The sequence below is a fragment of the Hyperolius riggenbachi genome, chromosome 2, assembly GCF_040937935.1.
Source record: "Hyperolius riggenbachi isolate aHypRig1 chromosome 2, aHypRig1.pri, whole genome shotgun sequence".
Classification (NCBI taxonomy): Eukaryota; Metazoa; Chordata; class Amphibia; order Anura; family Hyperoliidae; genus Hyperolius; species Hyperolius riggenbachi.
The window spans coordinates 149,006,968-149,071,288 of NC_090647.1; the positions used below are offsets into that span (position 1 = coordinate 149,006,968).

General features: G+C 44.6%; 1 protein-coding gene across 3 annotated transcripts; it reads right to left on the reverse strand.

The window, feature by feature from the left end:
• Window positions 1-6,692: 6,692 nt before the first annotated feature.
• TROAP (trophinin associated protein) lies at window positions 6,693-52,711 on the reverse strand. 3 transcript variants are annotated; one of them, XM_068267668.1, is made up of 17 exons: window positions 52,500-52,711; window positions 43,717-43,961; window positions 42,824-43,031; window positions 40,802-40,962; window positions 39,746-39,839; window positions 30,774-30,868; window positions 28,234-28,388; window positions 26,344-26,408; window positions 26,041-26,189; window positions 24,450-24,528; window positions 21,912-22,009; window positions 18,277-18,393; window positions 18,097-18,174; window positions 17,234-17,296; window positions 11,718-11,973; window positions 11,412-11,593; window positions 6,693-7,489 (listed from the first exon to the last, which is right to left on the reverse strand). In XM_068267668.1, exons 2-17 carry the CDS (start codon window positions 43,957-43,959, stop codon window positions 7,460-7,462), a joined length of 2,073 nt encoding a protein of 690 aa, XP_068123769.1. In that variant the 5' UTR covers window positions 43,960-43,961; window positions 52,500-52,711; the 3' UTR covers window positions 6,693-7,459. The 3 variants fall into 3 exon arrangements, with proteins under 3 accessions (XP_068123769.1, XP_068123770.1, XP_068123768.1); XM_068267669.1 differs by having other exon boundaries at window positions 30,774-30,862; window positions 43,717-44,009; XM_068267667.1 differs by having other exon boundaries at window positions 43,717-44,009.
• Window positions 52,712-64,321: the final 11,610 nt, after the last annotated feature.

Sequence of the window (64,321 nt, forward strand, 5' to 3'; positions counted from 1 at the left end):
AATTGGGCTCTAAATCAAATTGTTAGAAAAGCTCACAAGACCACAGCTCCTGAAATCACTGCAGAGCTGAACAAAGACCTCTTGTTCTCCCAACCGTAAAACATGGCAGGGGTTCTGTGATGATTTGAGGTGCTATTTCTTGGAAATCCGCCAGGCCGAAGGTTTCCCTTCATGAAAGAATTAACAGCCGAGACCATTTAGGAATTTGGGGCGACCAAGTTCATCGTATGGTTCAAGAACTGTTTCCGGAGATGAATGCCATCTTTCAAGATAATGCCCCAATCCATACAGCTACAATTGTTAAAGGGAACCAGAGACGCCAGAAAAAAAAAAAGATTTTATACATACCTGGGGCTTCCTCCAGCCCCATACGCATGGATCGCTCCCATGCCGCCGTCCTCTGCTTCCTGGATCCGCCGGTTCCGGGTCCCATAGTTTCGGCCAGTCGGCGGCATCACGTGGCCAATTGTCCGCATCAAAGGGGCTCCCAGCATACCCTTACGCGTGCGGCTGCATACTGCGCCGCCGCAAGGATATGGAGGGATCCCCTGATCATGCGGACAATTGGCCGCGTCCGCCGGAAGTGACGGGACCCGGTACTGGCAGATCCAGGAAGCGGAGGATGGGGGCGTGGGAGCAATCCAGGCTTATAGGGCTGGAAGAAGCCCCAGGTATGTATGAAATCTTTCTCTTTTTTCATGTCCGGAGTCTCTGGTTCCCTTTAAAGAATGGCACGAGGAACATTCTAATGAAGTTGAGCATCTCATCTGGCCACCACAATCCCCAGACCTCAACATTGATCATTTATGGTAGTTATTAGAGATTCAAGTAAGAAGTTGATTTCTGCCCCATCGTCTCTAAAAGAACTGGAGGGTGTTTTAACTGAAGAATGGGCTAAAATTCCTTTGGAAACAATTCACAATTTGTAGGGATCAAAACCTCGGAGAATTGAGGCTGTAATTGCCGCAAAAGGTGGACCTACACCATATTAAAATATATTTTGTTGATTTTCAAGGCCTTTTACATCATTTGTCCAACCCCTGTATATTATCCTGGTTTGCACACCGATTCCTATATTTATATACTGCAATATTTTGGTATACAACTTGGGCCTTCAATTAAGTTTTAATCTAGGCTAGGAGGTCAAGCAGCGTTCTGTGCCACAGATCAGGCGTTTCTGCTCACTACAGGGGAGGGGGGGGGGAATCATTGCAACTGACCGTTTACCCATAGTCCCTGAACAGATACGCTGCTCGACTCTCTGCTGAGCAGCACACTATGACCTATTGAGAGGAAAGCAGGAGATGTCCCATTGCAAATATACAAAGCCACCCTCTTACCAGTTCAGGTCTATAGCTTGAGACCTGGATGCCGGTGCCAGCCACCTGTAGGTACACCACTCCTGCACAATCCAATAGACTTCAACAAAATGGAGACAGCACACAATAGGTTCTACAGAAAATCTGTATTAGCAGCATACAGAGGCACACAACATGTTTAAGGCGTAGCCCTTCCTCAGGTGTGCCACACCCATCACCAGTGACACCTTTATACCCCATTCACAGGAACACACTATTCAAAACCCTGGTCACATGATAACAAAAGGACTATATACAATCAATTCACATCTGGGAAACTACACATACAGTGTAGTTAATCACCAAGGAGCGCCCCTCCAGAAAAACCATGTACATTTTTTAATTTTTAAGTGAATAACGATACCAATCATGATACAGTCCTGTTTGCAGGCTTTCATAAGCAGTCATTTCAAATCTAAAGGAAGAAAACACATTCAAGGAAACACAAAGTGGATCCGAGGTTAACTTTTACTCATTGCATAATTGTGTTCCTTTCCTATTGTTTATAGGGCATTCCTTAAGCCAAATTCTTTGTTTTTGTTTTAACTCTAATTCCCTATAAACTAAAACCACACCCACAGGTTTTCAAAGAGCCTTGGCAGTAGCAAGGGCTCATGGGAGCTCAGTCTGGGCAGGAGGAGGTGTTACTAGCCATTTATTTCAGTGGCAGAGGGGAGGAGGGGGGGATTAGTTTTTTTTTTCACAAGCTGAGTGCTCAACATACAGATAAGCCTGCCTCTGTGTAATGTTTACAAACAACATGGCTGCTGTCATTGTATCACAGGAATAAATAATCATTTTCTATTAACGCTGTTTGCAGCTAGATTTGCTGTGCAAACTATCTAAACTTTAGATAAGATATATAGACAAGTTACTTGTTATAGTTTTTCATCTTGGATCCGCTTTAAGACTCCGCTTCATTTCTCAATCCATTTAGCCTCACATTGCAAAAATCAGTTTGTAACTATCACCCCCTCTTTGGGGGGGGGGGGGGGGACAGGAACGTTGTCCGTCACAAACCAACGCAATTGAACAGCAGTGTGATGAAAGCTTAAAAAGTGGCCTGAGACCTAGGTCTTATTTTTTTTTCTTTCCTATTGTGAAGTTAGAAAGGTCCCTTTTTTGTTCCTGAATACGTTGTTTTACCGCCCTCTCCATCTTACTGATATATATACATACCTGCAGGGACACTTGAGCTCGTATGCTACGTACAGGCTCAAGCAAGAGTACCTGTCCCTGACCGGTATCCTTTCACTAGTTGACAGGTTGGCAATGCCATTTAGCTTTATGATAGCACTGCAGCAATTATTTATGGGCTCAATCACTTCGGTTTTACACCAGGTCCGATTTGCATACCCAATTTTTGATGGTCCTACCTCTGTGATACGTGAATACTGGTGGATCCTCAAAGTTTTCCATAATTCGGGTCCTGCCTCAGGATCAGACAGAATTTCCGTACCAGAGTGGATCCGCTCAGACAATAGCCATAATTACAGATAAAAAGGTAACAGATTTGAGACTCTTCTCGTTGGGTTGTAACAAAACCTGTCTATCCAATGATTTTACTGCTTCACTTTATTTTAGAAGGCCATGCTCTTCATACCCTTTCTCCATTTTCCACATAGTCTTAATCCTCAATATTTATTGAGATGCATCTAGCCCTTAAAAATTGGGCTTTAGGAATGCCCTTTTTCACAGCTGAAGCATGGAAACTATCAGTACGAAGCAGATTGTTCCTTTCCATTGGTTTTTTAAATAGTTTAGTACATAACCACCCATCTTCAAAGATGGTGACATCAAAATAATTGATCGAAACGTTGGAACAATCTGCTGTAAATTTGATGGTCAGGTGGGTTTCATTGGCCTCATCCACCATCTGCTGGAACAGTTTCTGACTTCCATCGCATAGGATCAGAATGTTGTCAAAAAAACAAACAAAAAAAAGCAAGGAAAAAAAATGCATCTTTATACCCATCATGATTTGTGAACATGTCCCTCTCCAAGTCAGTGAGAAATACATTTTCAAAAGACTGGGCTACCGAAGAACCCATGCTAGTGCCTTGACACTGGATGTAAAAGCTGTCAAGAAACCGGAAATAAATGGAAAGCAAAATCAGCTCCAAAGCATCCAGCAAGAAAAAGAGACTTTCATTTCAAAGTGTTGTCTCCAAAAGTTTCTCCTCTATCCGACGCATTCACTCGTCATGTGGGATCGACTTAAATAAGCTCTGGACATCCAGTGTGCACAGCAAAAGGCCCTCTGGGACAGGCCCAATACTCTCCAGTGTGCATAACAAATCCTGTGTCAGACACGTCTCCACATTCACTAACAAATCCTGTAAATTAAAATCCACATATTTAGACAAGGGTTAAAGGACCGATCCTATCCCTGACCCGACTGGACGTCCCAGTGGGTTGTCCAAATCTTTATGTATTTTTGGTAATGGATACAAAATTGGTGCTTGAGGATTTTCAGTAGACAAAAAGACTGCTGTCTGTCAAGAATCCCATCAATTCCTTGTTGAACAAGCACATGAACCTTCTTTATATCCTATAGATTGTAAGCCTTCTTGCAGGGTCATCCTTTTTTGTCCTACCTGATCATGCACCTCCATTACTGTGCACCCATGCTATGCATATGAGTGAACTCAACTTGCCTAATCTCCATGCCCCCATCCAGTGACTGACTAAGCATTACCTTGTATTCGTACTGTGCTGCGTGATCTGTTTTTCTTGTATTCCTGTATTGTCCTATTGCTGTATGTCCCCCTAAATATTGTCTGTAACCTAAACCAATGTCCAGCGCTGCGGAATATGTTGGCGCTTTATAAATGCAATAAAATAATAAATGAATGAATATCAACTATGGGGTCCCTATCACAGTCTATAATGATCCTCACAATTAAGCTACCGCATTGCCTCCTGAATGTACTGGGACCGGTCCATTACAACAATAGCTCCACCCTTGTCCGCCTTAGTGATAATACCTTCATTCGCCTGTAAACATTTAAAGCTTCTTTCTCTAGGACAAATTTCTAAACAATTTTTCTTTCGGTTAAACTGTTCCCACATCTCCTGCACTTCATGCAGAACAGCCCCCTCAAACAACACTACAGAGGAGTTCACTAGATCAGGTGTCCAATTACTCTTTTTAAAGAAAGTACCTCATGGTGATTGGCTGGTCAGCAAATGTCATACGTAACTTGATGGAGCGAATGAACGTATAAAAATCCACCTCCCAACCAAACAAGTCACTTTCCGCAACCAGTACAAATCCCAAGCCTTTGATTAGAACACAACCTATCGATCTATAGTTTGACTAGATCTGAGTTAATAACTGGGCTGCTTACCCCTCCTACCGGGTGGTCATTCTCTTGGGGTACTCGTCCCTGGGCAGGGATTGTCTGGGATTCCTCTGCATTATTGTTCCTTCCGATGCCTCCGATGTCTGATCTGGTCCCGGCCCAGTGAAAAACCTGGGCTGAACGCTTCCCGCACAGAGTCATTAGAAGTGCCCCTTGTAGCACTACCCTTCCCAACGGCTACAGGCTCTTTCCATCCTGGCCACCGACGGTGTCTTCCTCCCTTCGAGTGACCACTTCTGGGTGGCGGCTTTCCACTGCCAGTTCCTGGTTGGCGTGGAAAAAGTCCCAGCTCTCCTTGTGCTCTGGCTGGCGGATCCTGCAGCGGTTGGCGAACTGGTCTGCGTTCCTGCTGCCAGGTATATACGCGCCCAGCCTTATAATCTTTAATGTCCCTGCAAACTTTGGATTACTTTACTGCTGCCAACTTTTTAAATGCGGCTAGTTGCAGATTGTGCTCAGTATACAGCACAGTATAATCCACAGGTGGCAGGGCAGAGATCAGATCCTTCTACAGTTTAGCATCAGCAGCACATATTTCCACTATGTGTACTCGCAGTCTCTCAATGGTTAGAACCATCACATCTAGGCTTCCTTTATTGAGAATTTCAAAAACCTTGCCTGGAACACTATCTTGGACCAGATATCAGTAAGACAGAGTGCAGTAAAAATAGCGTATTCAGGAACATAGACTTCGCAATAGGAAAGAAAGAATAGGAGACCTCGGTCTCGCACCTCTTAAAGGGAACCTAAACTGAGAGGGATATGGATGTTTCCCTTTAAACAATACCAGTTGCCTGGCAGTCCTTCTGATCTCTTTGGCTGCAATAGCGGCTGAATCACAGACCTGAAACAAGCATGCAGCCAATCCAGTCTGACTCCAGTCAGAGCACCTGACCTGCATACTTGTTTAGGGGCTATGGCTAAAAGTATTAGAGACACAGGATCAGCAGGAGAGCCAGGCAACTGGTATTTTAAAAGGAAAAATCCAAATCCTTCTCAGTTTAGGTTCCCTTTAAGCTTGCATCACACTGCTGCTCAATTGCGTTGGTTTGTGGCAGACAATGTTCCTGTCCTCCCCAAGAGTGAGTGCACCACCAATGGTCTGAACAAGAACCTGTGTCTTAAGTGTTTCCTTTAATGTGTTTTCTTCCATTAGGTTTGAAATGCCTGCTTATGAAAGCCTGAAAAAGGACTGTATCATGATTGGTATCATTATTCACTTAAAAATTAAACATTTAAAACTGTACATGGTTTTTCTTAGACACTAATTACAATTATTGTTATCGATTGTATATACTCTGTTCATTAAGGGATTGTAGTGTGACCAGGGTTTTGGATCATGTGAGTTCCTGTGGGTGGGGTATAAAGGTATCACTGGTGATGGGTGTGACACACCTGAGGAAGTGCTATACCCAAAACATGTGTGCCTCTGTATGCTGCTAATACAGATTTTCTGTTAAGCCTATTGTGTGCCGTCTCCATTTTGTTGATATCCCATTGCAGCAGGAGCTACAAGAGCCAATGAGGTGCTTTAATATATTTCTCTGAATTCTTACAACAATTTTTTGGAGTTTGAATGCACTGGCGTCAGTTCAGAGAGCCCCAAAGGAAAAAACTGCAGTTGTCATTCCTTGCAGATGTTTCAATGGCCTCCATTCACATGCATTAGGTAACAAAATGTTGGAAATTACCAACCAAGTATAGCCATGTTCACATTCATTTTGCCCGAAATGACCATTTGTGGGGAAAAAAAGTGATAAAAGTGCGGTAAAAAAAAAAAAAAGTTATTTTAGACTAATTCAAAAACAAAAAAATTAATAAAAAAAAAATATAAAAAAAAGTGTATGGTTTCATCAATTATCGATTTTTATGCACTTAGGTGCAAAACTAATCTCAGACAAGGTTGTTCATTTGTTTACACTGTTAACAAAAGCATTCAGATTATCCAACATAAGGACAAAACAGAATATTAAATTGCAAAATATAAATAGTGTTTTATTTATTAACATTAGTACAGAATTAGAGGTTTATAAAACAGCCTTGGTGGTACCAAAAGTAATGGTACAATATAAAAGATGGCATAAATACAGGACCTGAGGGGTACCCAGATTTCACAAACTTTTTGCTGGGCCAGCTGCATTTAGGGGATCGAGGATTGTACAAAGTCCAAAATATTAAGCTAGTTTGGTACTCCTCTATGCAGGTTTGATGAGGTCTCAGAATAGAATTACTTCAGGCTGTGCGGTCACTTCAAGTACTGCCATCAAGGAAATCATATACAGTCTTGTTGCACTGTAGCATAGGAAGCTAAGGGTAGGAGCTCTGTTGTGCCACCACTGAGCAACATGTGAAGGATACCCTTCTGGTTTTAGCTGAAATATCCTAGTAAACTGCTGTAGATTTACAATTTAACCAAAAGCTAAAGCCGTAGCAGAATAAGCATCCTATTTGATACGCATGACTTCACTGCATAACCAGTTTCACTCAGTACTCAGCATATTTCTCAGTAGGAATCAGCTTCTTAAGCTATACAGGAATGTAACTGTGGTTTAGAAGTATTGTGGAAACAGTATGTAGCATCTGAAGTATAACCACAGATACCTACACACCATGTATAGCAGTTCCTGGTCAGCTTACAGCTAAAATGCTCTGTATGGTGTTGAGTAGCACTGCTAATCGCAGATGCCTCTTCCTGGCCTATGGAAGCGATGGAAAGGATCACAGGACTTTAAGACATCATGACTCTGGATGTATAGGTGCAAAGTGCTAGAATAGGGAAACATGAAAATAAAAATGTAAGATGACATTTCAATGAAAAAACAGGTGCTAGTTACAAAATCCATTTGTAGCAAACCTGGGTTAGGACCCAGTTCACAGTGGCCTTAAAAACAGTCTATGTATAACGGAGGCGAACGGATCCTATAGGATCCCTTCACATTACTCCATTAGAACGGATCCGTTCAGCACGTTCTACCAGACTGACCGCAAGTTTGGGTAACAGATCAAAAACGGATACCAATAAAAACACTGATCCACAGGGATCAGTTTTTACATGGATCAGTTTTTGGTCCGTCCAGAGTGAACCGGACAGAACACTTGATATAGAGTACCTGCTAAGGGTGAGGATGCATTGTATACAGACAGTCTCTCCCAGCACGGCTTATATACTTCCTGGTATAGGTGTGTAGCCTCCTGCTCACCCGTACACCAGCTCAGAAACAGAGTAGAGGCTGGCCTAGTCAGTCAAAGGAGGAAGAGGAGCATGGCCCAGTCCTACAAAGCCCCAACCAACATGAAACCAGTCTCCTAAGGGCTCTGCCAAGCTCCTGGAGACTGGAATTTAATGCAGCCGAATGGCAGGGTTTGTAACCCACTTACCATATATACTCGCAAGCAAGCCGAATTTTTCACCCCCCAAAAGTGTGTGTGTGTGTGTGTGTGTGTGTGTGTGTGTGTGTGTGTGTGTGTGTGTGTGTGTGTGTGTGTGTGTGTGTGTGTGTGTGTGTGTGTGTGTGTGTGTGTGTGTGTGTGTGTGTGTGTGTGTGTGTGTGTGTGTGTGTGTGTGTGAGTGCCCCTCCCCACTCCCCCCATTACCTTAGGCGGCGCCACTTCCTCTATCCCTGTCCTGCTCCGGTAAGTAATTCACAGCAGCACGCCCCTCGGCGGCTGCTGTGTGATGACGGAGGAAACCATAGAGCGTTCCCATAGTAACGGCGATACATATCGCCGCTACAGGAAGCCGCTCTCTATGGTTTCCTCCGTCACACAGCAGCCGCCGAGGGGCGCGCTGCTGTGAATTAGTTACTGGAGCAGGACGGGGATAGAGGAAGCGGCGCCGCCTAAGGTAATAGCAGAGGCGGCCGCGGGGGGGGGGGGGGGGGGGGGTTGCGGGGAGGGGCACTAACTACCTACCCACCCATACTGGGCTCTATACTAGCTATACTGGGACACACTGGGGGGGGGGGGGGGGGATCACGCGGCCAGCATTTCATACCCCCGGCTTAAATTGGGGTCAATCATTTTTCCCTGTTTTTTTTAGGTACAAGTTTGGGGGGGGGGGGGGGGGGTCAGCTTACTAGCGAGTATATATGGTATATGAATAGAAAGGACCATAGAGTAAACCAAAAAAGAATGAGGATTTATGCAAGGTCTTTATGATACAAAAAAAATAAATAAAAAAACGAAAAATCTGACACAAATGCAAAAGAATTACATAAAATGTCTGATGTTTTGATTTTTTTTGTACCATAAAGACCTTGCATGAATCCTCTATCTTTTTTAGTTTACTCTGTGGTCCTTTCTATTCATACAAGTCTGTAAGCAGGTGAAGTGGATGACCCCAAAAAGGACTCAAAGGTTGTTTTTTTTACCTTTTCCTGTATATGTAAAAAGGACCTTACTCCCAATTATATTACAGGGTTTGTAACCCCACACGTCAGCGTTTGAAACATGATGCAGTTACCAGCAGCAAAAGAAGGAATGAAAACAAAAACAAAACCATGGTTGCACTCAGATGTGATTCAATAAGGAAGTCGCTTTTTCTGCTGCCTGTACACTACCAAGTGTCTGGCCATAGCATGGGAGCAGCTGACAGTGAATGAACTGCCTTCAGATTCCTGTGCGAAAGAGGCCTAGGAGTCAGCTGGGTTCCTCATCACCTCTTCCTCCCCACCTAACCTTTCATCTACCCACCCTGCTTTCCTCACTTGTGGTGCATGCGCCCATTTGTTTTTTTGAGACCTTGGAAGCCAAATTACATTTTCATTTGTTTATGCCATGGGTACATCTATCATCATAACCTGTGGATGTTGAACACTTTTCTTAAAGTGAATCTATTCATGAAATGTGTTGAGCTGAATACTCAGTGCTTCTTACATATTGTCTACATGTGTCCCTCTTTTACACCCTCTCAGTCATAATACAGGGAGACATTCCCTAGTCCTTCCCTACATAATTTAGATTGGTGAATCATACCCAAAATAGGAATAGAATGAGTTCTGTATTGAAAAATGTTATACAATAACCAATATGGCACATTTACAGTAGTTTTAGTAAAGTGTGTTTAGATGTGTGCTCCTTAAAGGATACCAGGGCCAAAAAAGGTTTCAGAAACTGACATCCCTCTTTCTCACCTTTTTTTCTCTTCCTCCAGGTCACCAGGAGTCACCATCACTGTGCAGACATTGGCCCGGCTGCACACGTCCTACAGCGCTCGACTGCAGCCGGGAAAGACATGCGCATGCCAATGACATCACAACTTCATGCAGAGTGCTCCTGGCCATGGTCACGTGCTGTAGGACGCATGCTGCTGGGCCAACATCTGCGCAGTGATGGAGACACCTGGCGACCCGCAGGGGGGGGTCTTTAGATGAGAAGGGGGGGGGTGTTAATGGAGAATGGGGAGAGTGGTGGCCATTAGTACAGTTCCCCATAAATGCCTGATCCTCCCATTTCTCCAGCCTTGGCTCTGGTATCGTTTAAGATGTTGACAAAATGTTCATATTTTTGTAATAAAGGCATGCCCCATGACTGAATTCATGATCGTTCACACCAAATATCCACCTTTAATTCCCAGAGACCCAAATACCATTAATAAAACTATTGGGAAGCGGGAAATTTATATACATGCTCCAACTCGTTACTGATATGTATATAAAATCATTTGGTCTCTTTCATATCTCAATCGTAAGCAGACCATGAAAGACAAAACATCCTTACAATAGTTTGCCACATCTTAATCGTAAATCAGGGCCATTGTGAAAATTGGTTTTGTTTTCCTGAACCGGAGAACTGTGAACACGTTAAAGCAACTTTAATCCAGGATTGAACTTCATCCCAATTAGTAGCCAATACCCCCTTTACCAAGCAATATCTTTACCTTTTGTGTAATAGTTCACCAGGGACATCTGTTTGGCTGATAGAGGTGAAACCCATCTGACAGTGTGAGGTTTTAGTCATGGCTATAAGTTTCCTGGCACCTTTTAGCCCATCACATTGGCCTCAATTCACTAAGCTTAACTCCTGTCTTTAATAACTCTTCTGAGCTGTTTTACAGTTATCACAATTATATTACCATGGTGATAACTGTAAAACAGCTCAGAAGAGTTATTAAAGACAGGAGTTAAGCTTAGTAAATTGAGGCTATAGTCTGTATTTATAGTAAGGACAGTTTTTGCCACTTAATTTTCTTCATGCTGACAGCACTAAAGATGCTGACCTGCAGGTTCACAGAGTATCACACATGAATTACGTGGCAAGTATCAATCATTTGTAGATCCAGCTTCTAACTTCTAACTTTGCTAGGTTGTGATTTTTTCCCCTCTGCTGTACCTTTTTCTGTAAACTTGCTCTATAACTGACCTAGTAAACCCAGACTGGATTTGGTCAGGGAAATACCAAAGGCATGCAGATATATTAGCAAATTAGGGATTGTGTGACATACATGCACCCACAGAAACTATCCTGAAATTAGTAAAACTTCAACTCCCTGATCGTTCAGAAATCCTTGCCATGTTTGGATATGAACACAATGAGGGTAGCAAACGTTCTGCCCAATAGACAATTTTAATAAATCCAGGTCAGGTTGGACGGAGTGTTTTCAGTGATTTTCAGTTCAGGAGAACCTTTGAAAACCAGTAGCAATGTATAGGAGAGAGAGCGCTAATCCACATATTGCATGTACACTTACCATGTCTTCTTGCCTCTCCAGAAAGCTAGATACAGGGTCCTCACAGCTTCTAATTGAGCCGACAGCCCCTAGAGATGTATAGAAGGCACATTCTTTATCAAGCCGGGCTTCCAGAAATTTCTGCTTGGCAGATACTGTAGCTTGTAGTCGTAATCGTGCAATATCAGGTAAAGAGCAAGAACCTAGGAGGAATGGTAAAGACATGCATCATTCACCGACATCTTGCAACCTTATCAAACTATAGCATAAAGATAAAGCTAAAACCATGCAACACAATCCATTAATGGTCACTAACGCTTCACTTACCTAAAGTGCTAGACTGCAGGGCTTGTACAGCAGGATGAGCTAGAAAGGAGAGGGGCACAGAGGGCCGTATACAAGGGTCACTGCTAGTAGAGGGCTCACTTGGCTGTGAGGAGGGTGGCGGCTGCACGTTTTCGTGCAACTGCAAATCTTGAAGCTGCCCATCTTTATTAACAGAGTTTTCAGGCAGCTCTGCCTCTTTCTGCTGTATTGAAGGGCTTTCCAACACCCTCTGTAGATTAGACACCGCAGTGGATTCCTATTTAATAAAAAGGCAGAAGGTGAAAATGAGCAGCAGAAGGTGAAGAGAAGCATCACAAACTACTACAACAGCAAACTGCCACAATGATCCAGTTTACTTTCACACAAAAAAAATGTGCAACAGATGCTCCATGCCCTCTGATCATGTTCCAGAATGTATCGTAACAAGTCTCCTTACCCTCCCTCTAATGCTTTCTATTGAGACAGCTTGAGCTCAAGCAAAAGCAATCAGATTTCTAGAATCTTCTAAAATTTCAAAAACAGAGTGGAAGAAGCATATGTTGGTAAAGGTTAAATGTAGAGGTAATTTCTGGTGTAGCGCTCTCTCCACATAAAGGATAGGGGGAAAAAAATGTGGATGTTGGGTTCTGTAGCTCTTTACATGTTTCTATGATGTTGGCAGGAAATAAGAATACTTCTACCACAATTCAGCACTGGATATGAACAAACAGTATACAATCGTGGAAAGATCTTGGTATTTAGATCCTCTGAAAAATTAAAACGCCTTGCGTTACCAATGAAAGCCCAGAGCACATACAGTCGTTGGTCACCAGTGCTGACAGAAAACCATTGGCTTGCCTGCTCTTGCATACAACAAGCCACAAAAGTTTTCACAGCTTTGTTCCTTGCAATCTCATAATAGGTGATTGAATAGTATCACTGGAAGTGTAGGTCAAATACAGGCTATTCCTGTCTAAAATCCAAGATGGCCACTGTCTACTTCCGGGTTAGTGTCACAATGTGTAAAGTTCTCCATTAAATTATGTATGCAGGGAGACATAGGGAAAAAACCTGCAAACATATACACACAGGCACAATTACTTTTACTTATTCCTGTAAAACCAAAGCACAGCTACATTTCATCTTTGTACATAGAGTTCCTGGCTCAGATGGGGAGAGATAATGTGTTCAACAAGCCCAGCCACCAATTATCTGGGTAGATAAATAAACTGGCACTGCTCTCAGATGCCAGCTCACAGACAGGGAGAACACAGGGGGGGAGGGGGGGGGAGAGAGAGAGAGAGAGAGAGAGAGAGAGAGAGAGAGAGAGAGAGAGAGAGAGAGAGAGAGAGAGAGAGAGAGAGAGAGAGAGAGAGAGAGAGATTTGAGCAGACTGCTCCCCCTGTTATAGAGCTTCCTGATAAAGAAGCCAACAGAACTCAGTCAGTGGTTTTTACAGGGGGGGGGGGGGGGAATAAAAGCTCACAGGGCAGATCAGACAGCAGGGTAAAAGCAGCCATACGCTGGTCGATTGCCACTAGATTGGACAGCAGATAGATCCCTCTGTGATCGAATCTGATCAATGAGGGATCTATTGGCTGCCTACACTGCAAACAAGTTTTGAATTGATTTCACTATGAAACCGATTCATAATCTGCGGAGCTGCCGCTGCCCCCAGCATACATTACCTGATCCGGCCGACGCAATTTTTCCGGTCTCCGCTGCCTCTTCTCTGCTCTGGGCTTCAGCTTCACTTTACTTCCTGTCGGGGAAGTTTAAACAGCGGGCGCTCTACTGTTTAAACTTTCCCCGACAGGAAGTGAAGCCAGCCAGAGCCCAGCGCGGAGAAGGGACAGCGGGGACACGCACCGGTGTAACAGGCAATGTATTGCCACCAGCGCTGGGTCGGACATTCGACCGCTGTTATCGACGCACTTCCAACCCGCCGGCGATCAAGCATAATCTTCTGCGTGGACAGAACGATCGATTTCGGACGGAAAGCGATCGGTCAGCGTTTGCGCATCGATTTCACAGCAGATTCGATCACAGTGCTCGAATCTGCTGTTTATCGGCAGGAAATCGAATAAGTGTATGGGCACCTTAAGTGTCTTTTCTCATGTCCCTACTATTATAAAGTATTAATTAAAGCAGGTTGCTTCGTCTCTGGTACACTTTTAAACAAATCTACATTGTAAAGGTTTATACATAAAATAAAACCATGCAGTCTCTAAAAATGTCATTTTTAGGAGTAGGACGACAGATCCAATTGTTTATCAGTTCATTTTCACCTCGGGTTCACTTTAAGGCCTCGTTCACATCATACTCGCTTCCGTGCGCATTTGGAAGCGCGTATGACGCGGTGACATGCAGGAACGGCAGAAGGGCATAGACAGCCCTTCTGCCGTTCAGATCTACTGCGCTGCGCAGCAGTACGATGCGCTATGATGCGCTTGCGTACTGCTGCCTGCATTTTGCCCGCAAGCGCAGGGCTGATCCCATCACTGTCAATGGATGGGATCAGCAGTGCAGATGGCAAGCGATCATATGCGTTGCGTTCTGATCTCACAGCCATCTGCGCTAAGTAGATGTTAACAAGGCCTAAGGGCACGTTTCCACTATTGCGGTGCAGAATCGCCTGGATTCCACCGCTGATGAAATCGCATGCGGATGCGCTTCCCCATGCGTTTGACGCAAATTCGCATGCGAATTCACATAGGTGAGGGTATATGCGATTTTAACCATGTCACTGCCTGTGTGAATTTACATTCGTACCTATGCGAATTCGCATGCAAATTCGTGGCAAAAACGTATGGGGAAGCCGCATGCGATTTCCCTATTAAATACATTGCATGCGATTTGCATGCATTCCACTCGCAGGCGAATTCTGCGGCTCTTTTGTGCGTTTTTTCACCGCTGAAAAAAAACGCACCTCGACAACGCTACAGTGGAAACAGGCCCATCCACTTGCATTAGATGTGCGAATCCGCATGCGTTGGGACGCATGCGGATTCGCGATAGTGGAAACGAGCCCTAAGGCCATGTAACATGGGCAACTGAGTTGCTAGCAACTGATTTGCAGCATTAGCTGCTAGCTATCCTGCCTTCCTACCAACAGTGAATGTTTTGCAAGCGTTACATTGTTATTCTGTTGACAGCTACCAGTATTAGATGCCACAGGAAGCAAACTAGAATGGTTTCTGCAGGCATCAGTTCTTCAAGACACAATAGAGAAATCCTGAATGAATGCTGGCCGCAGTTGTATGGCACACTAGGTGGCACTTCTAAAACCACCAGAATCTTTGCAGTGTTCAACAATGAGCAAAATTTGGGAAGAAAACAAACACTTCATGTGATGACTTTTTTTTTATATAAATGCAAGATCGCATGAGTGCACCACTTTTAGATACTACAGTAGTAACTTTATACTAAACTCCAATGGACCTATCCAAGCAGTGTACTACATTAGAATTTGTCACTCTCAAGCACATGGTATACAGTAGTACAGTATCCTTAGTCAATTGGAAGTTATTATCTCTCTTCAATGGCATTAGTATGAGCAGAGACAGCATCTAAGCTAGATCAAAATGCATAGTGCTCAATATGCAGGGATTTGCATGCAATCATGCAACAGCTTGCATAGGAAAGATAGGCCTCACCAGTTACTGCAGGTACCGATAGTGTGCTTCACATGCCTGTGCAGCTAGGATAATACTGTAGTGTTGCAGCCATGCTTAAGCCATGTCATTCAATACAGCACCAGATTCAGAACAGGTACAGTACTGGACATACATCGCAAACATGCACAAGCTAGTCAGATGACAGGCAAGTACCTCAGCTCAACAAGCTAACATGTAAGTGCACAGACAGTATCTAGGCTTAAAGAGACTCCGTAACAAAAATTGCATCCTGTTTTTTATCATCCTACAAGTTCCAAAAGCTATTCTAATGTGTTCTGGCTTACTGCAGCACTTTGTACTATCACAGTCTCTGTAATAAATCAACTTATCTCTCACTTGTCAGACTTGTCAGCCTGTGTCTGGAAGGCTGCCAAGTTCTTCAGTGTTGTGGTTCTGTGATGCATCTCCCCCTCCTGGCCCCTCTCTGCACACTGCTGTATGTTGTTTAGATTAGAGCAGCTTCTCTCTTCTCTCTTATCTTTTACAAGCTGGATAAATAGTCCTCTGAGCTGGCTGGGCTTTCACATAGTGAGGAATTACAGACAAGGGCAAAGCTGTTTGCAGGAAGAAACGAGCAGCCTGAAACTTCAGTGCATGAGAGATGCAGGGGGAAAGAAACACACAAATGATCTCTCGAGATTCAAAAGGAATGCTGTATACAGCCTGCTTGTGTATGGATGTATTTTCTATGTGTGGACATACTGTACATCAACCTACTTCCTGTTTTGGTGGCCATTTTGTTTGTTTATAAACAAACTTTTTAAAACTGTTTTAACCACTTTAAATGCGGCGGGGAGCAGCGAAATTGTGACAGAGGGTAATAGGAGATGTCCCCTAACGCACTGGTATGTTTACTTTTGTGTGATTTTAACAATACAGATTCTCTTTAATCAAGTACAGTAATGCGCAGTGCAGTGCTCAATATGCAGGGAATTTAGCATTCAGTAATCAGACAGCAGCTTACACGGGAAGCATAGGTTGATGTAGCTTGCGGTCTTTAGCCCATGCACTACCGGTACTTTTGAGGTAATTCACACGGGCCCAGAGTAGCGTGCAGATGCTGACCCGCTCACGGGTCTCTGACGCATGATGCATTCGCCCTCCCAATTTACAGATATACCTGATGCAGAGTACCGCAGGGGCCAAAAAATAGGTTCACCACAACCAAAGTTCTAGTATATCCACGTTTACTATGCCCGACATTACAACTAACGTTTGTTTACTATACCTTAAAGTACTTACGAGGCCAGATTTGTAAAAAATACATAAAAAAAAAAGTTAAGATACCTGTGTGTGTTTGCAAGGCACGGAGGACACTGTCCATGCCGTTCCGCCTGGTCCCCGCTGCTTAATATGCCCCCGAACGGTCCACGACCGTGCGGCCCGAGTCGTGCTCCCCAGCCTGTACCAAGATGGCCGCCGGAGCTGGCCGCGGCTGCGCAGTCCGCATAGCCGCGAGTGCGGCTGCGCAGCTCTAAGGCCAACCCCCCGATCCACGTAACAGTAGCGTGGATTGGGGAGTTGGCCTTAGAGCTGCGCAGCCGCACTCGCAGCTATGCGGACTGCACAGCCGCGGCCAGCTCCGGCGGCCATCTTGGTACAGGCTGGAGAGCCCGACCCGGGCCGTGCGGTCGGGGGTCGTTCGGGGGCATATTAAGCAGCGGGGACCAGGCAGAACGGCACGGAGGGCGCGGACGGCGTCCTCCGTGCCTTGCAAACACACAGGTATCTAACTTTTTTTATGTATTTTTTACAAATCTGGCCTCGTAAGTCCTTTAAGTCTTCCTATATCTGAGTTTTCTATGATATTATACTATACATGCAATATAAACACTTATGTCAGTTACAAAGTTAACCTACCTTTTCCTTGTCAGAGTCTCTTGGACAATCTCCATCTAAGAACAACCGCACAGCTACTCGTTCCTACAAAAATATAAAGGCAGAAAACAATTACAGTCCAAACTATTTCATACAACCTTTTGGTCTATAGCAAGCATGGGCAAACTTGGCCCTCCAGCTGTTAAGGAACTACAAGTCCCACAATGAATTGCAGGAGTCTGAGCCACAGTCATGACTCAAAGGCAAATGCATTGTGGAACTTGTAGTTGGAGGGCCGAGTTTGCCCATGCCTGGTCTATAGTAATATGGTGGCCAGCATTCTTTCCCTACTAACATGTGAGGTTTGATTTCCAACATGGTCCCCATCTGCACAGACTTTATAGGTTTTTTCTAGTATTTGCGTGGGACTTCACCAGGTACATTAGTTCCACATCCCAAAACCTACAGGTGTGTTAAATGGCTTCAGAAAAAACACAAAACTCTTGACTATAACAGGAGTATCAGAGTGTGTTTCTGCACTGGGTGCTGGGCTGTGATCACATTGGAGAGGTGACTGGCATCTATTATGTAATTGGATTATGCTATGTGCCTCTTATTTTTATTTTACTTGACATGTTGGCTGGATATCGTGGAGCCGTCCTAGTCTCCTGGAATTGGATCACTCAGATGCCGTTGGATTGAAGACAACTGGATTCTTGATATTGGGACTGAACTTTATACTTTACCCTAGCCTATGAGCGCAGTTAATTCTTTCTTGGATGGTTTTTGTATGACAGTACATTAGTTAATGCGCACCACGTTGTATTGATCTGCATTGTACATGCCTATCCGTAGCGCAGACTAATTGTGTATTAGTCACAGGTGAACCATACAAACAAACTCACCATCTCAGGTTCATTTTCACACAATGCGGTTGTCGGGGTATGCTCATCTGCCCACTTTACAGCTGACTGTGATGAACTCTGCATAATAACATTTTAGTAGAATATAAAAAGGCAAACTTGTATAGTAAGTGAACAGTATCAAACATCCAATACATGTCTTCCCTGCAACTTTCTACATACCTGAACACATGTGTAATCCATTTCAAAGCGCTTGTTGGCCATCTCTAGCGCCAGAGCTCTAGGAGTTTTTGGAAATACTGGTGGCTTTGAAGAACTGCAGGAAGGCTGGAAGTAGCTCTATAACATATGAATATGATAAGATAGATGATTATGGCTGATAAACTATCCATTGCTTGAGCATTATTAAAATATTATTTGCATTTAAAACATGTAAGAATAGAAGTACTTGAAAAAGGAAATTAAATACAGATAGTACCATCCCATGTGATGGGCATATAGCAAGTGCCACATTGCCCGTTTACCATATGAGAGATCCCTATTGGGTGCAGCTTTATTCATTTTGATTAGCTATCCAATGGTAAACATCCAGCTACCAACTGCAGATGCAGTTTAAGAGGACAGCTGTGTTTTCCTCCTCTTACTGATCACAAGGCATTTTAATCATCATCCAATTGAACCAGTAGACGAATGAACAACAGTGCAATAACATTCAGCATGGCCTGTAGTGAGGAATATGGAGGTACAGCCTAACAGCCATTTGAAAGCATATGAGAACAGAGACCACCTGAAGTACCCAAAACCGCATCCTTTCCTACTCTTGTGTTCCTGTGGCATGGGTCTTGTGACGATACTGCAATAGACGTCAGCCAACTAGTTTTGTCACACTAAAGTGACTGCCTGGTGTTCTTAAATGGAGTGTTTTAAAGGAACACTATCGATTAACTGTACAGGGGTAGGGAACCTATGGCAAGGAGCCAGATGTGGCTCTTGATGGCTACATCTGGCTCACATACAAATCAGTAGGGGTTGATTCGCTACGCTACACTGCTCAAGCAGCGCAAAAAATAAATAAATTTAAAAGTAGTGCACGCTACTGCTGTAGCATGCACTACTAACTTACTTGTGCTACCCCAAAACAAACGGCTGCTCCAATTGCTCCACTCTGGACCCTGTCAGGTCCAGTAACTGTAGGACAAGATCCCCGCACTTTGGCCCAATACGCTGTCACTTGACAGGCAGCCTATTAGGCCAAAGTGCGGGGATCTCGTCCTACAAAGTGAATCAACCCCCAAAATCAGCTAGCTAATTGTACAAGCTGTTAGTCAGTTCTTATCCTGTCTGGCTCTCAGGGTAATTGCTGATGTTGCTGAAACCCAAAAGAAGCTGAATACATGTCTGACACTTCCGCTGCCCAGAGGATCAACTGTATACACATCACCATGGCAACATAGCCCTCTGCTGCACATGCGCATTATCCCAGTTTGAAACATTGTATGGTTTTCATTTGCGATAGGAATGGTTTGGGAAGTGCTGCCAAGTACGTGCGTGCGTGTGTGTGTGTGTGTGTGTCTACTTACACATTATTTGTACACTGTCATTTTAGAACACTTGGTTTGAAAGTGTTCCTCTAAGATTAGTCCCCAATGATGTACGAATTTGGAAAACTAGTTTGGAGGGCTCTGCTGTGGCATTGTCATAAGACCCACCAGAACATGAGGGACAGTAGGAAGGGATGTAGTTTTGGTCACTTCAAGTGGTCAGTCGAGGAGAATGCACAGCGAAAAAGCCAGTTTTAAAACTTTGGCCAGTTTTTTAGCCCATGGAGAAATTTTTAATAAAGTGTTACACTAAATAAATTCATGATCTTGCGAATGACAGAAATAAAAGGAAGAGGAGGAATATATTATAGATAAAAAGGAACCCCCAGCATGCAACTGAATGGCAATGGCAATTAAAGGGCTAGTGCTCCTAAAGTATGTAATTCCAAACCATAACAGCAGAAAAAGTTTTAAAGTTTTGAATGCAGGATTAGCATATTTATAATTTAACACACTCAGACCAGTTGCTGTTGAAATGTTATTTTTATGGTGCCAATCCCGCTTTAAAGCACCCCTGAACTGAGAGGGGATTTCATTCATAAGCTTTATGCTGTTTAAAGTGGTGCTGCAACAAAAGTACTGCACCACTCAAAGATCTGTGCCCCCAGGGGTCCCCGTTCTAGTCAGATGAAATCTTCGACTGTACTAGACCATTGAATCTACTAGACGAGGAGGATGTGGCAGTTATCCTCCAAAATCACACTCCCTTGTGCTGTCAAACCTGTAAAAATTAAAAAAAAAAAAAAAAAAGTAGGGGAAAGAGTTGAACTTACCCGGGGCTTCTAATGGCCCCACTCAGATGTCCTGTACCCACGCAGCCACTTACCAATGCTTTGGTTCACTTCTGGAATTCCCGACTTTAATATAGGGAAGCCACTGAACGGCGGTGTCTGTGCTCTCGCTAACGTCACCAGGAGCGCACTGCACAGGCGCAGACTGTACTGGGCGATTCATTGCTGGTTACGTCAGCGGGAGCCCGGCCGCCCGCAGTGGCTTTCCTATGTTAGAAGTGAACCGGAGGCATCGGTAAGTGGCTGCGCAGGTACAGGACGTCTGTGGGGGGCCATTAGAAGCCCCTGGTAAGTTCAACTCTTTTTCCCTTACCCCTTCCCCCCCCCCCCCCCCCCCCCCCCCCCCTTAGTAGTCCTTTAAAGTGCAGGCGTACTTTAAGTAATGAGCTGGTTTATGTGTTAGACTATATCATACATATTAAAGCAAATCTGAACTAAAAATATACCTAGGAGATCATTGTATGTGTTGCAGCAATCTTATCCAGAACCTCCCTGTAATCTTATACTATTCTCAGTTTAAGGTGATACATTTCAGCGTGATGTATAATGTGTTTCATTCAAGTGAAAAAAAAAATGTTTTTGTTTTGTTATCAGCAGTGTTTGCTCATTAAGCTAAAGCAATCAGACTATCAGTAGCATTACCAATATTCTACTAACGGGAACAAGAGATAGCGGAATATGACAAGTTACCAATAGTTAGGTCTCACACCCATTTTAACATAATCTGTATTTGTATAGCGATTTTCTCCTGTCGGACTCAAAGTGCTCAAGAGCTGCAGCCACTAAGGGTACGCTCAAGGTACTGACCCTAGCCAGGATTCAAACCCTGGTCCCCATGTCAAAGGCGGTGCCCTTAACCAGTACACTATCCAGCCACTGCTAAATGTATGCCTTGATCAGCTAGCCACTTCGGCACAAGGATTTTTAGTAAGGGTACTAGACATCTGTGTAATATCTTTTGTTTATTACAAGAAAAAATGTCATACTTGAAATATTGAGCAAAGATACTTCATGCAGACATTGTTAAAGAAGAACTGTAACCAAGGATTGAACTTCATCCCAATCAGCAGCTGCCTTTCCCATGAGAAATCATTACATTTTTTCTTGACCAGATCAGGGGGCTCTGTTTGACTGATTGTGGTGAAACTCATCCCACAGTGTTATGTAAACACCTAGGTACTGACATACTGTAGAAGCCTTGTTGCATTGTGGGAAATAACAGCAGTTTCCAACTGCCAAAAAAGCATCTCCTTCCAACAGATATCACCTGCCAGCAGTAAAGATGCCACCATGTGATTAATTTCAGACTGTAAGTCAGGGAGGAGGAGAGATTTTACAACGGGCAAACACTGACTAAATCATTTGTAAATTGTAAAACTTCCTGCTAGGACAAGAGGACACTTCAGAATCATTATTGCCCAGCAAAACCCAACAGCATACAGACTCATGAACCTAGAATACAAACCACAGTGGAAGGCTTTGTCTGCAGGACTCTCCTGGCTGACCCATCAAGGCTCCTGGCAGCGGATGTGTCTGGAACACGGCAGGGACTGAATATTAGATCTGAATAGGGGAAAGAGGATGTTAAAATATTGATCTTGAATAATGTTAAAATAGATATCTGTTAGTAAATGCCTACAAAAGAACAAAACAAAAAAAAAAAAAAAAAAAAAAAAAAAAAAAAAAAAGAACGAAAGAAAGATGCAGGTGCTGCTTAAGAACATAGAAAAATGTGATGGCCATACCATATCAGCGTACCTGTGTATCAGGGCCCGTTTCCACTAGTGCGGTGCGAATCGCTGGGATTCCACCGCTGACAAAATCGCATGCGGATGCGATTCCGCATGCGATTTTTGCCGCGATTTCGCATAGGCAGGCTATCAGCGATTTTAACCATGTCACTGCCTGGCTCAATGTACATTAGTTTTAGTGCGATTTCGCGGCAAAAAACGCATGTGCGTTTTCCCCTAATACATTGCCTGCGAATCGCCTGCATTCCACACGCAGGCGAATTCTGCAGGCCCTACCGTGCAGTAAAATCCTGCACAGAAAAACGCACCAAAAAACTGACAAGTGGAAACAGTCTCATCCACTTGTATTAGTTATGCGAATCCGCATGCAGACAACGCATGCGGATTCGCTCTAGTGGAAACGGGCCCTCCTGGTTTTTTGGCCAGATTATTTTGTTTTTCCTGGGGCCATTAAAATAAAACAAAAAGTCCACAGCTTCCTCGGATTAAATAAATTATTCATACAAATATAGTATCAGTTGTTTACAATCAGCCTGCAGCAGAAGTCTCAAGCTTTCAGGTGGTGTGCATTAACAATCGTCAAGACCACAAACGGAAATAAAAATAAATAAATAAAAAAAATGAACTAATCTGATGAATGACAGATGAATCAGTCCAAAAACTGGATCGACAGGCAATCGGTAAGGGTCAGTTTCCGTTCGCTTTCCAATTCGGACGTGGCTCCTGTTCTGCTGCATAGCTGCAGCCCAAATCACCGAATAGTGCAATGCACGGCTATAGCGATTTGGCTGCTTCCAGCAGAAATCTGTAGCATGCTGTCCAGAATTGCACCAGTGTGATCTGGACAGCAAACCATTGAAATGGCAGCATCCCGCCCCCCCCCCCCCTCGCATGCAGGAAAACTCTGCAGATTTGGGGCAGCACAGTGGAATATGGTTAGCACTCTCGCCTTGCGGTGCTGGATTCCCGGATCGAATCCCAGCCAGGGCAACATCTGCAAGGAATTTGTATGTTCTCCCCGTGCCTGCATGGGTTACCTCTGAGCACTCTGGTTTCCTCCCACATCCCAAAAAAACATACAGATAAATTAATTGGTCCTGGACTACGATACATACACTACAACATATAGACATATGACTATGGTACGGATTACATTGTGAGCCCCGCTGAGGGACAGTTAGTGACATAATATATACGCTGTACAGCACTGCAGAAGATGTCAGCGCTCTATAAATAATAATAAGGCCCAGATTCTGTCTCAGTGGAAATAGGCCCCAAATCATTTGCTGCTGATCAGTACCACCAACAGTGCCTGATCCAAATGATGGGATAGGAAATTGTATAGTTCATAGGCACCTTAAAGTGTACCTGAAACAAGAGAATTTATACATACCTGGGACTTCCTCCAGCCCCCTCACCATCATCCTGGACCGCCTCAATCCTCCGCTTTCAGTACCAGTAAATCATTTTGTTGCAGCTGGTCTGCGCGTACAGCGCATGTGGCCCGCCCAAATCACAGGGAGAGTCATGCACAGCACCAGGAGTGTGACAGCATCGCGTGCAGCCTAGATGCATATGCGCAGTACATGTCAACCAAAGGCTTTACTGGGACGGAAAGCCAAGGATCAAGGTGGCCTGGGAGGACAGCAAGGGTGCCATCTACCTCAAGGGGGCTGGAGGACGCCCCAGGTATGTATAAATTCTCTCAAGTGTCCTTTAAGTGAATCTCATTTTATTGGAAGCAATTTAAACTTAACCGTTAAGACTGCGAGCAAATTTCTGAAAGAGCTACATGACCGTTCCAGCTCTGTTTGAATTGTACTTATTAAACGTCTCATTGCGATTCAACTTCATGTTACTGTTGCAATCCTTATTTAGGAAGCTCAGCACAACATATATATATATAGATATACAACCACCACCATTATAGGCTGGAAATCCATTTCAGCATGCTCAGATAAAAGCATACAGGCATGCCTCTAAGCAGTCACGTTTAAAAGATAAAACAGCAGAGTTAAGGCCCATACACACATCTGATTTTTTGGAACGACGGGTCGTTTGAACGTCCCGTCGTTCAGACGTCTGCCCGCTAAATCGGGCGTGTGTACAGACTGTCGTTCGCGTGATAAGACTGAGTTTGAGCGATCCGCCCGGCGGATTCCAAATACTTGGCACCATGTAAAGCTTAAATACAGCAGTGCATTCAGCAATTATGGCTTAATTACTACCTAAATGAAATAGAGAGGGCTTACCTTTAATTGGCACATTAGACATCGAGCATTGGGCAAGCTTTGGTGAGGCTGTCTGCACTAGAGAGGTTCCAGATGATGCCTGATGCAATAAAGGGCAACAATTAGGCAAGAAATTTTGCTTCGCATTAAAATGGGATCAAACTCAAATTTCATCTATGGTCTCAAGCATTAAACAGCACAAGTCATGGGGCAGATACTGCATCTCACAGCAGAGAGCCAAGTGCCATATTCCAGCATGCTGAACGCCTCCAAGTACCCTCCCCTAGCAGGCATGTGAAGAGAAGATGGGTGGGCTTAAGAAAAAGCAAGACAGCCATTAAGAAGCTGCTTTTGGCAAACCCACCGGAAATGCTTTAAACAAATTCCTGCCTAGTAAACTAACGCAATGCCATTTGAATAGGAGAGTACAGGATGTACCCAGGGAACACGGCCATCACCACAGCAGAGAACTCAGCCCATGATTTGCTATTAAATGGCACTGCACCACTACCACCAGATTACAGGTTAACACTAGGGAGAAAATTAGAGAAGGATGCAGCACCTCCAACTTGCTTCCCTCAAGCAACTGAGGTATAGAAGGCCTGGAATCACTCACTTGTCTAACCCTTGCTGTGGAGGATTGCATGGGTTACAAAAAAAAAAAAAGTTTTGAAGCTACTGCAAGGGTTAATCTTCATTCCTCTACACTCATTAGCTAATTAATAAGATGGTAAACTTTGCAGGACCAAGGCTGTATAGAGGTCACTAGCCGGTGGGTGAGCGACAGTGGTGCAGGAGTGGTGTCATGCAGCAGCCTAGGGATTTGGAAAGGACAATGCTCTCATCCTAATCGAACCACTAGGCTGATCACCGTGTTACTGCATACAAAAATATGCATATTTTTCTGTATTAAAATTTGCATGTGAATTCTCACACAAAATACAAAATGTGTATTGGGAACTCAGCCTTAATAGTATCCATTGTAAAAAAAAAAAAAAAACCCTGCAGGGATGAGTATATAACAGCTTTGGTGAGAGCATTGCAGACAGTGTACAGACGAGTCAACAGCCTCCAGGACAGTGAGGTATCTGTTGCTATGCAGGGGAGCAGAGGGAGTGGTGTGGAATTTAGTATATTTCCACAAGTGGGAAAATGGGAAGAATCACATAGCTCCAGTGAGAACAAACAAATAGGATAATATTAGCAGGAGCTTTCAAAAATAAATAAATAAAAAAAAAAAATCACAAAGCGCTCAGAAAAGGTCTTCTGCTGTGCACCAGCCCTTAGGGCCCTTTTCCACCAGCGCTGGCTGAATCGCAAAAACGCAAACCGCTAGCGATTTTACAATCGCTACGGTTTGCTTTTTAACATAGGAATCGCGGTAGGTCATTTCCACTACCGCGATTCGTTTTTGTCAGGAATGCGAACGCGCGGCGGAGCGATATTTGCTATGCAGTGCATAGCAAAATCGAGGCGGCGAACGTCGGGGAATCGCCGGTAATTGCGATTCAGCAATCGCTAGCGTTCAGCGTGAACGCTAGCGATTGCAAGTGGAAAAGGGCCCTTAGTGCCAGTTTAACAAGACTAAATTCAATCCAAAATACCCTCTCACCTTAGCACTCTTCAGCATTGAGTGTCTGCCCTGCATAGGGACCCTCTGTGCCAGGCTTAATTTGCGACTGCAGGCAATGATCGTATCTGTGTTGGAGAGGATGGTGGCAATGGCCTTTGAAGCTGGTACAAACACTTCAGGGCTAGGATCTGAAACAGAATACAGCGAGTTCTTCACAACCACTAGCAAAATGAGACCTATGCTATGGTCATACTACAGTTCTCATATACTATAGGTGCATTTTGATGGGGAAACGAAAGAACTTAAGACGTGCAGAAGTTCTGACCTGAAGTCCAAGTCTACCTGTGTTTTTACTAGAATCTTCTTTATCTGTAGGTCTGTTGATCTCTGCGGGAGAGTTATCGCACCTGGGGAGTAAGAAATATAGATTTTTCACAACAGATAAAAATCCTTCATTAAGTCATGAAATGTTAAAGGAGAACTCTGGCATGTTAACCTAAAGTGCCACTTATTGTAACTGATCACTGTATACACTTTCCCTAGCTTTATAAGACTGCTGAAAACAGCATTTCTGCTATTGGAAAGTCAATAACCCCAGAGAGAGATAACCCCAGACTCAATCTGCTTTTCCCATTATCTTCAGTAGGGATTATCACAGATATGCAAATCAAATTCTGAGTTGATGCAAATTCTTATGAAACTATACGCAGCTTGAAAATGGACCAATCAATTTAAACATGGGTTTAAATATAGGATTGGTCCATTTTCAAACTGCATATATTTGCATCATTTCAGAACAATTTGCATCTCATCGATCATCCCTAATCTTCAGTGATCTACAAACAGGCCAGTCATGCAGCTGGCTAGAGAGGCTTGCAAGTGAAACATCTACTATAAAAATGCTGCGTAAAGGTTTTAGCCATTTAAGGTGCTACAGAATTCCCAGAACTAACTGAAAGAAAAACTGTATTAATTTGTAGTCTGAAATCTGTATTGATTTGCATTGGTATGCAGGCGTAATTAGTTGCTCGTTTTCTACTTCTGTTCCTCCTGAAAAGACAGCAGTTAGGTGTGACACTTCCAGTGTTTCGGTCAGTGTGGAGCGCCTAAACATTTGAATTCCATTATAAAACATAAGCAATATGAAATGTGTGGCATTAATCATAGCAACTGATTCCTTTTCTCAGCAAAGGGTAGAATTTAGTGTTTTTTTACAGATACAAATAGTATAAATTACAAAGTGCTAAATCCAATGGCCCTTCACAGAGTTCTCTTTTAAAACTCAAATAGGAGAATTAGGTCCTAGTCTAATCATACCTGCATAAAGAACACCTGATGCAACAGTTTGAGGCCAAGTTGATGGGGTACTTCGCAATTAACTACTAAAGATTGTATGGGATTGTAGGGAAATCCATGCAAGTATGGTGTGAGCATGCAAACGTCATACCTGGTTTCCTGGCTGAGATTAGAATCTGGCGTTACAAAGTGAGAGACTATCTATTGCACCTAATGGGGCTCTGTTGCAAAAGGATACAAAAATCCAGCATGTGGCTTAGCTTTTCATTAACTGACCAAACATTTCCAATTAAGGTAGGACAGGCCTTTGCATAAATTAAGTTTTGTACTTGCTTCAAAGAAAACTGTAGGAATACACTGAAGTTCTATTAAAAGAAAACCTGATCAGGATAACAAAAACAAAAATACAAACCTGCTACACCATGGAGGTATGACCTGCAAACTGCAGTTTTACTGATCTGTAAAAATTCCATCTGCATACGGTTCCCCAAGGTGTACAAGCACTTTGACTTTGGTACTACTCTGGTATGTAGGCCTGGTCCATCCCATGATGCCAAATGAGGGGACTTCCTCACGTGGCAGAAGTCTGGGGACAGCACCAGGCAGAAACAGGAGGTGAACAGAGGGCCTGGCCAACATATACTGGAGCACCTATACCTGGCTACCAACCTATACTGAGGATATTTTTTCGGAGCTCATTGCAGCTATAACTTGCTGTGCAAATTGTCAGGTGCTGTGCAATCACTCCAATTCGGGGGGGGGGGGGGGGGGGGAGGTGCAGAGGAAGCCTCAAAGTTTGCATAGAGAAGCAAAAAAAAAAAGGTCTAGAAGCGGCCCTGTTGGTATGGCGATTACCATGGTACAACCTCACTACTTTATGAAATCAAGTGGTCATAAGAACCCAGTACATGTTTGCAAGACCTTAGAATACCGTACTTTGCAGTTGATACAGCAGTGGCCTCACTGTCAGTAATCATAGGAGGTGGTGTCAGTTTTGTTTCATGAATCTCTTTAGCAGGGAGTAGAGTAAAAGGTTTAGCAGGGACTGGCACGTGGGAAGGTGGATTCATCTGCTTTGACACTGGGTTTTCCTATAGAATAAAAAAAAATTTAGATTTTATTTTTATTTAAGACATGCCCTAGTCTTACCATTTAGCATTTTTTTTTCAGAGGATAAAGCAGTATTTTAGTGACTACAGCAGTTCTCATACACATGTATAGCTAGGAGGTAGAGGAGGAGAGATATTTGCCCCAGTGTAAAGTGTACTGCAAATTACTTGTTTCTCTGATTTTGATTACCGATTTTGGACTCCATCGCCTCGTGTAGAATTCCTAGGTTTCCATTATTTTCAAAAGCACTCACTGGATGCCAGAATTGTGTACAGCAAGTCCTTACCAGGGAGTCCATTTGAACATAAAAGAGTAAACAGAGCATATCCCATTACAAAAACGCACTAATCTAACACACATGGCCAAGTTCATAACCATCAGTATAAAACCTACCATAAAGCAAAAGCAACAGAAAAAAAAGGCAATATACAGTGCCTCTTACTCTGGGACAAATATACATCTCAGATGGATGTGTAGACATTTTTCTTTTTTTCTGCAATGGTGGTCCTTTAAAAGGAAACCTGAAGTGAGAGGTATATGGAGGCTGTCCTTTATTTCTTGATTTGGCTTTGTTCTAATCAACAGGAGATAACCAGAAGACAATGCACCAGAGATAAAAGGTACAGTCTACAGAAAAATCTAATGCTAGGTACCCACGATACATTTGTCGATTTTCTGTCCGACCGATTTCCGACTCGATCCTGTTATCTTTTCTTATCTATTTCCATTCACTTCTATGAGAAATAGATTAGAAAAATGATTGAAAAGAAGATCGGACATGTTGGAAATTATCTATCGAACCATCTAACACAAAATTGTATGGTGTGTACCTAGCACAACAGAAGAATCTAACAGAAAAATGTATGGCGTGTACTAGGCATTAGCCCTAGCCTACAAAGCTCTCCAACATCTCTTCTCTGCACATCTTCCTAGTTTCAAGATACCAACCCAATCGTTATCTCAGATCTGCACATGACCTGCTGTTGTCGTCCTCTAGAATTACCTTCTCGCATTCACGTATACAAGATTTTGCACGTACTTCACCCCTCCTTTGGAATGCCCTCTCACAAACACATCCATCACTCTCCACCCTCTGTCCTGGAATTATACATTTTATTCATCATGTTACCTTTGTCACTGTCCTTGCCAATTGTGTATTTTGTATCAATTCTGTATTTTGTCACTGATTATGTATTTTGTATATTAGCGTATTCCATTTGCTGGATAGTGTAATGGTTAAGGGCTCTGCCTCTGACACAAGAGACCTGGGTTCAAATCTCAGCTCTGCCTCTTAAAGAGAACCCGAGGTGGGTCTGAAGATTATTATCTGCATACAGAGGCTGGATCTGCCTATACAGCCCAGCCTCTGTTGCTATCCCAAACCCCCCTAAGGTCCCCCTGCACTCTGCAATCCCTCATAAATCACAGCCACGCTGCTGACAAACAGCTTGTCAGAGCTGGCTGTGTTTATCTCTATAGTGTCAGTCTGCTGCTCTCCCCGCCTCCTGTATAACTCCAGTCCCCGCCTGCATCCCTTCCCTCCCTGCTGATTGGAGGGAAGGGACGGGGGCAGGGACCGGATCTATGCAGGAGGCAGGGGAGCAGCTGAGACTGACACTACAGATGTAAACACAGCCTCACAGCACGGCTGTGATTTATGAGGGATTGCAGAGTGCAGGGGGACCTTAGTGGGGTTTGGGATAGCAACAGAGGCTGGGCTGTATAGGCAGATCCAGCCTCTGTATGCAGATAACATTCTTTAAACACACCTCGGGTTCTCTTTAAGCAAGCTTGCACCTATTCAGTAGGAGATCTTGGGCAAGTCTCCCTAACACTGCTTCTGCATATAGAGCGCGTCCTAGTGGCTGCAGCTCTGGCGCTTTGAGTCCTCCAGGAGAAAAGCGCGATATAAATGTTCTGTGTTTGTTTGTATTATGCACCCCATGTTCATTTCTTATTTTGTACAGTGCCACGAAATAGGTTGGTGCTTTATAAATCAATACTAACCCATCAACAGCTTCATTACCCATGTACTGTAGTGAGCAGTACAAAGCTAGCAGCAGCGTGAATTATATTAGATCTCTGCTTGAATTTGATCTACCATCTAGTGGTGCAAGGTGACGAGCAGGTAAACTGCACATATTCAGAAATGGATTCATAGGTTTTCAGCTCCAATTTTATAATGGCCTTGATTTTAGACAGACAGGTTTGGTACCTTGCAAATATTTTAAAACTAACTCTACAAAAGCACAAAAGACTACAAAAGCACAAATGATGTAAACTGACAACTCTGGGTAGTGCATTTTCAAAAAATTCCCAGAGACAATATGTTGACAGAAAATCTGTGGAAGTTTAGCTCTATTAACCTGTAAATGAAGTTCAACTTTCTTTACCGCTGCAGGCTCCTTTACAGTGGTGTTCTTCAATGTGTGATGTCTAAGCAACGGTTTCTGGCCTTTGACTGAAAAATAATTCATACGGTTAGGGTCTAGACACAGTTGTAGAAGTCAAAATGCATACCACAAAAAGCAATGATCAAGCGGTAACCATAATAAACGCATTGCTTTTGACCACTACCTTTGCGTGAGCAGGTTTAAGCTTAGGAATTGCAGCGATAAGTGGCGATACTGTAGCAGTGAGGGTGGGCAGATGTCAAAGGCCACACCTGATGGTGCTAACTTTGCACCAGAGGAGGGTTTGAGGGCTTTTGGTAGATCCAGTTCAGTTTTAAGCCTCATACAGACAAGTCACCCAGCAAGGATCAGAACACAATGCCTCAGTAAACAGTGTAGGACTGACTCTGTACAGATCTGTCTGAGCGGCAAGCGAGGAGCTTCATGCGCCAGTCTGATAGTGTGCTGAGATGTCGGGGGGGGGGGGGGGGGGGGGGAACTTTATCGATGCAATATACTCTGTAGACGCAGTCTTTATTGGCCACCCTGGCCAAGTGTCATCTAGCATGTGTACAAGTCTTATGCTGGATACACACGTTGCAATTTCCCACTCGATCCGCGGGATCGAATCGATTATTTCCAACATGTTCGATTGTGTTTCGATGGATACAGCCGTCGATTTTGCATATTAAGTATGCAAAATAGGCGGCTGTATCCATTGAAACACGATCGAACATGTTGGAAATAATGGAATCAATCCAATCGATCCCGCGGATCAAGCGGGAAATCGCAACGTGTGTACCCAGCATTAAGCTTGACAAAGGATAGCTTTAAAGACACCAGATACATTTTACACAATGACAAAACTGTTGTAACTTAGCTCATCAGTATGTACAATCCCAAAAAAAGTGTAAATCTAGTTAGATAAGCATGGAAAATTAGATATGCAATTTATACCCAACTGATTTTTGTTCTTCTAAAGATAGCAGCAGCAAAAGTGTCCAGACTCCCTTAAGTTATAAGTCAGACTAAGGCCCTCAAATTAGTTGGAAATACATTACTAGTAGATACATCTTGACTGACAGGTCCAAACAGTTACTTTGAGGAACAAAAGACTGCCTGGGAGAACTTTCTTATCACAGCAAAAGGTGCAGCAACACTTTCTTGCAAGTCAAACTGAAGGAAAGACTCAATTTTCAGGGGGCAAAAAGCAATCGGTACTTATCCGTTAGCCGGGCGCATCCGGCAGGTGGCGCTAATCACTATTCCTTCTCCAGGCCGCCATGGATAGTAGGGAAAGATGTAACTCTGGTGGAGTTGTCGCCACCTAGAGGATGCGCCCGGCTAACGGATAAGTACCAAGCAATCTTTCAAATAGTATTAAAAGCAAAAAAGTATTTGAAAATAATTTGTCATAACTGATACTTTATTGGTGCATTTCAGGGATCCTATCATCCATGGTACAAGGAGCATCCAGTTAGCCAACCAGGTAAAAACGTTGGGTGCAGCCATAGGCCGCTATGTAATTAGTGTCATTTGGCCAGTGATATGCAATTAGCAGCCATGGCGGGTCACATAGGTCTGTTACCAGCAGGGGAGCGAGGTCAGAGCGGCAACACAGCTGCTGCTAACAGGGGGCTGGAGTGCAGCCGTGGTAGAGGAGAGATACAGCTGTAGCTCTTCGCCGGACCGCTCAGCTGCTTGGACTGAGATGGAAGACAATTTTTATTTTTTTTAAAGGGAACAAAGTACCACTTTTCTTCTGGTTTCTAAATGCTATAGGAGTGATCATGTTCCCCCCTCCCCTTCTAGCTGCCCATTTATCCAGGAGAAGATGTAAAGATTGCATCTATGACTTCTGTAGACTCTAACTACTTACTGACATGCCGACTTATAAAACGTCCTGCTAGAGCCTCTTAATGGCTCCAGGATGTTTTATAAGTCAGACAGTGCTGCTTCCGCTGTGCACGTACGTATGCGCACTCCCGCGGGTGTACGTGCATTCCCGTGCATGTGAAAACAGTGAGGGGAAAAAAAACCACCAAAGAAAAAAAATACACCTTTATTTCCATGCTTTCCATGTCACCATGCTTTCTACTAGGGACATAATTAAAAAATCTTGTAATAACCAGGACAAATAGGCAGATAAAATGTGTGGGTTTTATGTAGAGTAAAGCAGCGTTTATATTAAAACCATAGGGGATGAAATTGGAGAAAGTGTATTTGTTCATTTTTTTCTTGCATTTCCCTTTAAAATGCATAGAAAATAAAGTAATTACTGAAAACAAATAGCAATCCCAAAAAGCCCAATTGGAGGTGAAAAAAAAAACAAGATATAGATCATTTCATTGTGATTAGTATCGATTAAGCAATTGGCAAATGAAAGGGATGAGCACAGAAAGGTGAAAATTGCTCTTGTCCGTTAGGGTAAAAACCGCCTTGGGGTGAAATGGTTAAGGGCTGGTTCACATTGGGCACTTTACGGCAAATGCATCTGCGTCCGAGATACGGCAGGCCAAATCTCGTGATTTGGGCTTGTGATGCCCGTTCAAACAGAAGAATCACAGAGCACAGAGCCCGAAACGCTGAATGCAGCGCGTTTGCAATCAAAATGACAACCTCCACAGTGTGAATGAATCCATAGGGATACATTGTAGCAGCGCTTTGTTGATCACCCCAGTGTGAACCAGTCCTAAAAGCAGTGTCCAATCTGACCTCCCGCACCCGCTGATGAAAGCTTTGTTTGCGCTCTGCTAATGTGTACAATAAAATAATTACATCAATCCTTATATGCCTGCAGGTCAGCAGGCCTCAAAGGTAGGCCGATACAACACTCTGCTAAAGTATTAAATGTAAAAAAGATGCAAAGCTGACTTTTTATTAATGAGCCACATGTTCAGCTTTTATGAGGTAGTGAACGCCAATGTGGATATTGGGAAAGCTGTAGTTGTGATATACTTGGACTTTCCAAAGGCCTTCTGCACTGGTCCCCACAAAAGTCTGGTGCAAAAGTTGAGGATGCAAGGACTGGGGAAGAGTCTGTGTGCATAAATAGAGAACTGGCTAATGGACAGAAAACAGAGTTGAGGTCAATGGATCGTACTCAAAATGACTGTTAGCAGTGGAGTCCCACAGGGGTCTGTACTGGGTCCAGTGCTCTTCAATTTATTTATTAATGACCTAGTAGATGCAGTAGAAAGCAATGTTGCTATATTTGCAGATGATACAAAATTGTGGAGAATCATCAACTCTCAGGAAGATAGTGATATATTGCAACAGGATCTGGATAGGATGGCTATATGGGCACATACATGGCAGATGAAATTCAATGTTGAAAAATGTAGTCATGCATTCTGGTTGTACCAATGGTCTAGCACCATGCAAAATAAATGGAACACAGTTGGGGACATCAAACTTGGAGAAGGACTTGGGAGTACTCATCAAGTTAAATAATCGTACTCAATGCCAAGCCGCTGCAGTTAAAGCGAATACAATTTTGGGATGCATTAAAAAGGGAAATAAAAACTCGAGATGCTAGCATAATATTGCACCTGTTTAACTCTCTAGTAAGGCCACATGTGAAATATGGAATTCAGTTCTGGGCACCACATTACAGGAAAGATATTGCAGTTTTAGAGCAGGTGCAGAGACTAGCAACAAAATTGATACGTGGGACGGAAGGTCTCACTTACCAAGAAAGGTTAGATAAACTGGGTTTGTTTAGTCTAGAGAAAAGACGCCTTAGAGGGGATCTAATTAACATGTATAAATACATCAGAGGGCAATTGTAAAAGCTTGGCGGATGAGCTTTTTGTCCCTAGGCCTTCTCAAAGGACTAGAGGGCATGATCTGCGCATGGAGGAAAAACGTTTTAGCCATTTATTTAGGAAAGGATTCTTTACAGTAAGAGCGATGAAGATGTGGAATGCATTGCCACAGGAAGTAGTTATGGCAAATTATATACCTGCATTTAAAGGGGGCTTAGATGCTTTCCTTGCGTTGAAAGACATCCATGGCTACAATTACTAGGTAATGCCCAGTGATGCTGATCCAGGGATTTTATCTGATTGCCATCTGGAGTCGGGAAGGATTTTTTTCCCTTTTGGGGCTAATTGGACCATGCCTTGTAAGGGTTTTTTGCCTTCCTCTGGATAAACAGGGATATGTGAGGGATCAGGCTGCTGTGGTACTTTGTTCTCTGGTTGAACTCAATGGACGTATGTCTTTTTCGACCCAAATAACTATGTAACATTGTTGGTATGCATTATTAATGTACTATTGAGATGCCCTGGGTGCTAAAAATGGTTATTGGTTAACTTTAAAGACACTGAAGCGAAAAAAAAAAATATGATATAGTGAATTGGTTGTGTACTATTAATAATTACTAGAAGATTAGCAGCAAAGAAAATATTCTCACACTTTTATTTTCAGGTATAGTGTTTTTCTAACATTGCATCATTCTATAATATGTGCAGATTACACAACAATCAGCATTCAAAATGAGTCATTTAGAGCAGTCTGTGAAGTAATGACCTCTCCTCTAGCAGAGGAAAAGTAGATAGTCCAGGAACAGTTGAGATAATAAAAGTCAGATAACAGCCCTCTCCACAACTAACTTAGTCGGAGAGCTTAATGGCTTGTTTGCATAGAGATAACTGGAGTTTCTCAACTCTTCCTGTACTGGAAACAATTACACTGATGTATCTGATCTTAATGTTTTATTTCTTAGCTGTGCTACACATACAAGTCATATCATCATTTTTTTTTTCGCTTCAGTGTCTGTTTAAATGTACTCTCCACTACACAGGGATCCTCTGACTCACTGGCGACCCACTTTGGAGCAGCACAGATAAATTCAGTAGATCATTTTTTTATTGCCCAATCATAGGGGTTACTTCAAGCGAATCTGAAGCCTAAATTAAAATAAAAATCTGATACTTGCCTAAGGAGAGGGAAGGCTCTGGGTCCTAATGAGCCTTCCTCTCCTGGTGTCCTCGTTCCCCCGCAGGTTCCACGATTTGAATCTCCCGCCACGGGAGAGGGCGCTCGCTCGTGCGCAGTAAAGAGTAAATCATCCAAGGATGATTGCTATTACACAAACATATTTGTCACATGCAAACCTTCACTTCAGGTATGATAAAAAAAAAGCGGTTAGTGTCATTTAAAATTACATAACTGAGAAACTTTGTCAAACCTTTTTATAATGGCACAAGAAAGTGTTCAACTATAAAACAAAGTTGACCAGAATAAAAGTTAGGTAAGAAATTCTAATTGATAAATCGTTCTTCTGAACCCCATTATATTGCAGCATACAAGATGAATACATCTGCCATCCCACATATAACTTCTATATAGAAGAAACTGCTCCCCCAATGATCTGCCGCATCCGCCCCCCCCCCCCCCTAACCCCCAGCCCTGGCGCACCACCCATACTCGCAACCTTTAAAGAGACTGAAGCGAGAATAAATCTCGCTTCAGAGCTCATAGTTAGCAGGGGCACGTGTGCCCCTGCTAAACCGCCGCTGAACGAGGGTCCCTTCACCCCCAAACCCCCAACTGCGACACTTGGTTGCAGACTTGGTCGCTCCTGGAGGCAGGGCTAACGGCTGCAGCCCTGCCTCCATTCGCGTCTATCAGCGGTGCATTGCCGCCTCTCCCCTGCCCCTCTCAGTGAAGGAAGACTGAGAGGGGCGGGGGAGAGGCGGAGATACGCGCTGACAGACGCGTGTGGGGCAGGGCTGCGGCGGTTAGCCCTGCCCCAACCAGGAAGCGCTCCCCCGCATTACGGAGGGGGATTTGGGGGATCAGGGACCCCCGTTAAGCCGCGGGATCCCGGCGGTTTAGCAGGGGCACACGTGCCCCTGCTATCTATGAGGTCTGAAGCGAGATTTATTCTCGCTTCAGACTCTTTAAAGGGCAACACGTGTCACTGAACAGAAATGGAGGAAAACTCTACTTAAAGAGACTCCGTAACAAAAATTGCATCCTGTTTTTTATCATCCTACAAGTTCCAAAAGCTATTCTAATGTGTTCTGGCTTACTGTAGCACTTTGTACTATCACAGTCTCTGTAATAAATCAACTTATCTCTCTCTTGTCAGACTTGTCAGCCTGTGTCTGGAAGGCTGCCAAGTTCTTCAGTGTTGTGGTTCTGCTATGAACTCCCCCTTCCAGGCCCCTCTATGCACACTGCCTGTGTATTATTTAGATTAGAGCAGCTTCTCTCTTCTCTCTTTTCTTTTACAAGCTGGATAAATCGTCCTCTGAGCTGGCTGGGCTTTCACATACTGAGGAGTTACATACAGGCAGAGCTGTCTGCACTCTGCAGGAAGAAACAGCCTGACACTTCAGTGGAAGATAGCTGCAGGGGGAAAGAAACACACAAATGATCTCTTGAGATTCAAAAGGAATGCTGTATACAGCCTGCTTGTGTATGGATGTATTTTATGTGTGGACATACTGTACATCAACCTACTTCCTGTTTTGGTGGCCATTTTGTTTGTTTATAAACAAACTTTTTAAAACTGTTTTTAACCACTTTTAAATGCGGCGAGGAGCAGCGAAATTGTGTCAGAGGGTAATAGGAGATGTCCCCTAACGCACTGGTATGTTTACTTTTGTGTGATTTTAACAATACAGATTTTCTTTAATCAGGATTTCCTACAGTACAAGGCTAACCTGCTACATTTCCACACTGCGCTTGCTGATGCCAAGCAAGAATACTTCACCAAGCTCATCGGAGCACAAGTTTCCAACCCCCGGCGTCTCTTTGGCACTTTCAACTCCTTGCTTAAACCCTCAGACTTCAAGCAGGCCATTGTACTACCCTTGCTCAAGAAACCCTCCCTTGACCCCTCACTACCCTCCCAACTACCGCCCTATCGCTCTCCTCCCCCTTTCTTCAAAACACCTTGAGCATCTGGTTCACAAACGCCTGACCCAGCACCTCAATGACAACTTCCCTGCTAGACCCGATGCAATCCGGATTTCGGCCTGCCCACTCAACCAAAACAGCTCTCAAAGTGGTCAATGACCTCACCTTAGCTAAAGCCGAAGGCAAATACTCCATTCTCCTCCTCCTTGACCTTTCAGCAACTTTTGACAGTTGAATATCCCCTACTCCTCCAGTCTATGGGAATTCATGACCTCACCCTGGCCCATCTTTCATCCTACCTCTCCAACTGCTCCTTCTAGACCTCCTTCAATGAGTACGCATCTAGCCCCAACCACCTCTCGGTAGGAGTCCCCCAAGGCTCGGTCCTTGGCCCCCTACTGTTCTCCCTATACACATCCTCTATTGGCAAGGTTATCTCCTCTATGGGTTTTAATCATCATCTGCATGCAGATGACACCCTGATCTATCTCCATACCCCTGACCTATCCACCACTACCATAAACAAGGTCTCCTCCTGCCTATCAGCCATCTCCTACTGGATGTCTGCTAGGTTCCTGAAACTAAACATGGACAAAAAAAGAATTTATGATCTTCCTACACCGGCCATCCCTGACCCTCCCAGATGTGAATGTCACCTTTAACCTAAAGCCCGGTGTCTGGGTGACACCCTATAATCCGCACTCTCCTTCACCCCCCACATTCAAAACCTCACAAAGTCCTGCAACTTCCACCTCCATAATATCTGCAAGATCAGCCCTTTCCTGAGCTCTGCCAACACCCAACTCCTCATCCATGCCCTCATAATTTCCCGCCTTGACTACTGCAACCCCCTTCTGTCTGGTCTCCCCATGACCCGAATTGCCCCAATGCAGTCCGTCATGAATGCAGCAGCCAGAATTAACCACTCCTCCCATCGCTCCACCATGGTAGCTCCCCTTTGTGAATCCCTCCACTGGTTTCCTATTCAGTCCAGAATCAGATTCAATATACTGTGTCTGGCCTACAAAATCTGTCCACAAAACCTGTCTAACCTACATTTCAATCTTACCCAGGGGTACAAACCTAGTTGCTCACTCCGCTCCTCCAATGAACTTCGCCTGACTGTACCCCGCATCACCCAATCCCATGCACGCCTCCAGGACTTCTCAAGAGCTGCTCTAACACTATGGAACTCCCTATCTCCCCCATTAGGGTTTCCCCTCAAACATCTTCAAGAAGGCTCTCAAAACTCACCTTTTTGCTATGGCCTAACACCCCCCCCCCCCACACTAGTGCTCTAAACCCGCAGCTGAACTCTGGTCCCCTACCTTTGTATCCCCACCTCTCCCTCTAGATTGTAAGCCTTCGGGCAGTGTCCTCTTCATGTTACCATCCATCCATCCTATGGATCTGAGTGAGCTCGACTTGTACTCACTGTGCTGTGTGATCTGTTTTTTTTCTTGTATTCCTGTATTGTCTTATTGCTGTATGTCAACCCTAAATATTGCCTGTAACCTTAATGTACAGCGCTGCTTAACCAGTTCACCCCCAAGGGTTTTTACGCTAACGGACCAGAGCAATTTTCACTTGTCAGTGCTCCTTCCTTTTATTCCCTAATAACTTTATTACAACTTATCACAAGAAAATTATACCTTGTTTTTTTTCGCCACCAATTAGGCTTTCCGTGGGTAGTACATTTTGCTAAGAATTTTTTTTATTCTAAATGCATTTTAATGGAAAAAACAAAAAACAAAAAATTTCTCAGTTTTCAGCCATTATAGTTTTAAAATTAAACATTAAACGGTCGCGTCCATTCACTCCAGGCAGTGCGATTGGGGTAGAGGACTGCTCGGTCCTCTTCCCCAATCACTCAGCACGGGATCCCGACGGAAATTGCGGCGGTAGCGGCGCGCACACGTGCAGAGCGGCAGCGGGGACGCGCGACGTATTAAAAAGTCATGTTGCCATTAACAGGCAAAAGCATGACATTTTAATACGGTAGATTGCCGTTAAATGGTTAATATGTTGGTGCCTTATAAAAATACTAATACTAATAATAATAATAATAATACCTTCTGCAGTCAGTTTAGGGATGCAGGATATCCGGTCCAGATTATAAGGTGCAATATGGCTGTTCGGCATTGTGTACATTGAACTTCTCAGCATCTATTTTATTAAAAAGGAAACAAGTGAAAACTAGTAACCACCACAAGTACCGAAAAAAAAAAAAAAAAAAAAAAAAAAAAAGGAGTCAATCTGAAATTAAAGTAAAACCTTTTCATTAAAGTACTCCTGAAGGTAAAACATTCTACCTTAACTTATTGGTCTACAAATTATTATTATGGGTCTATTGTTACTGTGTGGATTTAGCTCCATTCTCCAATAAAGAATACCGGCTTTTAGAACTCAATGAGCAGGTGGATCCTTTCCTTCTCTCTACTATGGCCTAGCTAACCAGATCCTGCACCAGTGAGTACTAATTGTGGGTGTTTTCCAGAGCATTTGGACTAAAATATTTATAGCAGTCTGAATGTGGGAAAACAATAGATTTGTGGAGGTTGCCCCAAAAACACCCAAAAAGCAGATGACAATATTTTGAGAGCATAGAAACTTTGGCCTTTAAACCTGGTCTGCCAACATGGCATTAGAATTTTGGGTCAGCACCTAGACCTTCCCCACATGACTTTCAAGACATCTGTATCTATCTTCTTTGGGCCAGGAAGTTTGACCCTTAAAAAGGAACAATACCAAGTTTTTGAGCTCAAAGAGTCATGTGGATGTAGTGTCCCCCCCCCCCCCCCCTCCCATATGCAGAAACCACCGCAATATGGCAATTGGAGCAGAGCACCTGTCTTCCCTCAGCAGAGCGTCATGTAGTCCTGATGCATGTGTCCCCATCAGGATATGCAGAGCAGTGCATGCTACTTCCACTCACTGATCCTTACTGCCAGAATTCCTCTTTACTTGCGAGTACCAGTCTCATCGCTATGACACCCTCTAGTGGTGCCTCATGACGTGAGCCACTACAGGGGTCGTAGTAAGAAGATTGAGGTAGACAGGCTAGAGAGATCCCAAAGCAGTGCAGACCAGTGAGTAGAAGCATGATCAGTTTAGGTACATACACTTACTGCGTTCCTGCTGTTGCTCAATGGAGGAGCAATTGAGGCAGCTCTCACAGGCACCCTCTGAGCCAAGCTGACTTTACCAGCAGGGGCAATCGGTACACCAATATTTGATAGAATGCTAGCCAGGGCAGCTGGATCAGCCTTGAACTCCAACTCACCGCCACCTGAGAAAACACAAATTCACAAGTCAAAATAGAGATGCGTGTCAATATATATAATGCTCCAGGCAAAGAACCCAGATCAAACCTCCTATAATTTCTGATGGACACGTTTTTCAGATTTCTGAAAAAATCATGTAAAATTCTGCATCAGGTCCCAAAGCTGAACAAAACTAGGGATTACACGACTACTCAGCTCCTTCTCACCAACTAACTTACATATATGTGTACATGCCCTGCCACACCGCAGAACTGAAGGAGTCAATGTCATTAGCAAGAGATGCAGCAATCTAATGAGAGGCCAGATGCTGAACAGAGCTGAATTAAAGAAAGCCAGGAGTATAACATGTTATAGAGGTCAAGTGTTAAAGAAAGCCTCCCATAGGGTAAGCCTCCCCATAGTCTAACATCCCTCAGTGTCCTCCAGGTCCACCTTAGTTGTGCCACTGCCCCCTCAGAAAGGATGCAGTCTAGTGTGCTACTATGCATGTTCAGTCCTGAGCACATGCCTGCATGATCATGCTCTGATAACTGGGAGCGCTCTGCGCATGAACAGTTTAAGTCTTTACTAACTGCATGCTGCACATGCTTGTTTATGGTGTTATTCAGACACTACTGCTTTATTCATGAACACGCAAACGCAATCCAATCAGCAGGAGGGAAGGGACTCGGGCGGGGAGCAGCGATCTAGAGGAGGCAGGGGAGCGACGCTGAATGGCACAAAGGTAAACAAGGTGCATGGCGCTAGCACAGTGGTTTTTATTACGGGGGAAAGCAGAGAATGGGGGGGGGGGGGGGGGGCTGGGGGCACACTGTATGGCAACAGAGGCTGGTGATAGTATGCACAACCAGCCTCTGTGCCCTACTAACATTAAATCCCACCTCGGGTTCTCTTTAAAAAGCGCCTGCAGTGTGAACCAGCCCTATAGGAGACACCAGGAAAAATCTAGACCCCATTGCTACTACACATATATTTACCTCTTGAGTTTGGTTTTAATTCAGGTTTGCTTTAAATCCCATCCCTCGCACTCTGGACTGGAAGAAAGCCCAACTACAAAAACTGCACATGCCACCATGCTTACATGGGAGAAGGGAGACAGACATGACGCACTTGTTAAAGTTGGGGTGAGTGTAGACAGGATATGGTGGCTGCACCGTATACAGGAGAGTTACATGACGGAGGGTCAATCACACAGGAAATGCTAAAAACCACTACAATTCAAACACTTGAGAAACTTTCTTGGAGCTGACAAGCAATTTTAGCAGACACTCCATTGACTCCTATGAACATCCGGTCACTAGTCATAAGACTCAAAGTAAATTTTAGCAGTGCAGGCACCGGATTGTAGTGTGCATTGGCCTCATTAAACTCCCTGGCGATACAATAAAATCGCCAGGGAGGCGGCGCAGCAATTTCTTTTTTTTTTTTAAATTATGTAACTAGCCTAGCCCTAACTACATGATAGCCGCTGTGCAGCGGTATCCCCCCACCCCTTCAGATCGCCTCCGGCGATCAGAGCAAACAGGAAATCCCGTTCAGAACAGGATTTCCTGTTTGGCTTCCCCGTCGCCATGGCGACGATCGGGATGACTGGTGATTGGCCAGGCTGCGCACGGGGTCTGGGGGGCTCTAACGCGGCGGGTAGCAGCGAATCGGCATCGATCGGCTTGTAGCAAAGTGCTAGCTGCGTGTAACAAAGCAAAAAGCGTGGAAATCGGCCCACCAGGGGCTGAGAAATCATCCGTGGCAGCTTACCCCGAGCTCAGCTCGGGATTATCGCCCAGGAGGTTAAAAACAATGGTCACGTGCCATGTGACCTCTTCCAAACTGTTGCCGAATATATTTTAAAGTTCTGACGATACACACCCTTTTTTTCCTGAACTTCAGATTCCTTATTGTTCTGGTGTAGGACAACTTCTGCCAAAGGCTCTCGGCTTTTACAAGTTGGCTGCCCAGTGGTCAAAGCGCCAGCAGCTTCCACCTCTGTTATCATTTGCACTCGGGGGCGTTCAACCTTCTGAGAAAAGTTAAAAGGCTGTGGACGAGTGCACGATCTTTTACTTACAGCTTTTCCCTATGAAAAATAAAACAAATTAGTTTTGAAACTACTGTGTCACAAATAATGGTTAATGCATACAAGCATACCCACAGCTATTTGGTAAAGAGTAAACAATACCGGCCCCTTATCTGTACCAGGGGATCATTTTGTCCCAGTGCAGGCACAGGGTGCTAATAGAAGCCCCAGGTAAGTTAAACTTGTTTGTTTGTTTTTTTTTAATTCAGTTAAGGTTCCCTTTGAAAGACACATCCGAGGAATAAAACAAAAACAAGATCTACTTACCTAGGGCTGCCTGGCAGCTGATCTGTCCGTCGCTGCAGCTCCAGTGGCTCAGGGCCCCCTCCATTGCAGATGCTGACCTCGCCAGGTAGTCATCTATTGTGCCTGCGCCGCTCGTGCTCACGTGGTCTAGAGTGTTCTGCAGAGGCGCAGAAGTACCGCACCTGCGCAGAACGCTCCAGACCACAAGAACACGTTCACGAGCGGCACTCGCACAGGAGATGCCAACCTGGCGAGGTCGGCATCTGTAACTGAGGGGTCCCCGGGACACTGGCAGGGAGCGGAGCTGCAGCAAGGGACACATCGGCTGCCAGGGGCTAGAGGAAGCCCCAGGTAAGTAATTTTTTTTTTATTCCTCAGACTTGTCCTTTAAAAGCAAAGACGTGCTTCAAATACAACTGACTTATTTTCTCATTCTTACCTTCTGAAAATGAGTTTGCCAAGTCTGATGCATTTTCTGGAAATTTGGTGGTGGTTTGGCTTTGGACAGAACTGGAAGCCTGCTTTTCTGAGGGCCTATCAGAAGGGTCTTCTGGTTTGACTTGTTCTGCATTAGACATGCTTGAGGAGGTAAACTGTTTTCGTTCCCTTTCGTCTTGCGACTTCTTTCCACAACAGTCAACATTTTACCCTCCTCCATTGGAGCATCACTGTAGGACTGCATTTCTAAAGGAAATCCGTGTGTAGATTTCAATAAAATAACCCTTTCAAGTCCTTAAATATAAAAAAAAATAAAAAAAATAAAAATTCAGTTATCCAAGATTTCCATGTATCCACTTACAGAAAGAACAGCACATCCACCTATGCCACCGTGTGACAATCTAGTGAGTACAGGTATCCTACAGCATTGTTAGTGACAGTGGCTTAGCAATAGGGGATGCAGAGGTTGCGATAGCCCCAGGGACGCTTAGGCCAGAGGGCCCCCAAGGGCTCTCCCTCAACTGCATTATTAGCTCTTTATTGGCACTGTGCTGGTAATCTCTTCTATAGAAGATTTGAATAGTAGTAATCATTAACAAACTGTTCCCCATCCCCTTCTTGCCCCTCTGCCACTGTGGATGTTCTTGGCACTTCTTGGTGCACCATAATGCTGGGAATACACTGTTAGTTTTTGAGGTGATTAGATGGTTCGATAGATAATTTCCGATATGTCCGATCTCCCTTTCGCCACTCGATTTCTGATAGAAGTGAACGGAAAAAGATAAACAAGCAGAAGATAAGAGAATTGACTGCAGAATCAAGTGGCAAAAACAAGCGAGAGGAGAATCAGGTGCCAGAAACGAACCATGTGGAGCAGTGCTTTTCAGCGCTGCTAGATTTGGGCGCAGCCGGCACCTCCATAGACTACAATAGGAATCACTCCTATTGCAGCGCTCAGTGAGTAACGTCGGCTCCGTCAGAAGACTGAGCCGAGGTTGCTTAAAAAAATAATAATTCAGGCGCATGCGCGACGCCGGCGTGACTGGATGCAGGTCCGCTGAGCTCCGTGACTGACCGGGAACTTATCGGCAAATTACTGCATTTCTGGCCGTGCTAGGCTAACCCCTAGTAGCCCAAAGCCTCTGGGATATGTCAGAGCCGAAGAAGAACAAGAACAAATCCGCGCATTCCGAGGGCCCGCTCCCGAAGCTCCTTGCACGCCAGCAGAAGGACCAGGCCTCAAAGATGGCCGCTGCTTCATCCTCCCAAGCAAGTAGCGCTTCCCTGGAGGACTCATCCTCCCAGCCTAGCATCTCACCAGGGGGGCAGAAGCCCGATAACTCGGCTCTGCTCAACTCGATCCATAAGCTCCTTAAAAAAGAGCTGAACGCGGCTGTCTCCGCCATCAACGCCCATATCCAAGAACTCGGTGATAGAGTTAATGTGGTGGAGCAGAGACTGGACTCCTACGCTGACGCTCTGAAGGAAGATAAGAGCAGGCTGGACGCCCACGATGCTCGCATGGATCAGTTCGAAGCCAGGCAAGAAGATCAAGAAAATCGGGCACGTCGCTCCAATATTCGCATTAGAGGGCTGTCTGAAACCTATACGGATCTCCGTGCCGTAGCCCTCAACTTATTCACAGCCATGCTCCCACAGGTGGACCAGGCCCTGTTCCGGCTGGATAGGATTCACCGCGCTTTGGGGAAGCCTCGCAATCCTAATCTGCCTAGAGATGTGGTGCTCCGGTTCCACTATCATGAGACGAAGGAACAGATTATGGCTGTAGCCCGCAATCTATCTCCGCTCCCCGGGGTGCCGGACACAGTCCAGCTGTATGCAGACCTCTCTCCGCTGACGCTGCAAAAAAGAAGGTCGCTGCGTCCAATATCGCAAGCCTTAATCACTGAGGGTGTCCGCTACTCCTGGGGTTTTCCGTGTGCCCTGCTCTTTACTCTGCAAGGAACGGCCCACCGAGTGACCACCGTAGAAGATGGAAAGCAAATTCTCCAAGCCGCGAACATAAGGGTGCAGAGCGAGACCTCCACGGAGACACCCAGAGTCCAACGCCCGGAGAGAATCTGGCAAACCGTCGGAAGTGGGCGGGGATCGGCCCACAGCTCTCCTTCAGCCTCCCCGAGATAAGTACTTTGAAGGGGCTTCCCCCCTCCTCTGATTTAATACTTTATTGATTACTGTGCTGATCTGACTGTGCTGATCTGTGACTTTTTAGGTCCCTATGGGATACCAACTTTCTTATCCTAGGGATATGACTTTTAGCCATATGTTCCTTCTATGAAGTGAGACCAACCTGACATGCATATTACATAATGTCTCCTGGAGCTTTCTGCAGGAATGGAGTGCCTTTTTCTTTTCTTACAGCTCAAAGAGTCCACCCTCCTCAGGTCACCAACGCATATCATACAGAGTGGCATGGTGACCAGGAACTTTCGCTCGTGGCCTCTGGACACATCCGCGCTGTTTGGCTGCATGATCAGGCAACTCACTATTCCATGTTCCATGTATTGTTTGTTGGCCCACTGCTGAAATTGGCTATCCTCCCACAAACCTACAGATTGGCACTGCTCATCACGCATATGCAAGATCACTGCCCTGCCTCGATCCTCGGGAAGTGCTTACAGAATGCTCCCACATACCCAAGATGTCTACAAGATGGGATACTCTATTTTGATATGGTATTGGGAGACTGGAGGCAGCTAGCCCACATACTTTAAACCTGCATTATTAGCAACCATTCAGGTTATCCACGTGTAGCTGCATACTATGACCTATAACTAAGATGAATACTATACGCCCTGGGGTGCATAACCCTTTTCCCCTTTTCTCCCTCTCCCCCTCCTCTAATCCCTCTAACCCCCTCCTCACCCCAATGCATCCCTCTTCCTATACCTCTCTCCCTCAGACCCTTCACCCCAGAGCTCAAGCCTAAGCTTCTTTAACTTCGGGCGCTTTAGTAGGGCTAGAAATTTCAAACTCTTTAATAGCTGCCGATTTCCCGGTTAAGTGATTCATGTTGTCCTCACAGTTTGGTGGATTTGTGGGAGGAATTGGTTTTCCTTTCCCCCCACAACCCGACCAAGCCTTAACTGGTTCCACACCCAGTTGTTGCACAGAACAATTGACTTCTGTGTTCATTCGAATCTTACTGTTAATGTTACTGATGTTTTGTTACTCATTTATCTCTGCTCATGTTGGGACACTGCTCATATCTGCTCACTTGGTTGATCACTTCCTTATCATACCATGGATTCCCTGAGGTTAGTCTCTCTTAACATAAGGGGACTCAATTCCCCTAGTAAACGAAGGAAAACCTTCATAACCCTGCTCCGGCACAAACCAGATCTTATATGTTTGCAGGAGACACATTTTACTGCTACCTCGTGCCCACGTTACTTTCATAAACACTACCTGACCTTTTACCACTCCCAGGCCACTAAAAAGCATAGAGGAACCTCGATCTTTATAAGGAACACACTCCCCCTAGTTGTGGAATCTGTTGATTCAGATCCAGAGGGGCGCTTTGTCTCCATTAAAGGTACCTTAAACAACAAAAATCTCTACCTGATTAATAGCTACCTACCACCTGAAAAGGCTTTTCGTACCTTTTGTGACCTACAAAAAAAACTTGAGATTGGACCCAACACTATTTGTATTTGGTGTGGGGACTTCAACTTCACATTGAATGAAAAGCTAGACAAGTCCAAGCCCTCCACTGATAAACTCTCCAAAAAGCAACGCATTGCTCTCTCCAGGCTACTAGAAAATAATTTCCTTGTTGACGCCTGACGGGAGCTCTATGACAGCAAAAGGGGATATACTCATTTTTCTGAAATCCACAACACTTATGCTAAACTAGATCATGTTTTGGTGACTTCATCCCTAGTTCCCTCACTACAGTACCTAAGGCATATACCCACTAGCCTTTCGGACCATGACATTCTTCTCTTTAGCATAGATCTTCACACCAAACCTCTTCAGCGGCCTTGGTGGAGACTTAATGAGTCCTTGGTTGTCAATCAATCCACTAGGCAAGATATAGCAGAACACCTAAATCACTATTTTTCCTCTAATGATGTGGATGATATTTCCCCTGTAACCCTCTGGATGGCCCATAAAGCTGTCATCAGGGGCTTCCTGATAAAAACAGCCTGTACCACCAAGAAACGTTCACTTGAAGAGCTTGACAACCTTCGTTTCAAGCTTCTCCGCCTCCAAAATATCCACCAACAAAATCCTACCCTTTTTATCCTTAAACAAATTAGAGATACCAGGGCCCAGTTAGATGTCCTTCTGGCAAAATCAGCAGAGAAAATGTTAAGATTCACTAAAGCAAGCTACTATAGATATGCCAACAAGCCGGACTCATGGCTTGCTAGAAAATTAAGAAATCAGCAAAGAATTAATACCATATATAAAATTAGGACATCCTCAGGCACAATCACAAGCAACCCGGACTCAATCTATGAAGCTTTTCATAAGTATTATACTAATCTTTACAGTAGTAAATCCACAGCTTCGCGGGGAGACATCCAAGAATTCCTAGCCTCCCTGAATTTACCCACTCTTACTCCAGATGCCTCTAAGTCCCTAAATAAAGCCTTCTCAGAGGAGGAAGTTGAGGATGTCATTAAAAAGCTTAAACTCCATAAATCCCCAGGCCCAGACGGTCTTAGTGCCTTGTACTACAAAAAGTTCTCAGCTATTTTAATCCCTCACCTAACGAAATGTTTCAATACACTAAGAGTTAAACCCCTAAGCTATCCCGAATTTCTCGATGCCCACATCTCTATCATCCCTAAGGAAGGTCGGGATCCCCTAAACACCAAAAACTACCGGCCCATAGCCCTCCTCAACCAAGACTATAAAATTCTAACTAGTATTATTGCTGTCCGACTTAATGCTCTTTTACCATCTTTAATCCAGCGAGACCAGGTAGGCTTTATACCACACAGGCAAGCCTCAGATAACGTCCGTAAAACCCTTAATATACTCCACCATGTATCCCAATCGGGCCAGCAATTGGTCACCCTTGCCTTAGATATCGAAAAGGCCTTCGATACTATATCTTGGACATTTTTGCTGGAGGTTTTGGCTAGGGCAGGTATTTCTGGGCCCTTTGCCCATCTGATCAGACAACTTTATTCATCCCCCCAAGCCCGCCTAAAGCTACCCAACACTTCATCCACTCCTATAAATATCCAAAGGGGTACACGTCAAGGCTGCCCCCTGTCACCAGCCATTTTCGCCATGGTCATGGAGCCTCTGGCAGTAGCGATACGCCACAATCCTGACATTCAAGGTTACAAAATTGGCAAAACAGAATACAAACTAAGCCTATTTGCCGACGATGTGCTTTTAACCCTTACTAATCACGCCGTTTCCATCCCAAATTTGCTAAAGCTACTTAAGCAGTTTGAAGCGCTGTCAGGCTTGGCATTGAACTATGACAAATCTGAGGCAATGTTTAGCAACTTCCCCAGGGGTATGGGCGACTTCATTAGTAGTATCTTCAAATTTAAATATCAACCCCACTACATCAAATACCTAGGGGTTCATATCCCGCATGATACATCACAAATCTTTAAGTGGAACTATCACCCCTTACTTAAGACTCTCCACAATCTCCTTCTTTCCTGGGCCAGTCATAATATTTCCTGGGCAGGTAGAGTTACTGCTGTAAAGATGACCCTTCTACCCAAAATTATGTACTACTTCCGTACTCTTCCCATCGATGTTCCCAAGAGATCCCTGGCTCCTCTCCAGACTCAGATTTTTAAGTTTATTTAGGCCAACAAGAAACCTAGAATTAAACAAAATATGATGCTGCTTCATAAGAAAGAGGGAGGTCTCTCAGTCCCAAATCTCCACAAGTACTATCTCGCAGCACAATTGGCAATGCTCCCCTCACTCTATGCAGGAGCTCACATCCCTCGTTGGGTAGATCTGGAAAATAGCCTGTTATATCCCATAAGCTGGAGAGGGGCCTTGTGGTCGAATACCGTGGGTTCCACATTAGGCAGCTCAGTGTCTCCTTACACCCAACATTCTCTGAGGCTCTGGAAGAGAGTTCGGTTTAAATACCCCCTTCAATCAAGGCCCTCCCGGCTGATAGAGTTCCTGGGTAACCCAGACTTCCCAGCAGGGCAGGACGCTGCACTATTCAAATGGTGGGCCCAGAGGGAACTAACATGTCTGCACAAGACACTCAGGAAAGGAATAGTCCCTACAAAACGAGTTCTTAGTGAGCTCCACAACCTACCTGCTGCTGAACTCTTTAGGGCGCATCAGCTCTATCATTTTATCGCCTCACTAGCCAGACCTGGGCAAGAAATCAAGGCAACCTCCTTTGAACTCTTATGCCTCACTGACCCATTACGTAGGGGCACTCTATCTCTATTATATACTATTTTCAATACCAACCCTTCAAGTTCTAAATTTCGCTTTCAAGAAGATTGGGAAGCAGACATTGGCATACCGCTCTCTGACGACCAATGGGCTCAATGCTTCGATACCTTATCAAAAGGTAGTCTATGTGTAACTGATATGGAGGTTGCCTTGAGAGTATTGCACAGGTCATTCCTTGTCCCTCAGAGACTGCATGCGTTCAACCCAGACAGATCAGCTTTATGCTTCAGAGGTTGTACCAGTACAGGCTCAACCTACCATATATGGTGGTCCTGCCCCATTGTGGCTAAACTATGGAGGAGAATAATAAGCAAAATCAATTCTACGCTTTCACTCCACCTACGAACTGATCCAGCTATATGCCTTTTGGGCTTACAACCTGAAAAGATGCCCCATTCCCAACACAAACTCATACAATTCATTATGAATGCTACCAAGACTTATATTGCCTCGCAGTGGCTCAAGCAGACCCTATCCTTTCAATGTATACTTGCCCGTATCCATACTACAATGATTAACGAAAAGATTAAAGCCAACCTCTGGGACAGGACTCACCATTTTGAAAAAATCTGGCATCCATGGATCCAGCTGAACTCACCCCCAGGGGTCCAGAATGCCTTACAGGCATTATAATCCTTCCTACTATTGAGCAGAACCATGTAGACAAAAAACCCGAGTCCCAACATGAGCAGTCAAATTTTTCTCCTGTTAAAATTTTTGGTATTCTTACACCTTGATTTGCATACCACATAGTCAATAATACTAGACCTTTTAGATGCATAGGCTGGGATCTCGACAGGTTCACTTTTTCGTCAAAAGGATCCCACTAGCCCTTTACTGCTATGTCTCTTAGCTTCAATTCTGCTCTGTCCTGTCGCAATAGACATTATGTATCATTTGAAGTGTCCCAGCCCACCTTCCTTAATGATTATTCCTGCCTTTGGCGTGTCTGGAAACTGTTAATCCTAATTCTGCTAATTATGACCTTGTGTGATGCATGATAACGTCATCTTTTGTTATTTGATGGTTCTCTATGTCTTTCTATAACTTTTGTTGCTACTCAATAAAAAAGTTTTGAAACTAAAAAAATAATAATTCGGCCTCCAGCAATCGCTGGAAGCCGAATTATTTCATCCCCCCCCCCCCACTATCCATGGCGGCCTGGAGGGGGAATAGTAATTAAATCGGCCCGGACTTGTGCAGAAGCAGGATCAGCCATATACCGCTGTATCCTGCGCCCAAGTCTACCGGCGCCGATTTCAAATGTGCTTGAACCATGTATTCCCAGCATTACAATAGTTATACATGATGTGCTTGGGGGGGGGAATGCACAATGTAAAACTTGCACCTTGGCCCACAACTCCTTAGCTCCACCACTGGTCAGTGATCCACAATATTGGATCCCTAAGGGGAACCACTCCAGTTATTCTACTTAAACCCTCACAATTAGATGTGTCCCACTCACCTAGCTCCTCCTGATAGCCATTTGCTGAGTAGCCTGTTCTAAGAGCCTTTTTCCACTGAGCGGAATCACAATCAGGTTTTCAGATAGCCAGCAATTTGCCAATCGCAAGGACACTTGTTTTATAGGCTAATTGCAGTGCTCTCTTTCCGGCGCTAGTCTAATTTAGGGAACCCAGCAGGACACCTCATAGGCATAGTTCTCCAATCACAGTACCCTCTACAGCATGAAGCATTGTGATTGGTTAACTAGTGTGGGCGTAGTTTACTACAACCTATATGAAACCTAACTATTCAAGAGGATGCTGTCCACCCAAGAGAGTGATAAGTTATTTGGCTTCCCCCTAAATTGACCCTAGGCTACAATACATACACTACATGATACAGACATATGGCATGGATTAGATTGGGAGCCCCTGAGGGCCAGTTAAGTGACAAGACAATGTACTCTGTACAGTGCTGCAGAAGATGTTGGCACTATATAAACAGTAAATAAGAATGGTGCATGTCAGGCATTAGAGCATGAGCCAAGCTGATTTCAGCAACCTTTACCAGTATCCAATACACAAGGACATAGACTGTAATATCTGATGGGCACACTTCTGCACTGCTGCATGCATTTCTGTGCAGTGTGCACAATACTGTGCTGCCCCAAACTCCATGGGGATACATGAACTGTTCAATGTACTAGTGCTGCAGCCAATAGTTCCTCAGCATGAAAGCTTAAAAACTTTCACACATTTACATTAGAGTCTGTCTCAGCGCAGAAAGGTTTAGTCTAGAGGCAGAATATGCTGGGCTCCATATGACAGCATTATTGTGAGCCTTTCGCACGTGTAAATTGGTTTAGGCAGCACATTTCTAAAAGCTGTATGTAAAACGTTATCACATACGAACCTCACGTAACCGCCTCGCCTTCAAAGCAGGTCCCGCTTCTCCGTACATGGAGCCCCGGACCTGCCTTGGCTAGCCTCGCCCTTAGCTGCGGAGAGAAGCCTCTGCATTCAGCTTTTCCAGCGCTGCCGCAACTCATTTCACAGTTTATAAAAAGCGGCTCCCTCCCATTGGCCAGCAGACGCACACAAAACTCAGCTGCGAAAGCGAGCTCACAGCCAATAGGGATCTAGATAATTCATGACGTACGCGGACCACGTGAACTAGGATCACCAAATGGAGATTAATACCCTATGAACCGTTCGGGGCGGGACCGAAAACAAATCACATGCGGGAAATACATTACACGCATGCTCAGTAGCAATTTGAAGCCCAAGTAGCCATGATTGCAATCTTGTTGGATGCGAAAGAGACACAAATCGACGGCACCACGGGCATATGATGTTGGGGAATGGTGATGTTCTTTGGACCAGAGCTGTTAATGTACCTGAAGGCAAATTTGCAGAAAAAGCTATATACTTACCAGTAGAGGGAAACCTCTGCATAATCCAGAGACTTCCCTCATTCCCCTAGTGAGAGGGATAATGGAGGCTGCCATGTTGATTTCCTTTTAAGCAATACCAGTTGCTTGGCTATCCTGCTGATCCTCTTAGTTACATAGTTATTTTGGTTGAAAAAAAACATACGTCCATCGAGTTCAACCAGAGAACAAAGTACAACACCAGCCTGCTCCCTCACATATCCCTGTTGATCCAGAGGAAGGCGATCAACAGGGATATGTGAGGGAGTAGGCTGGTGTTGTACTTTGTTCTCTGGCTCTAATACTTTGTGCCCTAGACCCTGAACAAACATGCAGCAGATCAGGCAGATCTGACAAGATTAGCTGCATGCTTGTTTCTGGTGTGATTCTGCAGGCAGATAGCTCAGCAGGGTTGCCAGGTAACTGGTATTGCTTAAATGGAAATCAATATGGCTACCTCCATATACCTCTCACTACAGTTCTCCTTTAACCTCCTTGCCGGTTATCCTGAGCTCAGCTCGGGGTAACCTGCCGAGGAGGATTTCTCAGGCCCTGCTGGGCCGATTTGCATAATTTTTTTTTTATACACGCAGCTAGCACTTTGCTAGCTGCGTGTCACTTACGATTGCCGCCGCTCCGTGCCGATCCGCCGCTACCCGCCGCATCAGAGGGTGCCCCCCCCCGAGACCCGTGCGCTGCCTGGCCAATCAGTGCCAGGCAGCGCTGAGGGGTGGATCGGGACTCCCTATGACGTCGGTGACGTCATCGCACCCATCGCCATGGCGACGGGGGAAGCCCTCATGGAAATCCCGTTCAGAAAGGGATTTCCGGATGGGCATATGCGGCGATCGGCGCATACGGGGGGACGCCGCAGGGAGGGGGGAAGCATGTAGCTAGCGCTAGGCTAGCTACATGCTAACAAAAAAAAAAAATGCAAAAAAACACCCTCCCTGCCATGCGCAGCAAATAATTAGAACGGCAGGGAGGTTAAAGGGGTTCTCTGGGGGGGGGGGGTTGAAATGAAAACAGACACTTACCTGGGGCTTCTACCGGCCCCTGCAGCTGTAATGTCCCACGCCGTCCTCCAACGATCTGCTGTCCCCCGACGCCGGGCCCGGTCTGATATTCGTCTAACAAAACAAATACTGCTCTTCCGCATGCGTCATCGGGAGCTTACTGCGCAGGCACAGTAAGAAATTTTATTGAACTGCGCCTGCGCAGTAAGCTCCCAATGATGCGCGCAGGAGCGAGCATGGGCGCGCAGCCGCAGTTGGATGAGATGTTGTGTTATACCGGCAGCAGGGAACGGGTGATCGAAGGAAAACGTGGGACATTACAGCTTCCCCCCAGAGGACCTCTGTAAGGCCGCACTCCCTCTGAGCAGAGCAGGATCTTCCACCAGGCAATGTAGGCAGGTGCTTGGGGCCTAATGGGTGTCAGGCCTCTTGCAAACTACATGCGATTCTGATATTCTTATGCGATTAGATTTTTGATTCAGATTTTAAAAAAAGTACTGCATGCTGCTACGTTTTTTAATCAGAATCAAAAATTGGATACTATAAAAAAAATCGTAATCGCATGTAGTGTGTAAGAGGCCACAAGGGGCCCACCTGCCTCCTTATCTGACCTCTCTTCAGCTTACCAAAAAGGACCACAAGGGGGGGCCCAGATCTACTATCTTGCCTAGGGCCACATTACATCTTAATCCATCTCTGCCCCAGAGTACCGCACTGCGCAAGTACAAGATGGACTGTGCCATGGCAGTAGCTTGGAGTTGGTTGTGCACGCTTATTTTCCTCTGTGTACAAGCGGCCATCTTGTGCCTGCCCTGTGTAGCCACGCTTGTACATGGACGGGAGCGCTGCCCTGAAGAAGAATATGGTCCTGGCAACTAGGGATGGATAAGCATAGATTGTAAGCCATTGGCAGGGTCCTCCCTTCCCTAGTGTATTCTACATGATCCTTTGGTTCTATCCTATGACAGCCTGTACTTGTATTACTGGACCTACCTAACCAGCCCAAATCACATGATCATGTATCTTGTACCATTTGCCTTGTATAACTTGGTCCTGTGTTTGTATAACCTTGTTATGTTACATCGGTCATCCTTTGTACAGTATCATTGTATGTATTTATTTTCCAGCAGTGCGTAATATGTTGGCACTTTATAAATACAATAAATAATAATAATCCAATAAAAATTGTTTTGAAATAAACTTGTGCAAAAATAGGGCAAAAATGCAGATACATCTGTAGAGGGTCCTCCAGGGGCTTCCCCCGTCTCCCTCCTCCCTGCTGTTCCAACACTGGAACCCCTGAAGTTGGTCTTCCTCCTTCCTGCTGTTCCAACACTGGAATCCCTGCAGTTAGTGGCTGTGCTCCTGTATGAGGACGGCCCACACCTGTGCAGTAGAACAGATCTGCCAGTGGGGCTCGGCGATAACAGCCGAGACTGTTCAGCTCGTGCTACTGCACAGGCATAATGCTCCAGAAGCTTCCCCGAACCTCCTCTGCTGCTGGTCGTGATCCTCTTCCTGGCAACGCTTCCTTATGTATGAGCGTAGTGGCCGCCCCTTCCAAAGCTCGGGTACAAAATCAGACACCTCTAAGAGAGGGAAGCCTCCGGATCCTATTGGGGCTTCCCTCGCTATTTCTTGGTCCCCATTGCTAAACATGGCCCCCTTCCCGGAAGATTAGCGACAATGCATTGTTGTTAATCACATCGGGGCCGGTCAGCTCCTCTTCCTGGTTCAAGTGCGCACAATAGCCGACTGAACCTGCATGCGCAGTAGCACAGAGCTGTGGGCTCTGTGCTACTGTGCATGCGCGGGCGGGCTTGTGTAGCCATTGAGTGCACTTAAAGAGGAACTCCAGTGAAAATAATTTAATATAAAAAGGTGCTTAATTTTTACAATAATTATGTATACATGATTTAGTCAGAGTTTGCTCATTGTAAAATCTTTCCTCTCCCAGATTCACATTCTGACATGTATTACATGGTGACATTGTTACTGTGGGCAGATTATGTAGCTGTTCTGGCTTTAACAGACAGCTATAAACAGCCATTTCCTGTGTGTGTCATTGTTACATTGTGGCAGTTTGCCCAGAGTACCGTATGGTACCAGAGCCTCTTGTGGGAGGGGTTTCAGCACAAAATCAGTCATACAGCGCCCCCTGATGGTCTGTTTGTGAAAATCATTATATTTTTCATGTAAAAGTGGGTATCAGCTACTGATTGGGATAAAGTTCAATTCTTGGTCGGAGTTTCTCTTTAAACCAGGAAGAGGAGTGCACTCAGCAACAGGGGGCGTGCTCAGCAAAGGGGGGACTTGTTACAACCAAGGGAAGCCTCATTAGTATCATGAGGCTTCCCTCTCTAAATAGTAAGTAGCAGATTTTGACCCCAAGCTTCAGCTCGGGTTCACTTTAATAAATCAAGCCCCTAAGAGTGGTCCTGTAGTGGTTACAGTTGTTTTAATATAACAAAATGCTGAAATGATTTATTCTCCTATACAATAGAACCTTGTTTTGCGAGCATAATTCGTTCAGAAACATGCTTGTAATCCAAAGCATTCTTATATCAAAGCAAATCTCCCCATAAGAATTAATGGAAACCCAGTTGATTTGTTCCACAATCTAAAAACAGTCACAGTAAAATAGTATATAATAAAAATGTAGATAAGACTTTCATTATAACTAACAGAATCATTGCAATCTGTTGGCTCGCCCCAACCTTTTTTTCTGTGTGGCTTTAAAGTGGATCTGAGATAAACTTTTACTCATTGCATAATTGTGTTCCTTTCATATACGGTAGTTTATAGGGCATTCCTCAAGCCCAATACTTTTTTTTGTTTGTTTTAATATTCTAATTTCCTATAAACTAAACAAGCCTCGCCCACAGCTTCTCCAGTGCCTTGGCGCTCTCAGACCCATGTAGTAAGGGCTTATGGGAGCTCAGTCTGGGCAGGAGGAGGTGTTACTAGCCAGAGATTTCAGAGGCTGAGGGGAGGAGGAGAGGGGAGTGAAGTTTTCACAGGCTGAGGGCTGGAGATGCAGATCAGCTTGCCTGTGTGTAATAATCACAAACAGAACATGGCTGTTCTCATTATATCACTGGAAGAAATAATCATATACTGTTGAAGCTGTTTGCAGCTAGATTTGCTGTGTAAATTATCTAAACTTTACATAATATATATAGACAAGTTACTTGCTATAATTAGTTTTTTATCTCAAAACTTATCCAGTGACAGATACTTTTGAGGATTTCATGGAAATGTGACTTTGCACAGTCTCTACACTCAGATTTAGTACAATTAAGTAGAGATCTGAAAGCTTAGCTGCATGCTTGTTTCTAGTGTGATTCAGATGATACTACAGTACTGCAGTCAAATAGACCAGCAGGGCTGCCAGGCAACTGGAATTGTTTAAAAGGAAATAACTATGGCAGCCTCCATAGTCTTCTCTTTACAGTTGTCCTTTAATGTACCTATTAGCAGTATAGCAGATATTACCTAATTTGCACAGTTTTTCTATACTATCATCTATATTCTTATGTGTGTAGATTTTATGACATGGGCAAAATTAGCAATTATTTTCCTGAAAAGATTGCACAATGTGCAGGGCCAGTTCTAGACTTTTTGCCGCCTGAGGCAAATTTGTAAAAAAAACGTACCCCCACACACACACACACACACACACACACACATCAGAATAGGTAGCCTGGAGGGGGAAGCGAGCAGGAAGGGGGTATTGGGCACAGTGGCAGGGAGGGGGGTCAGACCCCCCACACCTGAGTCCCCCGATCTGCGCTTCGCCTCTGGCTATTAAATGCAGCAGCGAGCGTAACGGTATATTGCCAGGCAGTGGGCGGGGAGGACTCACCTCTTCTGGCATTCCAGCGTGCGTTCCACGCTTGTCACTTCCTGCAATGCCGTCCATTTACAGTACAGTGGGCGGCATTGCAGGAAGTGACAAGCGTGGAACGCACGATGGAATGCCAGAAGAGGTGAGTCCTCCCCACACACTGCCTGACAATATACAGGTATGCTGGCTGCTGCATTTAATAGCCAGAGGGGAAGCGTAGATCAGGGGACTCAGGTGAGGGAGGGTCCGACCCTCCTCCTCGCCACTGTGCCCAATACATCCTTCCTGCTCGCAACACTCTCCAGCTCGGTGGCCCCCCCGCCCACCCACGGCCAGAGTAACCCGCCTCATGGGCGGACTGGCCCTGACAATATGCCATACCATTAGAGTCCAACTAAATCCAAGGCTGGCAAAGGCAATTCTACGGTAATACCATTCACAGTTGATAAGTATTTGTGAACAGTATATTGAGGCAAACCATTGGACAGCATTACTTTTTTCATGTATAAAATGTGCTTTCCAGTGCTGAATAGCCAGGGTTGCCACCTCATCCCTTTTAATACCGACACATCTAAGTTATACATGTTCTGGGGCTTCTCACACATAATCAGTGCCTAAACTGCATCTAACTAGCCACAAGGCATGTATAATTCATATGTACCGGTATTTAAAAGGAATAAGGTGGCAACCCTGCCAATAGCTTGCTTCCTGCACACTGTAGATTTAGTGGGTAGTTGAGCCAGAAGTGACCTTGTGGCTCTTAAATTAGGAAAAACAATAAAGGTCACCATATATTTCACAGCAGTGTAGTATAAAATGTGGCCCTTTTAAGTGTTGTTGGATTGCTGTTAGCTAGTCACAGCAATCACAGCGCTTAGAAGGGTACGCACGGCTCTGGTCTTATGCTGGGAATACACGTTACGTTTTTTACGTTCGATAAGGTGCACAATCTATTAGCCATTCGATTTTATGCTCGATTCTCTTATCTTCAACTCGTTTTTCTTATCTTTTTTTCCATTCACTTCTATGAGAAATCGAACAGAATCGAGCGCAAAATCGGACATGTTGGAATTTTATCATCGAAGGCATCTATTGGAACGATTCTTCGCAAAAAACGTAACGTGTATTCCCAGCATTAAAGCAGTCAGAGAGCCATCTGGTCCGGAAAAGGTTAAATAACATGCAAGTTATCAAAATTTAACCACGTCGGTTTGGGGTTTATTTGGTCTTTAAAGAGAACCCGAAATCCGCATACAGAGGCTGGGTCTGCCTATACAGCCCAGCCTTTGTTGCTATCCAGATCCCCCCTAAGGCCCCCCCCCCCGCGCGCTCTGCGATCACCCATAAATCACAGCCGCGCTGCCGACACGCAGTGTGTCACAGCGGGCTGTGTTTACCTCTGTACTGTCAGTCTGCTGCTCCCCCCGCCTCCTGCATAGCTCCGGTCCCCGCCCACGTCCCTTCCCTCCCCACTGATTGGAGGGAAGGGACGCGGGCGGGGACCGGAGCTATGCAGGAGGCGGGGGGAGAGCCGAGACAATACAGAGGTAAACACAGCCCGCACAGCGCGGCTATGATTTATGGGGGATTGCAGAGCGCAGGGTGAACTTAGGGGGGATTGAAATAGCAACAGAGGCTGGGCAGTATAAGCAGACCCAGCCTCTGTAGGTGGATTGCATTGTCAGAACCCCGCCTCGGGTTCTCTTTAAAGAGAACCCGAGACGGGGTTCTCACAACAAAATCCCCATACAGAGGCTGGCTCTGCCTATTGAGCCCAGCCTCTGTTGCTAATCAGATCCCCCCTAAATCCCCCCTGCGCTCAGCCAGACCCCATAAATTACAGCCGCGCTGCCGACACGCAGCGTGTCAGCAGCGGCTGTGTTTAGCATCCTAACGTCAGTCTCCGCTCTCCTGTATCGCTCCGGTCCCCGCCCACGTCCCTTCCCTCCACGCTGATTGGAGGGAAGGGACGCGGGCGGGGACCGGAGATCTGTTGGAGGCGGGGGTAGCGCCGAGACTGACGTTAGGAAGGTAAACACAGCCGCACAGCGCAGCTGTGATTTATGGGGTCTGGCTGAGTGCAGGGGGGATCTGATTAGCAACAGAGGCTGGGCTCGAAAGGCATAGCCAGCCTCTGTATGGGGATTTTGTTGTGAGAACCCCGCCTCGGGTTTTCTTTAAAGAATGCTAATCAGCTATTGTAACATATTTTGAAGAAATAATATTCTATATACTGTAGTCTCCCCTGGCAATTAATTTTAATATTAATATTTTATCAATAATGGAGAGAACGCATATGTGTGCATAATAAGTGCTGTTGCCCTAAACAATCTTTAAAACTCACTGCAAGAACATATAGAGGAATGTACTGAATTGTTCAGAATACCCAGTTTTATGTTAATTATCTTGGTTTCAGTATTATAAACATGTTTTTTATCTATATATTGATGTACAGTATATTTGTATGTAACTCCACCCTCCCAGTGATGTTTAGCCTCGGCTACTTAGTTTTGCATATTTCTGCCCTACAGCATTCTGGGAGACCAGGTGTTGTTTCTGCTCACGTCAGAACACACAACAAACAAAAATTTCGCAGAAATGCACCTTGACGGCAGTAAAGATGTCACCACCTGTGATAAATTTAAGAATGTAAATCAGGAAGAGTAAAATATTTTACAATGAGCAAATGCTGACTAAATAATTTGTAATGTAATATTGTAAAAATAAAATAAAAACAAAAACAATTACTGTATACTCATTAAGTTATATTCAGTACCTTTCTAATGAAAGATAAAGAGTCTTGATAAAATAATTAATTAGACAAATTAAAATTACCGTATTTTGCATAATATAAGACTCCCCGGAATATAAGATGCACCTGGATTTACTTGAAGTCACCCATAACTATGACCTCATTTTTACTTGCAGCTTTTTCAATCTGCTGTAGTAATTGCAGTTCTGCAGCTTCATTAATATGAGGTGGTCTGTAGCATACCCCAATAAGCAATTGGCAACCTTTATTTCCACCATGAATATTTACCCAAACGGACTCCACATCTTCGCAATCTTCCTCTATCTCATCGTTGAGGACAGCTGTAAGAGAATTCTTAACAAAGAGACAAACCCCTCCACCTTTTTTCACTGTTCTATCCTTCCTAAACATAATGGGCCTGGTTCACAAAGCGGTGATAACTCAGTTATCACGCCTAAAAGACTTTAGGCGTGATAACCTTTGCACTAGCAAAGTTATCACCGCTTTGTGCTCTAACACGCGCGAAGCTCCCACGCGCAAATTTTTGCGCGCGTACGCGTATACGCGCGCGCAAAGTCCCATAGGGCTTAATGGGCACTTCGCGCGAAGCACGGTGCGCTGTGCGCGCAGCACACCGCGCTACGCGCACAAATTTTTGCGCGCGGGAGTTTGCGCGAATTCCTTCAGATCACGCCTAAACTAAGTTTAGGCGTTATAAAGGACTTTTCACAGGCGTGCAAAGTGTTTGCACCGCTTTGTGAATCAGGCCCATTGTATCCCTCTAAATTAGCTATCCAGTCATGGCTTTCCATCCATCCATGTCTCGGTTATTCCCACAATGTCATAGCCTTTGTCAATCAGAATGAACTCTAGTTCGTCCATTTTATTTGCAAGGCTCCTAGCATTGGTTACCATGCACTTTATGTTTTTACCACCACATTTACCAATTTTGGTTACATGAAATGGGCTACTTGAAGTTTTACCAACCTCCTTCCTTCCACATCACTATAATATGCACCTTGTATGTATTTAAAGAGTTTAGCCTTTCCAATTCCCCCTCATTTGTGTCTAATCACAAGCTGTAATTAGATCTCTCCCCTGTGTCACCTGACTGCTACGGCAGATAAGCTAATTTGAAAGCACAGGATGTTAACAATATATCTGCTTCCAAGAACGCAGGAAGTAGAAACAGTGCAGATTTATCGCAGGATTTGTGTCAGCTATAACAAAGAGATGTTTTTCATTAAAAGTTTTTAGCACCACTTTAGCTCACCTAGGGTCATAAGAGGAGAGCTGGCATGTTCACTGGAAGCAGGCCTGGATTTACCTCACAGGAGCCTATAGGCATGGATGTCCTGGCACCTTAAACTTTTCCCTCCAGGAACGCGGGAGGGTAAAGTCTCAATATGTAGACAAGATAAGGTAAAAAGACAGTGGGAGCCTAACATTATGGGGGGTGGAGAGGGGGGTGGGGACAGTGTAAAGAGTAAGGAGGTTGGTAAAACTTCAAGTAGCCCATTTCATGTAAACAAAATTGGAAAATGTGGTGGTAAAAATATAAAGTGCATGGTAACCAATGCTAGGAGCCTTGCAAATAAAATGAACGAACTAGAGTTCATTCTGATTGACAAAGGCTATGACATTGTGGGAATAACCGAGACATGGATGGATGAAAGCCATGACTGGATAGCGAATTTAGAGGGATACAATGTGTTTAGGAGGGATATACCAGGGAAAAAAGGTGGAGGGGTTTGTCTCTTTGTTAAGAATTCTTTTACAGCTGTCCTGAACGATGAGATGGACGAAGATTATTAAGATGTGGAGTCCATTTGGGTAAATATTCATGGTGAAAATAAAGGTTGCCAATTGCTTATTGGGGTATGCTACAGGCCACCACATATTCATGAAGCTGCAGAACTGCAATTACTACAGCAGATTGAAAAGGCTGCAAGTAAAAATAAAGTCATAGTTATGGGTGACTTCAAGTTTCCAAACATTGACTGGCATATTGAGGCTACCCATTCTGGTAAAAGCAGCAGATTTCTGGCATCACTACAGGACAATTACTTGACTCAAATGGTAATGGAACCAATTAGGGGGAATGCGTTACTGGATTTGATTATTTGTAATAGACCAGGTAATGTATCAAATGTGCAGGTTCAAGAACATTTGGGAAATACTGATCACAACATGATAACGTTTGATCTGGTGACTGATAGGCCGCGGGGCAGAGGGACCACTAAAACTATGAATTTTAGAAAAGCAAAGTTCAATCAACTCAGGCAGGCACTAAGTTTGGTGAACTGGGTAATGTACTACAAGGGGAGGACACTGAAGGGAAATGGCAAGCTTTTAAACTTATACTCAATCAATATTGTAGTATCTATATCCCATATGGAAACAAAATGTCTAGGAATAAAAAAAGGCCTCTATGGATGAATAGAAAGGTTAGAGATAAAAGGAAGGGGAAAAAGAATGTCTATAAGGTCCTAAAACAGGCGGGGACTGAGGCTGCATTAAGCAATTATAAGGAGTGCAATAAAAGTTGTAAAAAAGAAATTAGGCTGGCAAAGATTGAAGCTGAAAATTAAATCACTAGGGATATCAAATCTAACCCAAAGAAGTTTTACAAGTACATCAACTCTAAAAAAAGAAAGGTTGACTGTATTGGACTCCTAAAGGATGAGGGTGGGAACTCAATGGTGGATGACCAAGGTAAGGCAGAGTTATTAAAGGGAACCTTAACTAGTGGGGAAAAAAAATTCACTTACCTGGGGGCTTTCCCAAGCCTCCTGCAGCCGTCCTGTGCCCGCGCCGGTCCTTCGGTGCCCTCCGGTCTCCCTCCGCGGCTAAGTTTAGTTTTCGGCCGACTGCCAGTCGTCCTCGGGCAAAGCGTCCTCTTCTTCCGCATTCCCCGTCATAAAGAGCCGTAAAGCGCGTCCGCATGATGCGTCTTGCGTCATGCGGACACGCTTTACGGCTCTTTACGACGGGGAATGCAGAAGAAGAGGACGCTTTGCCCGAGGACGACTGGCAGTCGGCCGAAAACTAAACTTAGCCTCGGAGGGAGACCGGAGGGCACCGAAGGATCGGCGCGGGCACAGGACGGCTGCAGGAGGCTTGGGAAAGCCCCCAGGTAAGTGAATTTTTTTTTCCCCACCAGTTAAGGTTCCCTTTAAATGCTTTATTTGCTTCTGTCTTCACAAGGGAAACATCACTGTTGCAAATTACAGATGCAGAAGAGTCTCAATCTTCCATCTGTAATATTAAATACTTAATGGAGGAAGAAGTGAAGGCAAGACTAAATAAATTAAAAATAGACAAGACACCTGTCCCGGATGGCATGCATCCTCGGATCCTAAGGGAATTAAAGAGAGTCTGAAGCGAGAATAAATCTCGCTTCAGACCTCATAGATAGCAGGGGCATGTGTGCCCCTGCTAAACCGCCTCTATCGCGCCGCTAAACGGGGGTCCCTTCACCCCCAAATCCCCTCGGTGCAGCAGAGGAGCGCTTCCTGGTTGGGGCAGGGCTAACCGCCGCAGCCCTGCCCCACGCACGTCTGTCATCGCGTATTTCCGCCTCTCCCCCGCCCCTCTCAGTCTTCCTTCACTGAGAGGGGCGGGGAAGAGGCGGCAATGCGCCGCTGATAGACGCGACTGGAGGCAGGGCTGCAGCCATTAGCCCTGCCT

Excerpts from the sequence above, each read along its gene's own strand:
- TROAP (XM_068267668.1), bottom strand. The coding sequence starts at position 43,959 with ATGCAGTCCTACAGTGATGCTCCAATGGAGGAGGGTAAAATGTTGACT. Across the intron at positions 43,032-43,716 it reads GGCAAACTCATTTTCAGAAG|GGAAAAGCTGTAAGTAAAAG; the intron begins GTAAGAATGAGA and ends TATTTTTCATAG. Across the intron at positions 30,869-39,745 it reads CCCTAAACTGACTGCAGAAG|TCAAAGGCCAGAAACCGTTG; the intron begins GTATTATTATTA and ends ATTATTTTTCAG.